This window comes from Blennius ocellaris, assembly GCF_963422515.1.
Source record: "Blennius ocellaris genome assembly, chromosome: 5".
Lineage (NCBI taxonomy): Eukaryota > Metazoa > Chordata > Actinopteri > Blenniiformes > Blenniidae > Blennius > Blennius ocellaris.
Window position 1 is genome coordinate 22725852 of NC_137654.1, and position 70501 is coordinate 22796352.

Sequence of the window (70501 nt, forward strand, 5' to 3'; positions counted from 1 at the left end):
GGCATGTGGTCTGTACAATAGGATTTCCCTCTTATAAGTGTTTTCTGGACCGCAAGGAGCAGGGAGAATGTTAAGGTAATTGAAAAAAGACACCCTCTTGATGCCAGGTTAAAATCTGTTAGACCAGCTGAATACGTCCTGTGAATAAACGGATTGAAGACACACATGCTGGCTGATATCTAAGTCAGTCTCTCCAACGGTCCATGAATAGTGCCACTGAGCTGGAGACAATTGGAGAGGTAAGTCAAAGGGATTGGCCAAAAGAGGGCTGCTTGGCGGCGGTGCGTCCCCAAGGTGAGCAGGGACAGATGGGGCGCAGAGGGTGGAGTTGTGGGGTTGCAGGTCAAGTGGGGGCCACCTGGCTGGAGGAGACAGATGAAGTCTGGGTTTTGGAGACCGTAGTCGTGGTCTCGTCGTCACCAAACGGGTTCCTTCCACAGCACACTGTGGTGATCATGCAGTTCCTGAACTTCAAGGCACAGAGGAAAAGGTCACAATCACAGTTAGGATGGTTTCATTCAGAAAGTAGAGGAAGATGCTTTTAGTTAAAAGAACCAGGAAGATTCTGTTACAAGTGAGCAGAAACATATTTCTTCCATACAAGTTATAAAGAAAAAGAAGAAAACCCTGATAATATCATAAAATCAGGATTTTTTTTTTTTTAAACATACCTGTCTGTTTAGCAGGATGTAAATGACTGGGTTGTACAGAGCAGACGTCTTGGCGAAGAAGGCCGGCAGAGTCATGAACACCGGTCCAAACTGGATTCCCTGATTGGCAAAGATGTACCAGGCCACGGTAGCGTAGGGCACCCAGCACACCAGGAAGGATATCACCATGACAATGACCATGCGTGTCACCTCCCGCTCTGCTCGCTGGGTGGTTTCAGACTCCTGCTGCTGAGCTGCAGCCTGAGCGCAAACATATTCGCTTGATTATCATCACAAAGAAATGAAAGACAAACCAACGCGGGAAGGCAAACGATCAAACACCAAAGTGACTTGGGCTGAAAAACACTCTTTGATTTTTCCATTTTTAATCAATTAGAAAAAACCACCACCTGAAATAAAGTAAAATATATAGTAGGATTATCTAATTTTGAGAGGTTTTGTTTCTCATCAAGCACAGCCATGCTCTCTTGAGTGTATTAGTGTAAAGTCCCAGGTTTCACATGTTCCCCTCGTCCAACGTGTCAGAATAGTTCGGAACGAGGCCATAAATTAGTCTCACATAAGTGAAACCTCTTGATGAAACTTAAACAACTAATTTCGTTTACTTTTCCCCCCATCAGACTAACTTAAGCCAACGAAGACTCGTGTTGCCATGGTAACTGCGGGTGATCCCTGCTGACCCCTGGACTAACTAACAATAAAAATCAGGAAATGTATCTCTTCAAGCTTGATTTAAAAAAAAAAAAAATTTGTGTGGAGAGAATAGTGATGAGAGGATTATTAATTGTTATGGGTCTATGATGCAGAGTCTTTGTGGAAGGAGAAGGAACAGATCGATCTTCTCTTATTATCCTCCAATAAGAAGAGAAGAAAAGAGCTCATGTTTATAAAGGCTTTTAAAGCCATTTCCTACCAGGGAAAATCTAAAATATCTTGAGCTTGTTTTCACCAGGTACAGTTTAGCCCAGACATTTAGTTTATGACTGCATGGTAGCTTAGTAGTCTGCACTCTCACCTCAGAGCGAGAATGTTGAGGCTTTGAGTCTCGGTAGGGCCTTCAAATGTTCTCCTTGTGTGCGTGTTGATTTTCTACCACAGTCCAAAAACATACATTGAAAGATAATCGGTGCCCCTAAATTGCACGTAGGTGTGAATGAGTGTGCGTTTGACTCTCTGTATAGCCAGTGGCAGCAGGGTGTACCCTGCTTTCACCTTTTTTTTTTTTTTATTATGACACATTACTTCATAATTTAAGACTCTTTATCGATCTTTAGGAAAACGTCTTCTCTTCTCAGAGATGATAGTGGAAGGTCACCTCTCAGAATGCACATAAACAGGAGCCACAAACTAGACCATAGTCTTGACAGTAGAAATATTTCTGCTACTTTTAGCTCCTTTGTTGTGTCTCACACGTCACTGACTTGCTATATTTGCTGTATGATTGTGAGCCGGTAGTGTAAATGAGCTCGGATGAAAGTGTTATCATACAGCGCCAGCTTTCTAAAAAAAAATACTATATCTGCTTTAAATTAAATTTTTATCATCACTTTAACTGTGTACGATAGCTCTTCCATTATAAATGTTGCTATACAATTATTAACGAGGGCATCAGGATGACACAGCGAGGAGTCAGACTGCCCTTTCGCCAAAGGACTATAAGCTGCCATGTTGGCAATGATCTGACCTCCCGAAGTGTCCTTGAGCCACTAAATCCCTTAAATCTCCAGAGACAGTGATTCTCTGTACTCCACGAAAAAAAGTCTTTACTCAGATAAACAATGTATGAAAATACCTATCATTAACATTGCATTGAAAGTGGGGTTCCTACCGCTCGCACAGTGCAGAGCAGGCGACCGTAGCAGAAGAAGATGATGAAGAGGGGGATGCAGAAATGGAGGACAAACATATATATGACAAATGAGGCGTTGTTGATCTCAGGCTTGGGAGTGTAGTAGTCAATCCCACAGGAACACTGCATTCCCTCCGGGATATACCTGCGTCCACACACAAGGATAATTGAGGTGTTTTTTTTCATGAAGATAATCAAACACAGTATTTGATACAAACTGTTTGTAGGCAATAAAAAAAAACAAAAAACAATCTCCAAGGTCGAAAGCTTCACTGAGTATTTCTTTTTGTTGTTTTTTTTTTTTAATGGTTTCAAAGCTTGACGGTGTAGACAGTGAAACATACAGTACCGGGACCATCCCAACAGAGGCGGAGTAGCACAGGTCAGGGCCATGACCCACGTGAACGCCAGGCCAGCAATGGCATGTTTCTCCCCAAAGCGGAAGTTAGTCATTGGCTTACAGACCACAACGTAGCGCTCAATAGCCAACACCACCAGAGACCAGAGAGCAATCTCTCCTGGGTATAAAACAAGGCATCGTGTAAGAAAAAAAAAAAAAACCCCACATATGAATGAAAAAGTCAAGACTCCATGTAAATTTCAACGTGATCCTTTTGGTCTCTTACCTCCCAACGTGGCAAAGAATCCTTCGATATTGCAGCCGGCGACCCCTAAGATGAAATATCCGTGCAGAGCGGTGTAGAGAGTGACCGTGAAGCCCCCCACCACCATGAAGAGGTCGGCCACCGCCAGGTTGAGCAGGACGTAGTTCAGAGGGGTCCTCAGCTTTTTGTGCTTGACGGTGACATAGAGGGTGAGGAAGTTAATGGGGAAGGCAGTGATGATGAGGAACAGCATGTAGGCAGCCAGGAGAGAGTACTTCCAGGGCTCAGCCAGGTAGTACTGAGGGTACTCGAACGGGCTGCGCACCAACCCCGTCTTGTTCGACATGGGGACATAAAAGTTGGGTCCCTCTGTGCCATTCATGGCTGCACTTGTCGATGTCTTTTCTTCCTCCGAGACCTCGACAGGGTGTGGGGGGTGGGGTGGGGTGGGTGGGTAAGTCTGTGCTTCTCTTTTTAGAATAGAAATACTGTCAGGAAGCCTTGTTGTGCCGAGGAATTGAAAGAGAGGGTGAAAAGACGGGCAGTGGGATGGCGCTTGTAGAAATAAGATGTTCTCCGCGTCCCCCCCCCACCCCGAAGGAGGTGCAGCACCTTTTAAGAGGCTGGTCGGATTAAGGAGGCGCGAGGAGCAAAGTGCTAGCGGAGATGGAATTAAGATGCTCAATCTGAGAGTGTCTGTCACACACAAAGCACCACAAGCAAAAAACTCCAGAAATAGATGTGGAGGATGTTAAGCATTTTCAAGGTGAGAGGTTACCCCCGTGGTTAACCGAACCCTGTCATTACTGTCAGGTGCTTCAGTGCTATTCTACAATAAGATGAGGGCGTAGGAGGGAGAGCGGAGAAGCGGGTGCGTGATTTGAATACTTAAGGGTGGACAAACTCCAAATTACATTTCTTGTGCAATCCAACTTATTTGCATATATAAAAGCGTAATTTCTTACTGTTCTCATAACGTCGAGCACGACTGCTCGGTTGATGCTTAATCAGAAATAGTGACGCATACTGATCATGACATGTCTTCTTTAGTTGAGTCTCAGATCGCTTCATAAACACTCATAGTAAAAAAAGTAGTGTTTGTATTGTTAAAAAAAAAACATTTATACAGCCATTTGAAATACCAAAATAGTTTATTCAAAATCATTCTTCAAACTATATAAAAGACATTCGTGACTCAAAAGATGTCATATCAAACATACAGCACAGCTGCACTATAGAAGCTGAAGGACGTGCACATCTTGGTGTATCCATCATAACATTACAGACAAACATAATTTATTTTATGAAAATAGTGTTTTTAAATAAATGTGGGGTTTATTTTCGCTTTAGACTCTGTGTACCCACGTTGGATCTAAAGCCACTGACAGCCCGAGGTAATCTGATGCTAATAATCCAGTTGGGTTGATAAGCTGATGCTGCACTTTTCTTTCCCGCTATAATGACCAACGCACAAACACTTGTCGTATTACTTCAGCCACTCATCCATGAAAAAACAAAGAGCTGCTCTTGAAAGGGAGCTCCAATTACACATTCACGCTGCGGAATACACAAAGCATATTACAGGGACAACTTGTTTAAAATGCAAATATGAATGCAGTGACACAACAAGAGAAAATCAATGGTCAGATGAAAATGCAAAAGACAAAAGACTAGCTGGAGGGAACAAAATATGAAATGTTTAAAATAGATGCTCCAGTTTTAAGTGGATCAGTTTGGTTCGTCGATCGGTCTGCGACAATAAGGACAACAGTTGTGCTGAAGCACCAGGAGTTCATAATCTTCGCTGTGGAACATCTGCAAGAAAATAAAATGACTGACAGTTAGAACATTTGAATCATATGTGATCTCTACACAAGGAAAAAATAAAAAATAAATAAATATCTTGTGCCAGAGGAAGCAGACTATTGTCCAAACCCTGTGCGTTCTAGCTGCTGTACCTTGAAGCAGGTGGGGCACATGGTGATGCTCACATCAGGCAGCAGGGAGCGGAAGTATTCCCATTTGAGTGGCCGGGGCCAGCGTTTGATCAGGACGTCCCTCCTGCTCATGGAGCGCAGCACCGAGCGGCTCACCTTGACTGGGACGAAGATCGAACCTCCCTGCTGCTCGGACACACACACACGCACACACACACACACAAACCAACACATTCACATTCTATTACGGACTCTGTCCTTCTCACCCGCTCCAGCTGGTGCGCACATACGGCAGAATATTAATCACCTCATCTAAACTGTCCTTTTCTTCTTACCTCAAAGCTCATTTTGGCTGTGAATGGGTCTTCCTCTGCATCCTCCAACCCGTCGTTCAACCTCAGGGTCTGTGTCTCTAAACATTTTTTGTTAGAAACAAATAACCCAACCAAACACATAGAGATGTTTGACGAATGTCACTGCATCGTGTTTGTTATGACATGTTTCCTGAGTGTTATTTCAGAAGCAGGAAAACCCCTTCTGTAAAGCATCCTTGTAAGACTATTCAGAGGCAAAGTGTTCAAAATCAGTCGTGGCTGTCATTCACATCACAGCTATGGAAGAACAGAGCAGACCTCGGTGCCCTTGAGTGTCTGCTGGCTAATGCAGGTTAATCCCGGCACCAGGGCTGTGGCTACGGCTCTCACAGGGTTAGTGTCATTAAGATGAGACAGGAGAGCCTCACTAACCCTATTAGCTCAAGAGCTAAGATGACTTAGTTCTGACAGCTTACCCACAAGCACAGAATCAAGGCCAATGCAGACTAAACAGCTTCTTAGAACTGTCAGAAGGCGCAGGAGAGCCATGTGCTTCTTTGAAGACGTGTGCAGTGTTGAAGCCAGAATAGAAACTCGCAGGACAAGCGGAGTCGCGACTTAATAATTCATGTGAATAATCTGTTACATTTGGGTGTGTGTTAGGTGAGGGGCTGTTGCACACTGCGCGCGATCAAAGGATACCTCCCTTGTCGAATTGTAGCGACTGTGCCTCCTTCTGGTCCCTGTCAGGAACCTCCAGGTCAATGAGAGAAAGCGCCTCCTCGTCATTGATGCCTTCCTCCAGGTAGAACTGGACCAGCGGCAGAACCTCTGCACGGAATGAGGCGCGTGTCAACAAACCATGGCGTCCTGCATGATAAATACTGCACATGGCGCGTTCCCGTGCCACTGACCATATGATGACGCTGAATAGATAAAAGGCTGCCGGCAGTTGATGCACATGCTGCCCAGATTGTTCAGCAGCGGGTTGTTGGTGGAGCAGCGGTAACACATCATGCTCTCAATCAGGTCCTGCAGGAAAACGCATTAGGCTTGAACCTATTGCTCATTCGGTGTCTGGAGATCTGATCAAAAAAATTCTGTTTGTCTCTTTTTTTAAGTTAACATACTCCTGAACCAAACAACAAATGTGCAAAACTTTAAAATTGTATTTTCTTTAGCTTTTGAGATAAAGAAGTTATTGGACGGTGACAGAATCTGAAAAAATAAAAATCCCATAAATACTTTCCTACTATTTATAATACTTTGTTTGACATTTCCTGTGGGAATGTGAGGAGAAAAATAACAGACTTTATTATCGGGGGGGGGGTTTTCTGTCCAAAGCTGATAGTTTCGTGATTCGGTCAGCAGATGTGCTGATACTGGGAACATGACCTGCCTTGACTTGAATTACGATTTTATAATGTGAATGGAAAATACTTGGATATACAGTAGGTTAAACAATGCAACTTTGCACCCAAAGAGATCAAACGTTTTTTTGTGGGACTGTTTGAAGTTCAATATTGATCTTGGCATTTTCAGTTATTAAAATTTTCATATGAATATTTAACAATATTTCCAAACTACTTAAAGAGATATATTGAAACAACTCCATACTAGTATCTATCATATCACCGAGTTCTTGCCAACACTCGGCCCTCATTTTCTGGAATCGTTTGGCAGGTTTAAGTTTCTCGGTGTGGTTGTGGTTAAAACTCTTGCCTCACAGCTGAAATATCTCCAGTTCAAGTCTGTTTGGGGTTGAGAACCTGTGTGGTTGGTCGTTTTTCCATTGTGTCAGTGTGGATTTTCTCTGGGTGCTCTGGTTTCATCTGACTGTAAAATTGCCCATAGGAGTGAGTGTGTGTGATTATCTGTGTGTGTTTGGCCCTGCGATGGACTGGCAACTTGCCAAGGGTGAACCCTGCCGTTGTCTACAGTCAGCTGAGATCAGGCTCCAGTGAGTATAATATCATCAAATTAGTATCTAAAGAAGATTTTACATCCACCCCCTATCACACAGTCACGCCTGAGTGCAATTTAGAATGAATAAATACCCTCAAACACACATTTCTGGATTGTGGGAGGAAACAAAAAGACCATGCATCACAGGAAGTACATCATGAAGCCCCACCGAGTTCAACACTCACCTCACTGTCGTGGAAGGGTTTGGATCGAATTGTGAGGCTGCCCAGCTCTATGCAGTCCTGGAAGCGTGAGGGAATGTGCAGCTCCAGGAGCTTCTCGTAGCAATACCGAGCTAGCTTGAACGCGCCAAGTTTTCGACTCTGCTTGGCTAAAGCGTACAATGTGTTTCTGATAGTCAGGTCAAGGCAAATTAATTAGGAGGCAGAATCTGCACAGGGATATTGATTTCCGGATATGTTGTTCAATACAATGTGTGTGTGGGGGGGGGGGGGGGGGGAATCCCACTCCAATGCATTTATAAATACTGGTACATTAATATACATTCCCTCATTGCTGTTAATGAACAGAATTGTGCAAAGCCAACGTTGGCTGAATGCCTTGAAAGTAATACCTTGGTTAGTTTGTGTGTGGGCTTTTGTGTTTGTGAGCTGAGGAAATAGTTGCTTATTTGTATTTATGTAGACTCAGAATGTTAGGAGAGCAGCTATGAGAGTGGCAATCACGGGTCAATGAGTTGCAGCTGCAAAAGCTCCACTCTGGCTCTTCTCCATCACCTAAAACTCGACGCTATTTCTCTGCTTTCCTCACCACTCGACGACTCTCCAGCTCCTCCTACACACCCAATTCTCTTTCGTGGCTGGAACTTTTCATAAAAATATGTCCTCCTGTTTTGTCATTTTTCAAGTAGACTTTTTTTTTTTTCTCGATACTTTGTGTTGAAGAGTTGAAAACATATTCCCCAAAGTTAAGTCTGTAAATCAAAAGTTGTTGGAATATATGCGTTTGGCCACAGATGATCCCAGCTGCTTACTCTCACTTCCTCCTTCAAAAGCTGAGCTTTCCTTCCCCAAACCAGCTTCCACTGTGAGCGTAGCCTGTATGATCATGGCGGTGTAGGGTGTCGTGTGTATTGGTCCAAATAAAAGTGTAGTGGTCGTGTGGTTATATGAAGGCACAGAGTTCAGCAATCAAAGCTATTGTTCAGAAAATGTCCCTCTTACTGGCATCAACTCCTCCTCTCGTTTCCCATTTCCTTTCTCTCAGTTGCAGCATAGTTTCTGTAGCGCCACCAAAACTTCCGTCCCCCCCCCCTGCTTCTGTCCCTTATCAACCACTTTATCTTCACTGCTGCTGCCAGTCTTGATTTTAGAAGAGCCTGTCTGTTGTGGAGAGTTTTCGAGACGTATAATCTTAGATTTCAAGTATAATTGTCTGATATTTAATACAACATGATGGCTCTTTTTTTTTTTTTCTTTCCACAAATATTAGGATACACTTTAGAAATGCCTGGTGGTATATCCTTGGTGAGGTTGTTCAGGAGAAACCTGCAGATGTTGAAGAGCGTCTCCGGCATGTGGGAACTGAAAGGCTCATCCTGAAGATGAAATAAAAAAAAAAAAGAAATAAAAAAGAGAGATGGAAATTGGGGGGGGGATTATAGAAGAGAAACATCAGATAACAATTCTAAATGGTCCATTTCTCCCACTTCCCTTCTTAATTTTTTTTTCATCTTTTAACCTGGTCTAATAGCAGCTTAACTCCTCGCTGTGCCTCATTCCTCCTCACAAAGGGAAAAGGAATTTTCTAAAGCAATCACTAACAGCACTTTATCCCTGATGTTGATAGTTCAAATCTATAGCGCCTGTCTCGGAGGGTTAAAGTGAGATATAAAGGTTTCCTGCTCTGGACTGGCTCACAGTGATGCCGCTCTGCAGCAGGGGTGTGACCATAGCAAAGTAAAAAGCTGAAAAAACAAACAAGAGGAACGCTGACACAGCCCAGGTCACTCTAAGGGTTCTCACAAGCAGAAATTGCCTATTTGTAAGTAGGTTAGGGCTGAGGGTTTGGCGTAGACCAGTGATGAAGTGGTTATCTTGTTCAATTAGGCAGCTGGTTACCATGGTAATAGGGGTCACAAAGGTTTCAGGACTGATAAATGGTAATGGTGGTGTCTTCAAGCTGATCTTTCCCTTCAATGAATTGTAAGCCAAATTGAATCCCGACCGTTCCCTCTATTGTTCACGTTACCGAGCGCCTTCTGTGCATATATTCAATTCACTTTCAAATTAAATACTGCACGTACGAGCTTGCGAAGTCAGAGCATCATTCTCATTAAATTCACAAGAAATTTAAGTACGAAGGTTGTTTTGCGAGAAATGCGGTGGACAAACAACAGAAATATTGTTTGTATTCAAACAAAAAATGCGAGCACAGAGGAGGCACTGTGTCAAGGAAGAAGCTATTTCAGCCTGACAGCCAATCAAATGGCTGCCTGATCAATTCCCAGGCCTCCCCAGAGTTCAGTCTGGTGTAGCTGTACGAGATTAGCGCTGACAAAGGATCATGTTCTCACCGTGTAACGCTGAATGGAGCGATAGACATGGTAGAGCTCAGCCAGATGCTGGAAACGCTCAAACTTTTTAAGCATTTCATCCTTCTGCTCTTCACTTTCTAGTTCAGAAAAACAGAGGTGCAGCAAAAGGGTCACAAACATGAACACGCCAAACTATATGGTGCAGTTCGAATTGTGTTTAGGCACAATGAAGATGCATCCCACCTCTCGCAATATCCAGACACTGCATAGACAGCATCCAATAATAGTACCCCGCGTCGTTGAACCGGTTTTCCACCACGGCATTGTGGGTAAGCTGCTCCAGGACTTTCACGGCTTCATTTTGAAGACCAGCTTTGTGAAAAGCTAAAGGGTTGCAGGACAAGAACAGTGATCAAAGAACTGATATTCTGCAAAGTAAAAGTAATTCAAGAGTTTAGGGTGCACAAATAAACAAATGAAAATGAAGGTGACTATGCAAAAATGGAAAACATCTCGAATGCAAGTTGAAAAAAACTGTATTGTATCTGGTGTCATTGCTAATCTGTAACACATTCAATCATTTTGTGCCAAAGCACATCAAAGATGTAAGGTCAGAAAGTCAACAGTTAACTTAAAACTTAGAAAATATGTATTTCTTCACAAAGGAGATGACTGTAATCTCAGCAAGCGACATGTTTTGCTTCTATCTCCAGTAATCTGGTCAATAATGTTTAAATCATAAAATCTATTAGAGGACCACCAAAGGCCCATGAAGAGCATTGACGGCTGTTGAATTTTCCTTATTTTTTTTAAGCTTCTTTAATTTAAAGATAGTTTTGACTGGCTAACACGCTTCTTGGGTTCATCCATTTAAAAGACATTTTGAATAACCATCTGATTTATGGATTCAATTCATTTCTGTTAATCCATTGTGGGAACAAATGAGCTTCATCTGAGTCACCCAAAATCTGTAGCACACCCATTTATCTGAGTGAGGCCATATTAACGTCTCTGGAATTGTTATTGATAAGTACAAAAGTAACAGTGAAGTGAACGGGAGAAAAACCAGAACAATCATTACTAACACAATACTAATTCCCCGCTTGACTAAAATACACACAATCAGCAAAACGAACGACCATAAGCAGGATGATGTACAATCAGGCCTGTTCAGTCATGTAGTCTGTGTCGAGACAGGCAGAGGAAGATTATGTAGAAGAGGAAATATGCCTGCTGAGATCATAATTATAAATCTATGAGCTGATTATAACTATGGTTACAGTTGGTAATCATCATCAGAGCTGCTTGTAGTACTGGTGATTAGAGGCAAGCATGCATGTCATTCAGTTAACAGGCAGCCCCGCGCTGTCCTGCTCTGCTCCAGCAAAGAGGATCATGCTGTACTGTGGATACAGAGAATCTTAAGGTAGAAACATGCCCAGAGCTCGTTTGAGCTTCGTCACATCTGTGTAATCACTGGCTGCTATTTTACACTTTAGTGTTCTCTAAAATAATGTGTGAAACCACTCATTTTAGAAGAGAATATGGCTGCATACATTATATCCAACCGTCAACCACGGCATTATGACCACTGACAGTTGAAGTTAAAAAAAAACATGGACGTAGGTGGGATATATTATGCAGACCGTGGACATTTTGTGCTCGAATTTGATGTTGAAAGGAGAAAAGAATTGGCTGTTTGAGCAAATTTGACACGGGCCAATTTGTGAAGGCCATACAAGTGGCTCGGTGACTCTCCGAAAGTACAGCTCTCGCGTGGTGTTCCCAATCTGCAGTGATCAGTGGCTATCAAAAGTCGTCCCAGGAATGAAAGCGGTGAACTGGCACCAGGGTCAGAGATGAGCAATGCTCACTGGTGCATGTGGTGAGATGGAGGCTCCACTTTGAAACTCACAGGCCAGATACCGCAGCACGCGTTCACAAAAATTGGATGGGGGCAGCACGGCCTCGATCGCACGTCATGATGCTGGTGGTCTTAATGTTATGGGTGACTGGTATATATGTACATTGACAACCCGGATAAAGCCAACTCACCTTTCTGTGCCTCCTCAAAGCGATCGTTTTCAGCCAACCACTGAGCATAAGGCACGAAGATGTTGTTCTTGAACTGGGGGTGCTTCTCCGCCAGTGAGAAGGCCTGAGAAAATTACCATCCAGAAAAACAGAGGACATTTTAAAAATAACCCAAAGTATGCAACCCGGCTCACTTTAGAATTTGGTCTCACAGGTTGTAATACGTCAGGAACAATGATGAACTGCCCCAGGCAATTAAGGTTCACTTGATTAGGCCACTACAAGGTACTACATATTTTAGAGAAACATGTTACTCCAACCAAAATATTCCGACAACATTATTAATTAGTTGAGAACAAAGAAAATGTATGAGCTAAGTTGATTTCATGCTCAATTAGAAGTACAACTTCAGCTTTTATGCAGCTTGAATGACAGGGTATAAAGAGCTGCTGCGGTGCCCTATGGACACATATTTGCCTGTCATAGTGACTAATTAAGCTAAATGTCCTGTGGCAAAATTCGGGCCAAGAAACACAGTCCGGTCATACCATATAGTAAAAGGGAGAAGTGTGTGCGTGTGCATGTGTGTGTCCCAGGCCCGTGGGTCCAAAGTACTTTAAAGCACTACTTTGCTTTAGAGAGGTGCAGGAGCAGTGAATAGCATCCATATGGTCCATGCAGTAACTCAGTCTGTGCTGTTGTCTTGGTGTCCACCTCCCCCAGTGAGACACATAAAGCAGTTCAGCTCAACCTCTGTCGCCCTCCTCTTTCTTCTTTTCTCTCTCTCAAAGGATTAAATAAATATTCCACGAACACTTCGTCAGACGCTACAGCACAACCATGTGATTGTGATTTGATGTTCTGTTTTTGGCTCTGCTTTCAGCAGCATGCAAATCGCAGTGTGCATCTTGGTAACGCCTTTAACTCGATTATAGACTGCAGATGGATTAAAGAAATGCAATATTTTCTTCATGTCTGAGAAGCGTGATCCATTCTGATGGAGGATTGATTGGAACCAGAATGGAGCTTTAAGCCGATACTCTTTGGGTGCAGCAGAGTGAGTTGAGCTTCTCACTCCTTAATCATCATGTGGGCATGGATACAGAGAAATCCAAAGCTAGATGATTAGCTCTGGAGTGTGTGTGGTTTCAGTTTGGCAGCGTATAGGGAAATGAAGTACACATAATGTCTTATTCTGTACATTCGACGATGAACAAATGTGGTAAAACTATTTCAGACAAAGGGAACAAACCCCAATAATTAAGTAGTTTATCTTGTGGTTCTTGTCTACCACAGCGGTTTCTAAATATGGCCCTGTATGATTCACATCATATTTATGTGATTGTCTCACGGCTTGCTATATATAACTTATGAGGAGCAGAGCAGGTGTGCACAAATGTGTCGGACCTCCTCCCAGTGTCGGGTTTCTACATGCAGGTGCACCAGCGCCTTCAAGTCCCCCATCTTGGAATAGGTCTCTGAGGCATAGCCATGGTGCTTCAGCCTCTTGAAGTGGAGGGCACACTTTGCCAGCGGTTCGCGTTCAGCTTTGTCCAATTTACGGGCAATGTCGATCAGCCTGTGAGAGAGAGAGAGAGAGAGAGAGAGAGAAAGGAGACGGGAATGAGCACTCGGAGAAGGCAAGGGTAGGGGGGAAAAAAAAAAAAAAAAAAAAGAAGCTCAAACAAGCTGGGTGTCTGCTGTATCACACTCTGCTCATGACCCCAGAAAGAATGTGAATCAGTCAGGGTCACAAGCTGAATCTGATTCAGGTTAAATAGCGCTGACTGTGTACAAGTACAGTGCGAGTTACACTGACACACAGGTAGCGCCACGGGAGGCTGACACCATGCAGACAGTGGGTCAGATGGTGTCAGCAGGGAGTTCTGACATGACCACGGAAAATGAGTTTGCTTGGTTTTCAACAAAGCCGATATTTTCACTGGACTTGTCTGAGTGGCACATAATGGTGAGATCAGCATGAGCGATACTCCATGTTTCTCGCCGTTACAGCTTTCCCTTAGCAGGTTTGACATCTTAAATGCTTAGCGTATGCAACACTTGAGCGAGATTTTTTGCAAGGCTTGCATATATTACAGCCACAACAGAGTTGTTCTACATTCTGCCACCTGTTTCACTGAAGTGTAATGCATCAAATGTGTCAGACTGCATTTTTTAATAAAACTTAATAAAACCAATTCAAGTTTACAGGACAATATTTAAAGAGGAAAGCAATGGAAGCCAGCCTTTGTGTTTTATCCAAAAATGGAAGGGGATGACAAGTAGGCTTTGCACAGATGCTTTAGGGAGATCATCACTGCTAAAAGTGGATTATAGGAATTATCACTTTAAGAAGTACCAGCAGAAGTATACAGATCACCTGCAATCTATTACACTCGAATAGTCTCTACAAGAGGGGCCATATTTCTATCCATCAAGGGTGGGGCCACTTTCTAGCGGTGAATTTTCTGCAGCGACTCGCTTTCTAGAGCTTCTTCTATTCTGCCGTTTTTACAAAGATTCCTCGTTGGAGACCGTGTCAAAACTCAGAATTACAATAGTTTCACATGTGAGCCATTTTCTAGATTTTGCGACAGAAAAGGTTAAACAGGTGAAATTGCATATCAAAGGGAAGTCGTTTGTTCTGGAAAATGAGTGACACCTACATGTCAGCCCAGCCGTGCTCGCCTATAATGTCTATGGCTTTGAGGTGTTCTCCTGCTGACAGGTACATCTCTGCTGCTGCCCGCGGCTCCTTGCTGCTTTTAGCCCAGTCTGCCTGCTTGGTCATCAGGATCCGGGAGCTCTTCGGGTCTGTTGCCCCAACAAACTCCTGTAAAGCAGGGGAAGTGGTTAGAAATGTGGCGATCGAGCGTCACATCTCATCATGGCCGACAAGAATATTATGTCGATGGAACAGCCGAGATGAGCTGTCCAGTTCAGGCAAACGGAACCACATGGGTCAGGTCTGAGACAGCAGGAAGAGAGTCACACAAACAGCGGGCCCTGAAAAGGTCTTTCCCTCCAGTGTCCATCCTACCTAAAACAAACAGCCTGTGGGACCAGATGGCCACACAGCCACATAAATATACAGCAGCCACATCAAACACACATACAATCTGATACTCAAGCATACACAAATACACATCAATGAGTCATGACTGTGTCATCCGCTCCCACAAAGTGAATATAATGCTGATGATCAAAAGTTTCCCCCCACCACGTGTAAACATAATAAAGCATGACTTTGTCTAGGCTCCAAATGACCCCGTCATCAAAGTGTTGGCGTAAGGGCAGACACCCACTTTATTTCTCCCCGTTCGTGCTCCATTTCCAACTATAACTTTGAATGTAAACTATACTTGTGTTGTGCAAGGTATGTGAGCAGACGCGCGCCATGTGTGTACTGATCAGATGATGTATGTGGAGATTCCGGTGATATATGAGGAGATGAAAGACAGACGGGATGGGGGGGCTGTCTGAGAGCAGTGCAGGGCCCCAATTTGGCATAACTGCACACGATGAAGAAAAACACATGTTCTGAACCCCTAAAACATGCAAAACTTTGTCTGTATTGATGGTAATGTGTGTCCTGTGTGCCTGTGGGTTTGTCAATCATTTTTTTTATCACCTTGGCATGATCGAACATGCGCAGGTCAGTGTACATGCTCAGGGCTCTGGATTCGTGGCCAGTACGTTTGTAGAGCTTGGCTGCCTCGTGGAATTTCCTCTGGTAGGCATAGACGTCTGCCAGGAACAGCTCATTGTCGTTCTCACCCCGCTTCTTCCTCTCCTGCAAAATCAGACAACACAAACAAGGACATGTGTGCAGGGATAAACAGTCACACACATTTATACACTTATACACAACGGTTTTGCCAGCACACACATTTTCCAGGAACAGGAGAGGCTGATTAGATGCAATGGCACTCACTGTTTAAACCCAAACAGAATACTTGTCTACAACAAGATAAGGTAAGAAATAGTTTTTTTATTAGCCTATTGATTATTTCTTTTCCATATTCTTTCCTTAAGAAATGCTGATTGTCAAAGATGGACCCAAGCCAATGCAAAGGCATAAGACAGCAGACAACAGATCATTTCAAACAGGTTGGTCACCGTCCAGCAAGCACATTGTAAAGGATAAAGGCTTGTGCTTGTGTTTAAATGTTTCCTTACATATGTGTGGACCGAGCCTGACATGGTGAGCCGGGACACGTGCTCCTCCCTTTTTTAATGATTAGAAGTTTAGCCAAGAAATAAAAGGTTCGCAGTTAAATATGTAACGACAATAATAACTGTGCTTTGGCTCTTTGATTATGTCAGCGTTGGCAGTTGCCAGAATTGAAATAAGCTCACAAAACATGCGAAATTTGGATTCACACACAATACAGAAGGGGTTTCTTTGTTCCATGTTCGAGGAGTAAATATTACCTCAATGCTGTTGATGAGTTCCAGGTAACGCAAGTCTCGTATTCTAATGAAGGCCTGAAAGTGGTTAAATAAACATAAGGTTTAGTCACTGTTTTTATTTGCATTATCAATTTCTTAGAAATTCATAAAACATTTTTATACGAGTTTATCTAACTCGGGGTTGGGCGGCTGGAGTCCATCCCAGCTGAATATAGGCGAAGGCCGGGTGCAGCCGGGACAGGTCGCCAGTCCATCACACGGCACAGACGATCACACGCGCCCACATTCACACAACAGGCAATTTAGAATCATCAATTAGCCTCAATTATCAAGGACATGGCGCTATTGTCCATTTGGGTGATGACAACTAATTTGCGGTGAGTGGTTTGCAAATAATAATTAAACAAGTGAGGCAACCAAACAACAAAATTTTTGCTCATCGCAGTAAAACTACTCAATTATGTAAGATGATGCGTTATTAAGGACAAGATGTGACAGGCCTTCTTTGCTGTGTCAAAGTCGAGTCCTTCCAGGGCTTCTGTGGCCAAATCCCTCCAGTCACTGTCTGTCACACCAAGACAGGCGATCTGGTAGGCCTCCTTATACATCTTCCTCTCCAGATACTGGTACATAGGCGCCGACTGTTCAAGGCAGCAACAAGCAAATAAAACCATCATCCTCTTACAATGTGAAATGCTAAATACTCTTTGGATCAACTACCATTTACAAAACGAAGCCTTTTTTTTTCCCCCCTTTACCAACCTGAGGCACCTCAACTGCAGACATGGAGTAGGCATGAAGACAGAATATCTTGGAGCCATTGTAACCGACCATAAAGCCTTGCATCTTCTGCTGGTGAACCGGAAAGTTGCTCGCTTTAATGTTAAGGTAGCCATTCCCGGAGAAGCACAGCATGTCCTCACACTGGGTGTTCCAGGCCACGCTGTTGGCATTAGGCTCCTACAGAGAAGCCAGAAGAAGGTACAGGAAAAATAAGGTCTAGAGGTGACTGTTGAACACAGGCCAGCCAGTAGTGGAAGTAAATACATTCCTGTACACACTGCAAATAATTAAACCCACATGCATGTTACTATTTTTCTCCACTCCACTGCGCCTCACTACCCACTGACCTGAAAGAGCAGCTCTTTGCTGTTAATGTCATAGACCAGAAGAGTGTTGTGCTCGTCCACCACAGCCAGTTTATTGCGGGAGGCACTCATGTCCAGGCAGCGCACTGACGTTGACAGCTTCAGCAGGGTGATGGGAAATGGGTTGTCAACAAATATCTTCAGGATCTACATCAAAAAATGTAAACCAGCAGAACAAAGTGAGGATAAAGAGGAGGTAGTGATGATAAACTCATTCCTGTAAACTTCAGGTATGGCTCCAGAGATTACAAAAACAACGGAAATGTTATTTTTCCCTTGAGTTACATAAAACTGTGAAACTACCATGTGTTTTACATTTATTGCACTTAAATATCTGAAGCCTTTTTTGCTGTCTTCTCTAATATTTAGTCTAATAAGTTGTGAAAATGCAGTATCTCGTTTTTTTACTTTTGTATGAGATCAGATGCTTTTCTTATATTTTGAACCAGACAGAAGCCATAACTATTACACCCATCTTCTATACAGCTTTATCCAGTCCAGAATTGCAGGATGGTGAAGCTGATCCCAGCTGACTATGGAGAAGACATGACACACCCTGAACACCCTCCATGCCATCAGAGCAAATACAGCCAAACAAACAGCCATACACACTCACGTTCACACCTATGGGCAATTTAGGGTCATCAATTAACCTCGGATGTATATTTTTGGACTGTGGGAAACAAAACACACCCACACACAGGGATATTTACCCACAACTTTCCCGCTATTAAATGTGCTAAGAGTGTTAAAAGTGCTAACCACAACACTACTATTAACTTTGAAAGTTATGATTGCAGTGATAAGCGACAAAACAATCACTTTGACAATGATATCTTGATTATTTGAAACATCTATTTCTTTCAACACGTAGTCCCATTTGAACACGGATACATTTTCCTTCCATTCCTCGGGCCATGAGTTTGATGATTTCTAATGTGTGCTTAATGTGTTTTGCATTTTCCTGAAATACTCACAGCGCCGTTCTTCAACCCTACAAGCAGACCCTCTCGGCCTGGCGGGCCACCGATCACTTTGATGTAGCGAATTAGAGATTCCATCACCCATTCTTTCTCCCTGACACTGGTGAAGGATAGACACTGGAGCCTCTTCTCCTGCATGAACGCAGCGACAAGAAAGGTGAAACCACAACTCCACATAACACATGAAAGACTGAGTGGTTCAGTACGGAGGAACGCTTTTATTCTCAATGGCTCACAGTTTGTTAATCACTTCCTTTACTTTATTTAAACACGCTCATAAATGTCTAAATAGACCTCACCACAGTTTTATTTAAAATGCTGTAACATCAGTTCGACAGTTTTGTGATTTGACAAAGACATCCGACCGCCACATGAGCACAGCCCATTTACATTGCCGAAGAAGTTGTCTGAGGCATGAAACATGAGTCTGCCCAATAGAGAGATCTGAAGCACTTCTCTGTCACAGACGGGCAGATTTAAAAGGATATAGCCTCAGTGTTATGGCTGCTCCTCCTCCCTACCAGACTCTGTCAAACACAGACGAGAAGCAGAGAAGAACCCCGAGAGACACCCACTGGTTCAGCAGACTGCGGCCTTTTCCCTTTATTTAACTGTCTTAATGTATCTGGTGTGAAGAGGGTTGAGAGGGAGAAAAAGACAGGGCCTGCAGAGCATATGCACAGCTGGAGCGTTCGGCATGTAAGGGAGAAACATCTGGGGAAGCAACAAGTCCCTTTCTTGGCAGCTGATGCTCGTAGTAAATTACTGATCATTGATCGGCCCTCCTTTCATATTAGTAGTGGCGCTCGAATGTCAAGTGTACAATAATGTAATTTCTAAAAAGCAATATTTTCACTAAAGGTCAGAATAACTTAGAAATCGGAGTTGCGTAACGAAAGGAAAACTGTGCGCTTCATCACAAATTAAGCCAAATCAGAACAGGACTTGGCAACATGGCTTAAAGAACATACGAGAAATATTCAGCTATTATGAGTACTTTGGAGTATAAGTACTACTAAAAAACGAGTGCTGATGCTCCCTGTGAAGCATTAGGACCGAAAACCAATTCAGCTGTTTTAAATTCTTCTGACCTGGCAGAGAATGATGTGCTGGGAGCAAACTACCAGCAGGTTGCATTCAAACTTCCTGTTGATCTTCTCCTTGATGCGGTAGTGCATGTCAGTGGAGTCGTCGGAGTAGAGCTCATAGATGAGGATCTTCTCAGGTAGCTGGATGGCGAGACGGTTTCTATAGATGGCAATCTTCTTCACCAGCTCACGACACTTGATCCTCACTACAATAACGGGGGGGATGAGAATGAGAAATAGACATGAGAGGAGACTGGGGAGAGTTTAATTATCCCAGCAGATGAATTGATCAAGTATTTCGACAGTCGTGCTTTTCTCAGACTTTTTTTCCCAACCATCGCTCATGAAATTACTTCAAACTAAATTGTGATCAGGCCTCTCTCGCAATCTCCAGCAGAGAACGGTGATGGCGTTTCACTCGAATGATGTAAAAGTTGGATGTAACATGACATGACTGCCGAGACTGAGATTGCTTTGGAAAATAAATAAATAAATCACACATGTATTTAGTTTAAGACTCCATATGAAAGTGGCCTGGATCTGATTTGAAAAGGAAAATCGAATTTGTGTCAGAAATTTTTTTTGATACGAGTCACATATGGGCTCAAAAAATATCAGAATTGGGATACTGGTACTTTTTGCCTGCAGTGTGAATGAAGCTTATGACACATTCAACATGTTACCTGCAGAAGCGGAGCAGTATCTTTAAATTATAAACGCCAGCAAAAAGCGCACCTTTTTGCTCAGTGATGAGGTGCTGGACGATGACATCAGTCATGCTGTCTCGATAAGCGTAGCGATCCTTGTAGAGGCCGTGAACTGTGCTGAAGATAAGTTGGTAGCAGGCGATGGTCCCATCCTGGCAGCCCAGCACCTAGATAGGAAACAACAATGTCGCAGTACATCCTATTAACACCTCTAAGAAAAGACTGTGAGAGTGGGAAAATGTCCCTGTTGTTAAAGCATCTACACCTCAGAACCGAGAGAATCTGCCAGCAACCAATTGTTTTGTGTGCGCCTCATCACTTTTAGTTAAATATAGTGAAATGAAGCGCTGTAAAGGTGCGACTGCAAATCAAATACTTTGTGGAGTTAAAGAAGCACTGTGCTGTCACGTCAAGACGGGGTATTGAAAGCACACAGACACTGTGAATGATAGGTGTGGGTCGAAGCTTTTAGTGCTTTGCTTTAAAATATTGGACCCGTCGAACATTGTGACATGTTCTATAATTCAAGAGGTTTGCAGGCGAATGGCCCTACAAGCTGCGGACCCACCACAAAGTTGGAGTCGGGCTTCACTCGACACGTCCACACCCAGGCATCCTGCTCTCCAATGGTTCCTAACCGCACGCCGTCTTTTGTGTAGAGTGACGCCTGTTTATCAGAGCCTCCCATGACTATATACTCGCCCTTGGAGAAATAGCTGATGCAACAAGGGTCATAGGTGAGGGTCCTGTCTTTTCCAATCTAAGGAAGACAAAGAGAAACATGGAAATTAAAATGAGAATAAAACAAGTATGTCTCGTCTTTCCTGTCCGGGGGCCTGAGCCAACACTTCCCACTGTCTGGGCTGACACACTTCAAAGTGCTCAGCACATCCAACCATCCCTTTGAGTGTTTGATGAAAAGACAGACAAAGAAGAGTTTCTCCAACTTAAATAGCCTCTATTGTATCAGTGTTCAAAGTCCATCATATCAGGTCACCCAATTCTGTACATCTGTTTCTCGTCACTCCGGATAAAAGCTTCCATGACAATTCAGAGTTATGTTCTTTCATTGTGAACAATTCCTGGTGTTGTAATCAAAACAGAATGTTCATTTTAACAGATAAATTGGTCGATGACAATATACAAGCCTCAGGCATAACGGCAGCGTAATGAACAGTGCATATTTATCTATAATTACGGTAGTGCCCACAGGGAATTTAGGAGGAAGGAAGGAACACTGAGGGCACCATTAAAGCATAGTGGGATCACGTCCAATGTACTGTTATGGTTTCTATAGACCCTGACAGCCTGATTACAACAGGAAACACAGATCTTACACTAAGTAAAGTGTTTCCAATTTTATATATTCCCAACAAACAGTATGCTGTTTAGCCACAGCAAGTTGTGGCACATAGAGGTTGACAGTGTTTCAAAATGTAATAAGTCTTCTGGTTTTCCCCACAAAAGGAAAGTGATAGTGAAAGGAGTTGCAAAAACAACACTCAGTATATCGATATAGTAAAACCATCACAGTGTCTGTGCTTAGAAACAGCTTATAGTACTTTAAGGGTTGTGTTGGGGGCGGGAGGAGGTTGGTGGGGAGGGGGTGGGGGAGGAGATCACAGACTTGATATTCACCTGCTTTCCACTGAGCTGATAAAAGGAGAGTTTCTGGCCCCAGTCTGCCACAGCCAGAATGTCATTGTGCTCATCCCTGTGAAAATATAACAAGAGGACTTCAGGCGAAAGAACTCATCACAACAGTCTCTGCTGACGGGGATTTTGGTTGAAGTGCTGATGACGGTAAAAAAGAAGAGTAGCCAGGCTTTAACAAGGACAACATAATAAGCTATTTTCTCCCTGCTAATGATGCAAAGCTTTATAGTCATTTTATCCTGACTCGTTTTAATTGTGAATCTTAAGCTCCGGTGATGAGAGAAATTTACCGAAGACTTTGTTGACACCCAAAACTTAGAGTCGCTTGCAGTGCGAGGAGCTCTGGTCTCTTGTCGACCTCAAGCTTTGACCTGGAGGTGATTATATGAGGCAACCCAGTGGTATATCTATTGTCCCTGGTCAGTGCCACCTTCATCCTATCACCTGCTGCTTTCAGCTTTTTTTTTTTCCCCACCTCCTAACATAACCTGTTCAGTGATTTGCTGTCGCAGCTCGAGCTGTACTCCTCATTTTGGCTGCAGGGGGATTCAGAGAGCAGAGACAACTGCTCCAAGGCATCATAATGCTGTCCCTCGCTATAAGACTTGAACCACTCGCTGGTTGGCCACTGCCACCTGCTGGCCACCCACATATTACTCAACAATAACATGCAAATGAGTGTACCTTCATAGCATTGACAGACAGCACAAGATTGAATGTGGCAGTGTGAAGTAATAAAAGCAATTTATTGGTACAGATAAGATCGATTCTATATTTTTCTCTATTATGCTTCAGTAATTACAAGTTACTAACTTAGACGGATTCCAGGCTATGGACCAAATAGGAGAGGAGGAGCCTCCCGGACGCTCTATTTTGACCTTCTCCTCTCCGTTCTTGTTCCGGATGCTCACCACCCCATTCATCATGCCAAGGGCAAGGTATTGCCCGTCGTTTGTCCACCTGCAAAGAAATAAAACAGTACAGCAACAATGCACCACGTCTACTTCTGCCACTGTGTCAAGAGGTTACAGCTGAAAGTCTTTGCTTACCCACAGCATGTTATTTTGCTGCTCACTTTGTGTTTATTCACAGATTTTTGCTCTGGAGACCAGAGACCTAAAAATATGAAGAGTTCAGTCACGATCACCGTTCGTCGTGTTCGATAGCTCCTAAAATATATACAATGTATTATGTATATGTTTTTAAATGTCAAGCTTGACTCTTGATTTACTCACCAAAGTCACCAGAAGAGCAGGAAGCCAGCTGGTGATTGACAGGGTTGTAGGCCACACACTGGATAGAGTCATTGTGACTACAGATACACAAATTCAAGAAAATGTTGATGCATGACGACAGGAGAAATTATACTATTAAATGTGTAACAATAGAGCAACACTCACGTATACTTTAAAATTCCCTCCAATTTAGAAGTCCAGATGATGATGCTTTTGTCTGCTGACCCCGAGGCAAACCTTTTACCTAAAGATAAATGCACTTACTACAAGAAAAAAAATAACTGGTACAGGAGGTGTACAGTGCAAAGAGATAACATGTCAAGTACCATCTTTGGCATAGGCAACACAGTATACGATGTCTTTGTGTCCCTTTAAAGGATGAATAATGGCTCCATCTGCTGCATCGTATACCTGCAACAAAAGAATTACGAGAGTTCTAAAACTAATAAAAACAATTAGAATGATATTAGAATATTTTACTTGAGGTAACCGTAAAGAAGATTTACCAGCACACGAAGCCCTGCAGCAATTATGATTTGGGTTCCATCTGGCTTGAAGGCAATATCGTACACACTGTAAAAGAAGATTGGATATGTATTAAACTGTGTTTTTGAAATTGAACTGGAAGTTCGTGGCTGGAACTGGAAGTTTGAAGTCTGAGACTCCTGCCTCTATAATGTCTGCAGTGAGTGGATTCAGTCATAAAATCAAACAGCACATGAAATACTTCCTGTGTCATTCTAAAAAAACAAAACTCTAATATATTGGACTTCTTAAAATACTGCTCAGAAAAGTAAATATTTCTGAAATAAAAATGCAAAGCTACAAGGCATACTTCATCACTATTGTGTTGCAAGGATCCACACAGGACAAAAATAGAGTAATAAGTTCCTGCTACTCTAATGTCTTTTTCCAGAGCTGAATTGTAGATTTGGGGAAATTTCACCATCAATATGAGAGAGAACATCTAAAAGTCTGATTCCTAAAAAAATTGGACCGTATTTTATAACCATAATAACCCATTGGTATTAAATAAATCGAAAAAAGTAGCCCACGTATCTATATGATATTGGATGAGCTGAAGAAAAGTCTCCAATTTACAAGTTACAAAGTCATATCTTAAGATCCGCTTAGTTGACTTAGTTTTTAGACGCTTTCAGGCTGAAATCTCAGATTTAACGTTTCACGATTTAACTAACTTCGTACATAAAAAGACAGAGAGTCCCGAAATTATTTGATAAATAAATAAAAGCATTACCCATTTAGATTCTCATCATTATAGGGACAATATGCTAAAAAAAAGAAAGTGTAGAAGAAAAAACCCAACAACAACACGAAATGACGCAGACTGTATTGATACAAGTGTGTTGAATATCTTGTACAATCTTATTTTAGCTGGACTTTTTTTGTAGAAATGGTTTATTCATTGCCCATACCAAAACCAAAAGGTAGCTAGCTAGCTTAACATTCCGTTAACTCCGTAGAAGACTATAAAATAACACTGACATACAGCGTTATTTTAAAGCCCCGTATTCTGCCGGATATCATAAATGAGCAATATATACCCCCGCTTTACTGTCACTGTCAGGGACACTGCTCCTGCTCCTGTTGCTGCGATGCTAATGCTACTTAGCCGGCTAACACAAGTTTACATAGCAACCACCGTTACTAACCACCCAGCATCGGGGCTCGATTAGAACTTTAGCTATAATAATCAAATATCTTACCATTGTTCTCGAATAGTCTCTTTCCATGCAAGTACAGCTCTCATTTCCAGCTTTAAATAGGAACCCAGCTGCAGTGTTTTTCTGTGGATCAACAGGTTGTTTCTTCTCTTTTCATTGCAGAAGCTGTTGTCAGTATGGGTGAGATCTACCGATCTGCGAACAAGGAGCGCCGCCATTTCTCTCTCAACACAGGAAGTCACGTGGTTATTATACAGGAAGTAAAGCTTCGTTTTTATTCCTTTTCTTTAAAAATTAATTTATATAAAGCATTACAAAACAAATAAAGGAATAGCACGACTACACAGTCATTAATATAAAAAATACATCTTCTTTGTATGCCAAATCTCTGTAGAGATAGTTATGTCACTCAGGCGGAAGATAGTCTTCATCTGATGTTGATGAATAAATCAACAATAAAATTGATTTGAATTGAATTGAATTAACTTCCATTTGTTTAACTATTTTCCAAAGCGTTCACAAGCCTATGAAACATCCTTTATACAATGATGGGTTTTTTTTATGCAGTTCGTGAGGCACTGCTGCCTGAGGGGTCAAAGGTTGCAGCCATTCAGTGTTGATTTTCAGCCTTGCCGCTACGTTCTGACATTTCAATGTGTCCTCTGAATCCTCCCAGGTAAATAAATGACCAATGCAAATTGAGAATAGACTGAACAAAAAATTTACTTTACTGTATTTATTTTACAATAAACATTCATTTTACATAACATTCATAATTAGGATATGAGTTTTACATTAGCTAAAGTTGTTCAAGGCATATTATTGCATTGGTAATAATGCTGCAATGATCTGCACTGAGTCATCCTGAGTCATCCTGAGTTTTCCTGAGTCATCCTGAGTTTTCCACTTGGATGAGCAAGTCCCTTTAAATGTTGTCACAGCAAGGAATTGTGGGGCAGTTTCATTTGATTTATTTGACTATTTATCAAATAATAAACAAAATACAATTAAACAGGTAAATACAAAAACCTCACAGAGGGAAAATAGTTATTCAAGTGCAATAAGACTTACAGTATACAATATAACAAAGAAAAGAAGAAGAAAACAATAGGGGGGGGGTCCTGTGGTTAGGGTTAAGTTCAGGTGGAATTAATCACATGCTTAACCCATAGGAGGGATGTACCCACGATTGTGTTTTAAAATCCGCCGGTATCGGTAGAGAAATGGCGGCGCTCCATGTTCGCAGTAACTCTGAGGATGAGTCCGCAGTGCGCGTGCGCGGAGATACTCCCTACTTCCTCCTTGTTTACAACTTGTCTCCAGTGAGTGGAGTGTTTACACCGCAAAATAACTCAGAGAAAAGCATCCACGCGCCAAAGGCAGCAGCTAAATGCCTTCCGTGTAAGTACAGCATATTGTTCTGCTTTAACAATGTTCTCCTTTGTCATCGTTATCAGATTTTAAATATTCATAACATATCTTGACGGTGTGATTTTTGCCCTTCTCTTAATTCCATCAGCTAAATTTAGGTGATGATCACATCAGGGATGACTGCGGAAGTGCTTTCAATAATTCAAGTGCTGTTGCATCATTGAAAGTTGTAATCTTCGTCTGTTCCCCACATGAGTAGTAGAGGTTTGGAACTGTTGAAGGTGAAGGGACATGGAAGATCCGAGCTCCACTTCTGCGATGCCAGCTGGCTGGATCAGAGAAGTGAAGCAACGCAAAGCCGGGAAAACGGCAGGAAAACTGGATGTGTATTTTATAAGGTGAGTTGTTAAACCCAGATTTCGACTGAGATGAGCACAAATGAAGGTAGAATAGATTTTTGTATTAATTGGTTTCATGGGATCTTAAGTCCTCAGGGCAAGAGGTTTCGATCAAGACCATCACTGCAAGCTTTTCTCCTGAAGAATGGGGAAGATAATGTAGACATCGCCCTGTTCGATTTCACCATACCCAAAGATCATGTTACTACTACTTCACAAACTCCATCTTCCAAAATAAAGGAGAGGAAACAGAAGAAAGAAATGTTGGAATCTGAAAGCAGCAGTTCTTCTAACAGAAATGATGCGAATGAAAAGAAAGAAAAAACTGCAGAGGATATTGATTGTGAGGAAGCCGACATTGTGCCGGAGAAGATAACACATTCGCCAGACGTTTGTGGAGACAGAAGTGATGACGCTGAGAAATGTTGCTTGGAAGCTGTGCCCTCGGGAGTGGAGTGTGATGTGAATCTGCAGCTGCCAAAGAAGTTACTCAGATTGGCTCCTTCCAGCGATAAACAAAACACTTCGATCGTTCACAAGGACGCACAGGTAGACGCCCAACCTTCAGTCCCGACTCTGAATATTACACCTGCCACTGACAGCGAGAACGAAGGTGAGGAGGAGCTCGATCAGTGTGTTTCTCACAGCAAAGGTGAGAAGGAATCTAATTCTGAACTAGAAGCCGACGCCGACAGTAATTTGGACGTGAAAGACGAAGAGGTGTCACCTGACGCGAATGGTGGAAGTGACTCATCAGTGCAAAATGCCCAGAATAGTAAGTATGAGCTGAACCATCTGACAGATCATGCAGTTTTAAGGTTAAAAGGGAATCATGTAAAAAAAAAATTGAGCAATGTTTCTGTTATACATTGGGATGGTGGCGTTTAGTCACTTTAATATCGGGCTGCTCAGTTTTGCCACGTGACTCTTAAGCTGAAAGCAAAAGGCTCCCTGAGCTCAGTGTGTCAGATCAAATGGCTATTTACTTATTATGTACGTCGATGATTCAGTGCTGCTTTTGTTTTGAAGGATTTGTTCAGGTCTTAACTCTATCGTCTCATTACGTGTGTCCTGTAAGAATGTACTGATCTATTGTTTTGATCTGCATGAATATCTGCTGTCTGTCTAGAGACCAAGAGCTCCAAAACCAAACAGAACACAAGCCCCTATTTCAGCAGGAAGCCCCTCAGAGATGGTAATGTTTGAATACTCCATTCGAAACATGTACCTCAGAGATATTTCCAATTGGGACGAACCACCATTTCTAAAATTAAAGGTTTTGTGTAATATTAGAGATTTTTCTTCTTCTGTCCAGACTCACAACCAAGCCCACCCAAGAGGAAAGCCTTCAAAAAGTGGACACCCCCCCGATCGCCTTTCAACCTTGTGCAGGAAACCCTTTTCCATGACCCCTGGAAGCTGCTGGTGGCCACCATATTTCTCAACAGGACGAGCGGTAGCATCCTGCGCCTATTGCCTCATTTTATGGATGCTTCATGAAGTTGTGCAAAAACCTGACGGGAGCACTCATTCTCATTTACCGCAGGTAAGATGGCCATCCCAGTGCTGTGGCGGTTCTTCGAGCATTACCCGTCTGCAGAAGTGACTCAAGAGGCCGACTGGAAGCCCATTTCCGAGCTCCTAAAACCACTCGGGCTTTATGAGCTCAGAGCTAAAACACTCATCCGCTTCTCAGGTGAATGATGTTTTCTTTCCATCAGCTATATCCTCCTCTCTTACACGCAGCACATGGAATGGAGTTGTGCCTGGTATTTATATGTTTAATAAACCCCACCCAATATGAACTACAACAAAAAGGGCATCATCTCTGTTATTCACTCCACCGATAGTGGTTGTAATGTTAAGGCTGATTGGCATGTGAGACCATATCAATTGCCAGAAAAATCTGAAAAATCCCATTTTGCTTCTTTACAGATGAATATCTAACCAAACAGTGGCACTACCCAATTGAGTTGCACGGCATCGGGAAGTACGGCAACGACTCGTACAGGATCTTCTGCGTGGGAGAGTGGAGAGAGGTGACTGTAATCCCCCAGACTTTTTTATTTTTATTTTATAGGAACACATTAACATCTGTATTGATACCTAATGCAAAATCTAACCTTTTTTTTCTTGATATTTTCATGCCAAAGGTGACCCCTACTGACCACATGTTGAACAAGTATCACGCCTGGCTGTGGGAGAACCATGAGACTCTGGGACTCTGAAACCAAGTTTTTCTCGCATCTCTCCCTGTCATATCACGCAAACACTGTAATAGCTCAATAACACTAGTATTATGATCATCAAGCAATGTTGAACCTCAATTGTTTAAAAAAAAATTTTTTTTTTTTTTTTAAGCCTTTTTAAAAGTTTTATTCTGCTTCACTGGAAATAAATAAAATGTTTTTGATGGTTTAAAGTTGAACTGATTGCAGATTGCTTTATTTATTCTTCCATCTGATTGGGTTTCATGTCTCATTACTTTACACAAGAGATGAGATCTGGAAGGGATCATCCGTCTGTGCCTGGTTAGTCCACCGTGACAGGTTAATAATCTTTTCTTTATGAGTGTACTGTTGCATGGTACGCAGCAGCTTTCTTTTGGCGGCTGGTAACCCGATTCCCAAGGCAACTGTTGCCACCGCAAAACACTCATTGAATCCTCTGGCTTGTCAGTTTAATCTTCAACTAGTGCCACTGCCGGAATTTTCTCTATTTACTTTTGGAATTGTGTAATGATTGAATGAAAAGGCTGCAGCTTTAAGAAGGTAATTGTGTTAAGATTTAATTCTTTTGAAAAGTTTAATTATACAAAGCCTGGAAATGACCGCAGCGACCAGAAGGAAAAGTGTAAACTACAACATGAAACTACGTAAGTAAAACAAGGTTTTTTATTTTTTTCCAAGTTATTCTCGGCATCAGAAGTGACTTTTATGAGTGTGTTTCTATTTTCTTGACGACAGCGTCCATCTCTACATCTTCCACACCAGTCTGGATTCCTCACAGCACGCCTCCTGTGCGGCAGAGTCGCTGCCTTGTGGTCACTCCAGTGATATTTCCACACATCTCAGACTCAGCCCGGCTGTGGATGAGCACTCAGGTGAGCAGAATTACTTTGTCATTAAAAAAAAAAAAAAAAAAAAGAAAAAAGAAAATCAAACCCCAAGAAGAGCGAATAACTTGGTCGGTAAATCTGTTATTTAGAGCATCCCCAGACTGAACCCTTTACGTCCGCCTATGGTCCACAAGCGTACCGTCAGCCTGGAGACGCCAGCTGTTCACCACCACAATCATCAGAGGACACTGATCATGCAGAGACGAGAGCATTACAGGTGGGTCCACCCATGAGTCCCATCGCAAAGATCACTGATGTTGCATCTTTTTAAGAGCTCCGACTTAATGATTTGAAATCCCATCCTTAGATATCATCAGGTGTGGCGAAAACCTTTTTATGGAACCAGTAGTGAGAGAGAGGAATACAGGTAGTAATAATAATAATCATCATAATAATCATAATAATAAAAAAAAAAAACCTTCCGCTTCACCAGCCTTTGCGTGGTGGCAAATAACAGCTGCTCTCACCTCCAGGAAGGAGTTGCGAGACCAGTTAAAGAGGCAGATGGAGGAGAAATGTGCAGCTCTTAAGATCCAGCTGTCCACTAAAGTGAAAGAAACCGAGCATCTTCAAGAAGTGGACCGGCTCGCCCTGTCGAGTGAGAGGGAGCAAAGGATCCAGCACAGCAAAGCCATGTCTGCATACAGAGACGAGAACAAGAGGGTACAACCGCACGCATACATTATGCATCCACCGCTAATGCTTTTGTGTTTATGCCCTTTATAACAGTGCCCTGAGAATGATGTAGCATTCTCTCACGTTACAATATGAAAGAGTGTAAAGAGGGTTTTCTTTTTCTCTCGTCGGTCTGTGCCGCTCGTGTACAGCTAATGGAGCAGAGCTGGAGGGACCGAGCACTAACGCGTTCCCAGGAGGCCCTGAAGGAGCGAGAGCTGCTGCGCCTCAACCCCATTAACTGGAGTGGAACTCTGAAATAGCCCGAACCTCCTCCAGAAGTCAAAACCTACCACTCGGGCCTCACTCCTGCAGGACTGTCAGTGGAAAATAAGAACCGACATACTCCTTTTGCCACAATCCTGTGTGACCACGGTGCCATAATTTATTGAAATAGATAGTATTCAAGCGGTTTTGATGTAATGTGTTGATTTTTGCATGTTTTCAGTGGTGTTAACATTGCATTACACCGAGAGATAATCCAAATAGTTTGTACATACATGTTAACATACAAGGTTGGCATTTTATAAAAAAAGACCTCTAAATAAATTTCAGAACACAACACTAGCACATGAGTAGCAGAAATAATTGGTCAAATAGAGCTTTACATTTTTTTTCTGCTTTAGATGTTGAAGCAGGACTAACCAAACTTGACTTTCACATATTTTAATAACTCCATGAATGGTAAAAGTTAGCATTTTGAGTTCAGAGGTTTATTTAAAGTGTGTTCAGACTTGGTTGGATTAAATTCATTTTGTTCTGTTCATGTGCTTCATTTCCAACTGCTGCTGTCTGAAAACCGTCACGCTTCCTGCAGATTCTCTGCTGTAATTTACCTCAAGCAAAAATACAACATAGACCCATAACATCCTAAACTCAGGAAGAGACGGGCATCCAGACACGCGTCTCCTTTCAACAGCTCTTTGGTGGTCAGTTTGATGTGGAAATTCCTGATGTCGATTTAACTCCCATCATAAATTTTACAAGTGATGGGGAGTTCTTGCCTCGTAAAAATACATGTGCAATTCTGCAGACGTTCAGCTCAGCACAGAGAACTGTGGTGAAAGTCATCAAAGTTTAGTTGTATGTTAAAAGCTACAATCCCCTTGATTGCTTCTGTGGACCTCGTGACAACCTCTGATTTGTCAAAACTTTACAAAGAACCACAGGAGAGATGCTTTCAAAATTTCTTTAGATTCTATAAAGTGTCTTCTTATGGTTTTCTTTGGGTTTTAATGATTTTGTTTTAACGTCAGATTGTGGTGTCTGACACCGGCCCCTCCCAGGTCTTCCAGACTCCAGGTTGGGGTCCATCACAAAATGCAATGTGTTAAAAATGGCAACTCCTGCTTTGGTCTGGACCAGAGAACCTTATCACAAACCTTAAAACATTATTAACAACATCAGCACTTTTCCTCCGCATGGCTTCTGTTATTATACATCAAGCAGTGGAGCTAAAGACTTTCCAAGCCATGACAGTGACAGACATTTTTATTGGAAAGTAAATATCCATTAACATCATTCAACACAGGAAAAAGACAAAATAAATAGACAAAGAAAAGTGACATGTGTCTGGCTCTCCAACATGGTGCTACTGTATCTGCTGGAATTCCAATATTAGAAGATGTAAAAAAATCTTCACTAAAATATGAGAAAATGTCTGGTCAACTAATGCAAAAAACAAACATAAATATTGCTTTAAAAAATGCAACAGAAAATGGTTTGGATCTTCCAGATCGGAGGTGGAGCACATTCCTTCACACATGATGGCCATTCAGCAGATATTAAAAGTTCATCTTTCATGCCAAAGTAAAACAATAAATTAATACATACAGTGTATTTACCTTTCATCATAGATCCTATCATCATGCATTACTACTGAAAAGAATCATTCAAGAAGAAGGAGGAGGTCAAAAGTAATTATGTGAACATAAATAATCAGTCATTCATGATTGAAACCTCTCAGATCGCTGTGGAGAAATTCCTTAACCAACAGCAATAACATTTAGCATCGTCAAAAAGTATTTACCATTCAAACTGCCAGCAAACGTCAGACACTGACAGGATGGAAAACGTGGATGGACATGATGACTGGAGGTTTTCTTTGTGTGGAGGAAATCGACATCTTTACTTGAGCAACATAGAGGCCAGAAGAGACATCCAAATGCATAATCGATTTTGACAATCAGTAGTGGTCTTTATGTCACCCTCGTTCCCAACAGAGTTGAGGTAGGGGATTCAGTTCAGTTCCTTTAAATCAGTGCACTGTTGCTTTGATATTCGTCTTTATGGATTCACGGCATCACCGCCTTCGAGTTCTCCCTTTCTCTTGCATTATTGTGTTCAGAAACCGAAATTAATGAACCCAAAGCCCTTTTAAGTAACTCCCCAAGTTAATCCCTGAAAGGCGAGCAGTGCAAAGCTACTTTCCTGCCTCCAGTTGAGAGCTAGTCCCCCTAATCGGCTGGTGCTTCGAGCTCTTCCTTTAGTCGTGGTACCTGACGGTCTTAGCGTCCCTTCAGAAACCCGTCCAGCATGTAGTCTCCCTTCTCCGTCAGCCAGTAACCAGCCATGGCCGCGACTCCTCCAATGAAGATGGCCGTGAAGACCATGTCGCCTTTCGCGGCGAGTGTGGCGAGGGCACAGATCACAACTCCGAAGAACATCTGCTGCAGGACGAGGACCTCGTCGTCCGTCATGTCGTCGAACAGGCCCTTATCCGGGTCCACTGAGGACAGAAAGAAAGAAAAAAAACTTCACCAAAGGTTCTGTAACATGCGTTTGTACTTTTACTGAAGCCGCCACTCACCAGGAGGCTTGTTCTCGACACAGATGCTGTCTCTTCTAATGAATCCATCGGCACAGTCACAGTGGAAGGAGCCCTCTTCATTGATGCAGGCCTCGTTGAGTCCCGGACACGCGATTGCGCGCTCACTACATTCATCTATATCTATGAACAATACAATACAGTATGAAACGCATTAGTAGACAATTAGAGGTTGAAGGATGTATTTAGGACTGCATGCTTACCAAGACACTTGGCTCCCTTCAGCCTGTAGCCACGAGAACATTTCTTACAGCGAGCAGGGCCACTACCCATGCAGCCGACACACGCCTGGTCGCAGCCTGCAGACATCAGACAACACTTTCAACCACACATGGAGACGAAGTGCTGCACTGACAACTGCATCAATGCGTCATACCGAGGAAACTGTGCAATCCCATGAGGTAATCGCATCCACAGTAACTAGTCAGTTACAACAATTACTCATTATATTAATTAGGAAAAACACTTTGCCCAATCGAAACAAATGGCAATCATTTTTGGGAGTGAATCCAAATGACATTTTAAAATGTTTATGTAACAGATCGTTTTCTTGTTTCCGTGCTCTAACATTAATATCATTGGCACAAATTATGAGGCTGTCTATATCAGATGCAAGTATGAACATAAAGTTGCGACAGCAGATCCATTTATGACTTCATAAAGCATGAAACCAATGTCTGTCCTGATAATAAAGTAAACAACAGTCAAATTCAGCACAAAATAATAGAGTTAAGCCTTTACTATTTTAATGTCTGGAGTATTAAAGGGAACATTTGTATTCCGGAGGAAGTTAATTTATCATTTCAGCCATTTTTCAAGCAGAATAATGAGCCCAGCCTGCTTTTAACTTCTGTTATTTAAATTTCCGCTACTTCTTTTGGTTATTATGCAAAACAAAATGCATGATTTGCAGAGTCCTTGACCCGTAGTCGGAAAAACGGACTATTTATACACTCCAATGACTTCTAGCAATTATTTAACATTACGAATGCTCCTATTTTTTTTTTTTTTTTTTAATGTGACCCAATGTCTGCCTCTTATCATTAAAAAAAAAAAAAAAGAAGAAAATGTTCATTGTGCAAAGAAGTGGCATAATTTCAAAAGGAAAACTTACCTCTGCATTCATATGATCCATCCGTGTTGTGACAGTAGGTGTTTGATGGACAACGAGCGAGCTCTGTGCCGCACTCGTCAATATCTGAAATGCATACATGGTGAGCTCAAACAACACGCGACCAGACAGCGGGCAGTTTCCCCCGACATGTGACCAGAGACCTCTGAAGCCGCACTCACCCACACACTTGTTGTCGTGAAGGATCCAGCCGGGTTTGCAGTCGAGGCATTTGTAGTCCTGCGGCCCCGAGCATTTCTTACATGAGTGATAGCATGCTGCAAGAAGCACGAACACAGGTCAGCTGAGGATGACCCCCCCAAACTGACAATCACTTTGAAAAACCATCATCTGAGGCACCTGCACAGGCTCCGATGCTGTCATTGGAGCTTTTCTCCCTGAAGTATCCGTCAGCACAGCTCTGGCACAGACTCCCCGAGTATCCAGGATCGCACACACACTCTCCGTCTCCGAGGCGGGTGCCCTCCCCCTCGCAGCGACCCAGACCTCCGCACACACCGCCGGCTCCAGACGGACACTCTGCGTTGTGATAAACGTAAAAATATTAGATGCTTTGAATTAGCACGGCGACTCTAATTTAAAGTCCCTGTTTTCCATATTTATGAAATCACAATCCAGGTGGAACAGTTGAGCAACAACGAGGGTTTGCTATGGTCACGTCCTCAGTGCTGAGACCAGACAGCTTGTGTTTAACGCTTTCTGTCGGTCTCACCTTTGCAGTCGGGTCCGAAGCGTCCAGGCGGACAGCAGAGTCTCAGCTCCTCGATGCAGAGCCACTCAAACAGGTCCGGCGCCTCCTGCTGCCTGAAGGACAGACCGAGAATTATAACCGGGGCTGACATCACATCTGAACATATCAATACACCAAAAAAACTATTAATGATCTAAAATATTATTATGTTTTAGTCAAACTGATTTTCTGGTCCAGGACACACTTGAAAACAAATAGGTGAATATTGAATCGTTTTTATTTCATTACATTAATGTCTATACTGCTTTATCCAAACCAATTGGGAGGAAATAAAGAGTTTAGCACATCCCACAGTTCATTGTTTGCTTTAAATGATGAAATAAATCAATACTTGCTCATTTATCCAGGTGCCAGAACTTGCATTTGTTTTGATATAGCTTTTATTCTGTTTTCAGTGTAGTAAATTAATTTATCGACAAATCGCCTAATTGCTATTAGGATTTACCTGTGAAACCACCATGTCTCCACCTGATCCTCTATCTGCTCCAGCAGCTGGTTACATTCAAAATCTGCTTTCTCACAAGCAGCTTCAACAATCTCAAGGAGTCGAGTCTCACTGAATACAAACAACAAAAGAAAAATGGAGAAATAAGACATTTAGTCTTTCATTGCATGTATATATTACTTGATACACCAGTGTGTCTGCTATTAACCATCTAAAGACACACATCAAATACATTTCTAACCTCAATGTGCTTCTCTCATTTCAATGAAAGTAGAATAGAAATAATAAATAAAAACATAGGCCACATGAAGAATGATGTCGCCTCACTTTTGACTCCGTGCAGAGAGAACAAAAAACCTCAAACCTGAGTTAAAGATGTCAGGATGTTACAGAAGCAGGTCATAAACGACCATGAATCTGAATGCGTACCTGCGTGCATACTTGGCGAGCTTCTCCTCCTCCCAGGCAGTGTTACCGCCACCAAAGTTCTTGTTCGCCGTTTTCTCCAATCCCTAAAATGAGAGGTACAACTAAAGGCTCTGAATGTGAAGAAAAGCGCGGCTCAAAGAGTTGGTGTTTCATTAAACCCACTGCAGTACCTTGATGAAGCTTTCCGTGAGCTTTCGGCACGTCTGGCACGGTGCCGTCTGGACTCTCACAACAGAGAGCTCTGAGAGAAGCACCAGAGCGGGCAGGAAGGGCCGAGCCCACCACATGGTCCTTCATAGGACACACATATACACACAGTCAGCATGACAAATACCCACACACACACACACACACACACACACACACACACATCTATATGCATGTGTAGAGACTGGTATAACTAACATCACACATGTATATGATCCAAATCTGTATAATATACTCTTAACATAACTATATGGTGCTAACGCCTCTCTAGTGATGCATGATATTTGATTTTTCCACCACACTAGCTTTCTCTGTGACCCATTTCGTCAATGATCAAGCATCAAGGCATCATTATAGAAAGGTTTCAAGAATATTCATTTCATTTTAGCATGAGCATACCAAAAATATCAGGCACACTTTTGGGAGAGGTGATGTCATATCTCATTTCATATTTACCTTCTCATTATATCCAGTGACTTGAAAATATTCAGATATTCTCCTGGAGGAATTGATTTGATTGCAGATCTGTTGTCTTGAGTTTTTCCTGCTCTGCTGCTCATTGTTGTATTACTTTCTTCTTCACTATTGTCAAAATATATGTTTATTTAATATTTAGGGTTGATTTTAAATTACATGTGTCACACAAACATCGCCCCCCAACAGCTTTGTCTGCGTTTTCAATGTGATTGTTTAGTATGATAATCTCTTCCTCGTGGCATTTCTTAAAGGGTTAGATGCATCAGACAACATTTTGGTTTTTGTTAAGGTGTTTGAAGCTGAAAAGGTGTCAGGATTTTAGTGAGTTTTGGGAACTAATCGGCGTCTCCAAAAGCACGGAAGAGCCTTCAGGATCATAGCAGGTCAAGTCTCATTGATGAATCTGTGGAGGTCCCACCCCACACAGTAAACAGGCATTAAGGATCTGCTGCTAAGCTTTTGTTTCCAGACACCTTCAGAGAGTCATGGCTGTTTCTGAAACTCAAGGTGGACCTACAGGATATTAGGCTGTTACAGCTGAGGGGTGTATGCTAAAACTCATATTATGGTTAATAGTCACCAAGTGCTATTATGTTAAGAATAAATTAAATCAGTGAGTGAACAGTGTTGCAAAGTCATAGCTCACTACATATCAAATATTGACATCTATGTACCCTGATATATAGATTAGTTGTTTTCATATTTTGTCTACAATTCATCCTGATTTTCTACTAGATGATCCGATGAAGAAGTACCCTGTTGAGTGAGAATCACCAGATACACCTGCCTCTTCAGTCATCACTTTACACAGAGTGGATTTCTTAACTTTAGTTTAGCCCATTGATAATCATCTGATGGTGAACTCTGCATACATAAACACACACAGCATCCTTTACAGCAATGAGCCCTGAGTTATCGCACTTTATAAAAGATCAGTTGTAGAAAAATGTCATTATCCATCTAGTTTAAGCACACGGAGCATCTCTTGTTAAAAAAAAATGTGGATGAGAAGTTTAAAAATATAAACCTCAAGATGCACATTTATTACTGTTTTGCAATCTCTAAACCAACTCCTGTCACTCGTTTTATGTGTAGTAAATAACAAATGTTGACATAAATCTATGGCGATGATGATTTAACACATTAGCCTCTACGCTGCGGCGTTATTCTGCAAACCTTCTCAAACCAATTCTTCATCACAATAACACTATAAACACTCGGTGAAATGCAATCAACGAGTTACACCCGTGTCCGCCTTTATTTGACGTCACTTTCTTCAGAAAACCTCTAAAAACCCGCAGCCCGGCGTATTTGTGATGCTTTAGCTTCCGCGTTAGCCTCGTTAGCTCGGCAGCATCAGCACCACAACAACTAGCCTAGCATGTGGCTAAGGTCGGGAGCTAACTGCCAGCCGGAGCTAATCTGACTTTAAAGTACGTGAACTCGTCCGCGAGATTCTCCTCGTAGTGATATTTAACCCCCCCTGTGAGCCAAAACATGTGCTTTCATTGTGTTGCTCTTACCTTCGCTGGATAACTTAGGGCAGTCCGCTGCACCACAGATGATTGTCTGACTCCCGGCTGCTTCCTCAACACACCGGTTCACATGTTGGGACACTTCGAACGCTTCAAACGAGTCATCTTCAGCAGAGCCAGACACAGTCTGCGTGGCTGTGCAGCTCGGTGAACCAGTGGGTGAGTGGATGAGTGAGTGAGTGGATGGATGAATGAATGAATGAATGAATGAGCAGCTTCTAGCAGCCTCCGTGTTTTTTTCCACACAGGATGTCTACTGGCACCGCCCAAACATGCAGGGAGGGACTCCGATCCGTCCGCAACAGCCCGCTGCACATCCTCACAAATCTATGACTCACTTTATCGGATCTAACATTTTTAATGCATAATTTCACACAAGGCATATCAGTAACTCCAATTCATACATGTTCAATTCATTTGAAGTAAGTATATTTTAATTTAACCTAACTTTATTCTTGTCCTGATCAGGTGCAGGACAAGAACTCCAAGAGACTCATCAGTCCGTGTCATGATCAGACTTTGAAATAATTGATCAAGTCATCTAATTTGTATTCTTTCTCCCATTGGAATGATTTGTGTTTTGTTTATTTACTATCTGCAGAAATAATTGCCCCGCTTGAGAATTTAAATGATTGTTGAACATTTAATAGCCCCACCTCATTCCAATGCATCCCCCCTTCTGTTGAATTATTGTGTTCTCTATCTTAAACCTCAACTCATATTGATCAATGGTACTTCAACAGCAAACAGGACCAAACAAATTGAAACACATTTAATTAAGGTAACAGCCACATTTGCTAGTTATCACATTCATGATAATCTTTATTAAAACATTTCCTTTTGAATGTTTCTATTATTTTCACATTTGTGTTCACCATCAATCAGTCAGTCGATTTTTAGTTACTCCAGCTTTCAGACAATAGTGGCAAATCAAGAGCTTCACAAATGATTGAAAAAACAGTATATACACACAAAACACTGAGGGGCCGCTGCCTCAGGACTATTGAACATATAGATAATGGAAGATGGAAATGTTAGTTTTCATAACACCAGTTAGAGACGAAAACCCCTGAGGAGTAAAATGCGGTGAAAATGTTGATTAAAACGTGTATATCAGTATCCACGATACTCTTCTGTCATTACATCAACAAAACAATCACCTGGTCTTCATGTTTTTGTACCAACTCATACAACTTCTGGATCCCGACTGTGTGAAGGCAGGAGCCACCGTGGACAGTTTCACCGGTCCATCACAGGACAAACACTCAGTCACATAAAAGTCCCAACAGCTATAAATAAAATAAAAGTCTCAACAGTTGCCCGGTGTGAGATTTGTTTGGATGTTTATGTCCAGTCCTTCAAATGACATTGTGCACCAGACTGAAGTGGGAATACTTTTACTTTGGTCCAGTGCAAGGAATCACACCGTAACTATGAAACTACTTTATACTCTTATTTTGAGCTTTTTCATTTGAAAAACGTCCAACTTCTTTGAGCCCTGTTGTCAGACCCAGGCCACCTCCTTGCCCCTGGCGTCCGTGTCTGGGCTGGATGGGGGGGGTTATGAGACATGTCTGCAAGGGGACCGTTTCGCCGGAGTCTTCTACTCCCACACCAGCGCAACTCTGGGACACCCCTGCGAGTTGCAACACGTTTGTCCCAGCTGAGAAACCTGACAGTCTTTGGGCCAGAGTGCGTGACGCCATCCTGAGCCCACCCGCCCTTTTCCGTCTGGCTGATGCTGTCGCCATTCGTCGAGCCCCAGCCAGTTCAGTCAGGAAACCCAGGCTCTGGGAGGGAAGGCTGTAGACATGAAGGCCGCGGAAGAGCTGAGGCAGCGGCCGGAAACTGCCCGGAGGTTCAGGTGGGAGAGACTCAAACTGCACCAGCATGAACCTCTCACCGGCACGGCCCTGTAAATAGTCTGCGAGGATACAGCTCAGCGAAGCACTAAAGACGTCACCGCACGGAGAAGAGGCAGGGCCGCTTCTTCCTCCCTCCTCCTCCTCCTCCTCCTTCATGCTCTTCTCCCTGGCCAGGTTTCTTTCCCAGCCCCGTGACCCCCATTCTTCGGCCCTCGTCCAGGTGGCCTGGGTGAGGACCAGCACCACCTTGCCGCCCTGCCTTTGTAGTCGGTCCAGTCGGGAGTGGAGCCATGGCACGGGGCCCAGCATGCCGAGCTCCGCCCGGCTCCACAGGTCCAGCGACACACTGAAGCCCAGGGCCTGGAGGCTCGAGCCCAAGTGACACAGCAGGCCTGGCAGACCCCTGTCGTCATCGGAGGAGTACAGCAACAACACGTGGCCACCACCCACAGCGCCTGCAGAAGATTGAAATGGCTTTTATGAGTAGTTTCTACAAATTACAAATACTGCATTTTTGCTGACGAACAATACAGTGTAATTCTGGACCATAATACTGTCATTGGTATAGTGGTGGATGCGACGATGTATGGCTTTTTGTTCTGGTTCTGTTTGAATTTAACTAAGGATCAATAAATCATCCATCCATCCATGGATGGAAGCTCATTCACCACATGCTCTTTGTGGTAAGTGCAAAATTCGATGTTGTAATCACCTTTTGTGTTGTCATGTCACTTATATAGCACAACTTCTGCAGTCTCAAAGCATTTAATACAGAGTTAAATAAATGTGGATGAACTGTGAATAGTTGAGACTAGTGTCTCCTACCTTTAACGTCTTCCTCCTTCAACCATCTCCACACATAGCCTGAGTGAAAGACGCAGTTCACATTGAGACATTCGGTTTGCTTTCTCTTAATATTCAATGACTCTCAGTTAGAAAGCTGACCTCTGAGGATCCCTTGTATAAAATACGCCCCAAGAACAGCCAGAAATATCAGCAGTAATCCAATGACAAGCGCCAGGCCCCATCTGGAGTGAGAGACTGGAAAAAAGAGGTGTCAAACTTTCACTCTAATCAAAGTTGTTAATAAAATGAGGTGTGCCACTGTGTTATCACTAAGTTTTCTTTATACTTCTATACTTCTTTATTAATCTGGACAAATATTAACAGTCTTACTTGTGAATGGGCAGTGTGGCTCCAAGTATGACTTCATCGCTTTTATATGTATCTGAAAAGAATTAATTGAGATTTTAAAACACAAATTGACACATGAAGCATTATACTAGACACACAGTGTGAAGTAATAAAAGAGTTACCTGAACACAAAGCAGAGGGTGAGACGACACGTTGAACTCCCCTGTTTGCTGAAAGATTGAAGAAATATGAATGAATGAAAACTATCAGGGGAGAAAAAAAATGGATCTCAAAATTCACGCAAACCAATCATATTGAAATTATGAATTTATTTGTGATTCTTGTTTGAGGACAGTATGAGAGTCAACCCATTTAATCCAGCTGCCAATGTGGGATTTGTTATTAAATATAGAGGGGTTCCTTGGAGTAAATCTGTACTCTCTACTGTTATGAGCAAGTTTAAAAAGTATTAGATCAACATGAGCATTTCTTCTTGATAATGTGTCGAAATAGTAGATGGACTAGTATTAAATTCAATAACCTGTGTTTTGTTTTCTGAACTAATGAGGCATGCGAATGACTTGAATAAACATAGATATCCATTTCTTGGATCATTTACTCAGCCAATGTTTTACTTGCATAAAAAAACTATTCAAATCCAGTATCTATGTTTATTTCATGTGAGAATGAAATAACACCTAGAAGCGATTAAGCACCGTACATTAGTTTGTCAGATTGCATAGAGAACACGGCCACTCTCACTAAAGCTTTTTCTTCAGCTGGTCACGTCATTTTTCAAGTGTTTTTGTTTGTCAAATTGTAGGAAAATAATCAGTCACCTATGACTGCAGTGTTCAACATGCTTTACTGCAGAACTGCATGTTGGGACATCGCATCTTTGTGCACCGGAATATCTGAATAAAGGTGTGTTTCGTCTGCTCCGTCCTGACGTCACCACGACATTTGATGGGATCCTGTATGCTTTGGCACCGCGTGCAGGTTTTTCCATGGAAACCCTTCCTGATTTAACATGATCGTGTTACAGAACTGTCACTGAACTATTCAAACATTGAAGATATTTACATTGAGATGCCATTCGGAGATTGTGTTTGCACCTAAAATAACACATTTATCACAATTTATAGTTTAAAAGCACTGAAACCTGCACACATTTCTCCATTGCATGTTTGTAGTACAAATGCATTCAAACATTTGCAAAGATTGTACCTTGCGCGATGTGTTAGGTGTCTGTATGAAAACGGACAGCAATCGAATAGTGTCACCTATTTTAGTTTTTTTGTGTGTGTGTGTGTTTTCGAATTATAAATCAGGAGCGCAGACCAAACGTTAGAAACATTTTCAAAAAATATGGACACAGGCACAAAACAAGAGTGTTTGTGTTATTGTGAAAAGCTGAACTGAAGGTATGTCTTGTCATAATTTTAAAGAATTTCAGGAATTCTGCAAACATACATAATCCAATGTCAATCAGAAGTATTTCATCTTTGTAACTGTGAGGTGTAAGAAAAGAAAGTTACATACGGTTCTTAAGGCCACAGGGAGATTTGAACAAATTACTGTTGGTACCTCTTTAAGTGGGAATTGAAATTTTTTTTTGATGATGTGGGGAAGGAGGATGAGTTGATCCAGGGACTCATAACAATAATAATAATAATAATAACAATAATGATAATACATTTAATTTGAAGGCACCTTTCAGGTCACGTAAGGTCACCTCACAGAGAATACAAGCATAGATCATAAAAAGAAACAAAACATACAACCAAGTGAACTTAAGCACACAGTGTCCAGTTAAAGTGTATAAGCAAGTTTGAACAGGTGGGTTTTGAGTTTAGTCTTGAATGAATGTAATGGAGTCTGACTGTCTCGCGTTGCCCCGCCCCCCGTCACGTTCGTACCCAGTGTCCTCTGTGCGTCGCTCGCCAGTCTGCTTGAAGTTTCTGCCTGGAGCCTGTCACCTCAACACAGTGACCTCCGGCGAGGTCCTTCTTGCAGAGCCACACCTCGGTGTCCAGCCTGCAGGGAGACGTCACGTTCCAGGTCAGCCCTGTGCCGCCCCCCCTTGTGTGAGACTCCTCCATGGACACGGTCACATTGTGCCACATCCTTTGAACTGCATCTGGAAGAACCAACAATGTTATTCTGAGCGGCTATGCAAGCATTCACCCTCTGCCTTTAACCTAACCTCTCTCTACCTTGTTGATTGTCGAAAGGACAATATTTCCTTTGAAGGCCACTTCCCGTCCACCACACCTGTGAACAGATAAGGTTTCTTTAAACCACACTTTGTTTAGCTTTGAAATGCTCCTGTTTGATGATCATATTAGTTACCTTGAAGCACAGGCATGGCACGACAGAACCTGCTGAAATGACAACCTCTTTCTCGCCTTTGGGCTGCAGAGATAAGACAAAGTCACACAGGTGGATTGAACAGATTGACAGGACAACATTGTGTAGATATTTAAGGACCAACTGACCCATGCAAGGACCTCTCCAGCGCTCTCATTCCAAACCATCTGCCACAGCACCTCGTCTTGTCTGACATCGGTGTTTTCCATTTGCAGTAGAACCCCATTTCTCTGAGAATCTTCCTCTACTCTGAGTCTGGGAACTGAGCCAGAAATATGTCACTCATGGAATTGATCCAGGATCTGCTTTTACAGACTAACAACAACAAGATAGTATGAAGTACAAGTTGCAACAATTACCATCACACTTCTTAACGGTGCCTTCAAGCCTCATGGAGCAAACTGCAAGAGGGGACAAAGGAAGTGTTCAGTGACTCTTCAGCTGTCACCTGTCACGGTTTCTTCCTCACGTCACGCCACAGCGACTCACCTTCTATTAAACTGGGAACTGTGACGTTTTGGATGATCATTGTTCCCTTCGAATATGCTTGGACCACGACCGGACTCTCGAAATTCACTTTCTCTGTCAACAGCAGCTGCATTTGCAACAAACGGAAACATATTGTGAGAAACAGCTCCTCCGCTCAGTCATTCCCGCGAGCACGTTCGAGATCACCTCATGTGTGGACTGCTGAGACGCCGCGCCCGTAGTGGAGTGTCTCGATTTAAACTGGAGAGCTTTACAGTGATCAGAGGTCGCCGGGGAGCTGAGACACAGGTTTACTGTAAAACGGAAGAGTGAGATGAGCAATTCAACAGCATGAAGTCAAAATGTCAGGAACTGTGTTAAAGTAGAGACCCGGTTATTCTTCTAGGAGGCAGAAACTCACCACGTCCCACTGCCGTTTGCTTCTGCTCCTCTTCATCGCTGTCGTTTCCCGAATCACCAGAAAAATCTTCTCCAGCATTGATCTCTGCAGCGAAGCGTGTGACAGAAATTATATCTTTATTTTCATTTTTGTGTCCTTCGTGTCCTACGGTGACCTTGTACGACTCAGAGAGAGGATTGCGTAAATGAAACTTGTAAACATTTCTGCATTCCACCTGCAAAAGAATGTGTGTGTGTGTGTGTGTGTGTGTGTGTGTGTGTGTGTGTGTGTGTGTGTGTGTGTGTGTGTGTGTGTGTGTGTGTGTGTGTGTGTGTGTGTGTGTGTGTGTGCGTGTGTTCCATATGAAGTCACATGACCTCACACACTTGTCAGGAAGTGTTCTTTCAGATAAATGGCATCAGAGACGAGGAAGAAAGAAGATTTAAAATAAAAGTGAAACAATCTTGTGTACAATCGTCAGTGAGGAACTAAAGGACCTGAAAAATCAAAGCAATAGTAAAACAATGACTGCGATGAATGCTTATGAGCACGCTATTACTTAAGAAATAGTATCGATATGAAAATTATGGCAAAAAGACAAAAGCAACATGATCACCAAGCAACAATGATAACTTGAAAAATAAAGAAATATTTCTTTATAAATAAACATCTGGTCATTTCTAAAGCAAAGTTGAAAATGATACAAGCGATTATATTAGGTCTATATCTAATGAAGATTCATTTTGACTTTCAATGCTAAAAAATTACTCCTGTTAACATGAAGTGACATTATTGTGAGAAAAATGCTGATAACAGCAGAGTGTGTGTGCAAAACTCCTGTTTGAACTTTAAAGTCGCTTTTGTAAAGAAGATTTAAAAAGAACAGAGCAATTTCCAACCATTTGAGAAAAAATCTGTTTACATGTGGGGTTATTTTTTTCACAGGGCTCCTTGTTTCATTAAAGGAGCAGCATTGTGAATAGCGTGCCATAAAGTAATATTACTCACTGTTTTTGGTATTAACAAGTTAGTAACTGATAGCTTTGCTCTGCTCTTCTTTCACTGGACACACTGGTTTTTATGGAGTTATAAGGAGTGATCCCTTATTTTGTATCGTAACGTTTTGCTTCAGGTCTTTGACAAAAACTTTATCAGACAAATAATACAGTGACAAGTTAAATTACATTTAATATAATACAATAACTTTTTACGTTCAGTAACGTAACTTCAAGAACTAATTTCATAACTTTTAGTAACTTGCAAAGCAATACTGGAGAAGTTTTGTGACATTAAGCAGAGTACCTACAACTGAGATTCTGACAAGGTAACTCTATCACGCAGTTTGACGGTTATCAAAATCCCCAGCGCGTCACTCAATCTGATTTACTGCAAAGTCACCTCGGAGCCTGATGGCGATTTGCAGACAAGGAATGCAGTCGTGTTTTTCTGAGCAGCACAGGACGACTTTCAGCTGCAAATGCGTGACTTTTAATGGCCCACGTGGATCAGGCAGCGCATCGTAGAACAACGAGCCTGTAAGGAGAGACGTTTAGACAAACTGCACATTTAACAAGAAGGCCGATTATGAAATAAGATGCCCACACATCTACCTGAGCTGATGTGGCAGCGGGCCAAACCCTGTCAGAAGACATAACAGCAGAAGAGACAAGTGAAACCAGAATACTGACACTGTTTTAGATAAAGTGGGATAGAACATGAATGGATGAAGGTGACACTTTAAAAAAAAAAAAAAAAAATTTCAACTTAAAGTTCGGCAAATATGCAAAAATGACTTGCAGCAAAAACAAGCAATGGTATGTGTTTGACAATTGACATTCTTTAAGGTGCCAAAAAATTGTCTTCCTGCTTTCCTGCATTATGAAAGTACTACAAAGACTCCTAGTGTTTTACTGCATGTTTGTGCGTGTGTGTGTGGGTGACGGTATTTATGTAATTCTTGGCCTATCAGATATTACTGCTCAGATACTGTAGCAAATGTTGTTTTTAGTGACATGCACACACGTTTGTTGTGTGACTGTTTGAACAGGGTCTTCTTCATTATGATTGTAATGAGTATTGCTTTTTTTTGTTTGTTTTGTTTGTTTTAATAACGTGAACTTGAACGTCCTCAACCTGCAGGTGACCTTTCAGATTCTACAGGTGGACGCATCATACTGGTATGAATAAATGCTTTACAGTCACTATTCCTTCCTGCAGTTAATTCATTCACAGGATGAGTTTTGGAGACACGAGGAAAAAATGCAGATAAAATTCAAGCTGGCGTCCTTGGAAATGGAGCAGTGGAGTAAAGTGTCATGCTGAGACACAGTGGTAAATAAGTAAGGGACATTAAACATTGATCTCCTTATTTTCCTCTCCTAACTCGAGACAGTGATCACATTTTTGGTTTTTTTTCTTATTTTTCTTTACTCAAATCCTCCCTGGTTTTAACTTTTTCATTTAAAAAGTTGTACCCAAACCGCCGATGAGTGTGTGGTTACCTCGCTGCAGGTGAGCTCAGGTGGGTCTCTGCGGATCAGGTCCAGCGCGTCTTCTGCAGCGGCCAGCAGGACGCAGAGGACCGGGAGCAGCCGGCGGAGAGCCGCCGCGCACATCTTACAGGGACGGTCCACCGTTTCTCTCCCGTTCATCCGCCGCTTGCGAGGGCCCACGGCATGACCGGGTCTCATTCCCACCGCGGATCCACCAGTGGCGCACCGCGGAGCGGCTCAAGGGATACGGTGCGCACGCCCTCCCGGTGATTGGCACATTCAAGGGGCGCGGTCTTTTTTTTTATGTGCCTCGCGCTCAGGTGAGACAGCGCGAGCGTGACACCTGCATGGCACCCTCGGTAAGATTAGAAGACTGTGACATTAATATAATTTCATTGAAAGTCATTTAAAGGCCAAAAGCACGCGAGTTCTGTGTCGATGAGCAGAAATAAACGTCACTATTTTAGAGTGAAACTGGCCACAGCCTGTATTGTCTGTAAGGTGGTACGCTCAAATTTTCCTTTTATTGCCTTGCGTTCTTTGATTGAAATGACTTATGAACTTATAAACAACACAACTCCTTAGTTATATAGTAAAATAAAGTATTGCACATAAAATGAATTACGTCGTGGTCACTGAATTAGAGAAACCCTGAACAGAATTTTGAGACATTTGAATTTTACTTAAAACTGCCAATGAATTCTTTATGTGGCTTTATTATTCTGAGTAGAGTTTATACTCCAATTGAATAAACTGATTGATAGTTCTCAAATAGGTCATTAACCCCAGAGGCCACAACACCAGCAATTTTGATAATCTGACAAGTGTGTAAAATAAACATGTTTCAAATTTGATTATATAATCTGTCACTATCATCAATTTAGTTAGTTTGGCAGGAACATTAAATATAAACCATCTACACCATCACATCCAGAGCTAATTACAACACTTTTTTTTTAATCACATTTCACATAGTTGGATAAAATAATTGATAGTAAATAAGTTGGAATAGTACTGACAATCATAAACTTTATGCAACTGTACACAGTGACAAGAGAAGGTATATGGACACCTTTGGGAATGATTTTTTCCCCCCATTAATTTCCAATAAAAATGTGATCTAATGTACATATTCACAGTGCTGGTGAAGAGCGTGAGTGGAACCTTGGATTTTATAGGTGGTCAATCTCCAATGAAGACAAAATATAGTATAACTGTGTAGTGTTTGGTTGTTCACATTGTGTTTTACATGTAATGCACCCAGGAACCTTTTATATATATGTAATCATACCAAATTGATTTAATTTGAGCAATCATCTCTGAAATAATGTTGCACATTGTACATATATCATTCAATCGAAAAACTAATACTAACGCCCCAAGATGATTTTCACTTGACTTGTACTAATTTCAATGTACACATTTGTTAGTAGCAAGCTACATTCATGTGACCTATATGACATATTACATTAATTTTCTCAGATACCATAAAAAGGTATATAATAATCATATTATGGCAGTTTCTTTTGAAACACAAAGTAGGAATTGGCCACATAAATGTACCAAGTAGTGAAATTTGTTTATAACAGTCAAATAGGATTACTTAAGAGTAAAATCACTGAGTATCTAACAATATTACCCACTCACAGTACTGTATTTGGATTTTTCTTTTTTACTTTTACCTGAGCACATGTTCCTATATCCAAAGGGGTGTTTGCACACTGATGTCAGATGTGAAAACAACCACATTAATGATAAGCCCATCAGGTCAGTTTTCTCACAGTTACCTCATCAGGAAGACTATTAAAAAATCCCCTTAAAGATTATATTAAGTACTTTAAAGGTCTTCCTACTGAGAAATGGTAGTAATTCTGTCTCCAGAATCGACGCAGTGACATTTCAGCAGCACGCTACTGCTTTTCATACAGTTCGTTGGCATGTTTTTCCCTGCAGAAGTTTAACCATTAACTTCCTCCAAAGTGAGGTCAACTCAGTTCATCAGTTGTTTTCTTGCTCATCTGAAGGACTGGAACACTTACACCTACTGGTACAAATAATTGGACATATGCAAAGTTTTTTATATGTCGGGGTGAAGATTTTTTTGTTATTTATTCTTTTGATATTTACATATTTAGTGGGGAAGCAAGTTTTCATGTGCATATTCGAATCAACCGATAGGAGAAATGAGACTTTTCTTTCTCGGGAATCATTCATAATTAAAATTTTTTATTTATAATCTTGATTCAAATAAATCAAGATTATGCGTCTTGAGCGGTGAGGTTTATGATGCCATAAGGTGCAGACCATATGTGTGTGTGTGTGTGTGTGTGTGTAACTCCCTCTGGACAGGAGCCCACTTAACTTCAAAAATGGGTCTTTTAATCTTTGTTTTAATAAAGTTAACTTCCTGGTTCATCCTGTTGAGCAGGTCTGACACTCAGTTTGTCACTGTGGAGATCATTCCATGAGTTCAACAGTCGAAACAGGTTTAAGAGAGGAGCACAGAAAAGACAGGGGGGGAAAAAAATCAAGCATGTTCTAATTTATGTTTGATGGATACATTTTTAATATCCCATGAGAAAGTTTTGCTGTGGTTTAACAAAGCGGGAGAAAAGAGCTAAACCATGGTTAAAGTTACATCACATTACGTAACTGGTGAACATAATGTAATTAAAGCATTAAATACATGAGATATTAGAAAGCCCCCCGGTCTTTCTATTGATCTAATGCTCTGAGATTTTAGGTTCTCCATTACACTCAAGTACACGTGCTGTAAAATAAATAATAAAGAAATAATACTGGCTCTCATTTTCTCTCTTTTTAGTCCTTAAGCAAAAGCTGAACACTGACACTTGCAACAATTCACAACGATAACATTTACAGACATGCTGCACACCAAAGAGAGAAAACATATTTTTTTTTAAATATACGAGGTAGTCTGGATGAAATAGATTCAGTAACTATTCTATAGACGAATTATTCCATCATTAGAAATTTGCCTTCTCAAGGCAATTGCTCCATTTCTGACGTAAGAGACAAAAATCTTGAACGAATGGCAACAACCGTCATTCACGTATTTGCATATCTTTGCATCCATCCTACAAATAATAGAAAAAAACCTTGGTGTTGTTCCTGTTTTTCTATTAGATAATAAACCTAGACATGCAAATTAGCATTCGGCGGTTTTACACCTGCAGTCACAACACCGTCGAACATCGAGTGTCTCCATATAGATGCCCTCAAATTTGCAAAAAACATTTTTTTCATAGTGGTTAGCATATTCACAGAGATAAGGCAGGTGTTCACAAAATAAAGGAGAACCTGTCACAGGCTAATTGCAGTAGAAAGGATCTTGTGTTTGCGTCTCCTTAATATGGAAAACAGTCAGTTTGTATTTTTGACATTGTGGGTTGGTTCCAAGTAGTGAGTGTCGTCAGCTCAGCGAGCGGCTCGGAGGCACTCACAATGGACCGCCGGCTCCCGTGTCTCCAGGATCAGGTTCGCAGCGGAACAAAAGTCTGCAATGTGAAACCCGAGTTTAAAGCTCCTGCTGTGACCCGTGGAGAGGCTCTCGCTCCGGCACAGTCTCTGGCCCGGCAGCCGGCGGCAACCCGAGCCCGGCCGCAGTCCGGCCTGATGTCATTTTCACTGAAGATGAGAGCCTCGGCCCTCGAGTCCAAGGGAGGACCGCCTGCAGCCGACGAGCCAGCTGCCGCGCCAGATAAATTGACAGCACCTTGGACAGAAGTCTCAGCCAGCAGTGCCATCTGAATTTGCTAGGTTTTGTCTGTGCTTTCACTCCTCCCAACTCCTGTATTAAACCCCTGAAATCCTGTGGCAGACAGTACCGCGGGACTCCTCTGAGGGCTTTTGGGATGTCCCGGCTGTGGCCGAGGCCTTGGAAATAGACGATGGCAGTCCTCTGACCTTTGCACTTCTGCAGCGCCCCATCGAGGCAGGCCAGGGACGCCATGAACACTGGTTCGATCACTGTGGAGGGCTCTTTCTGTTGCCACCGGTCAGTGCAATCAGCCGCAGTTTTGTCTTTTTTGCATTTCCCCAGGATTTTCCTGCTTGGCTTCCAATCCCCTCTCTCCACCACTCCGGTCTTCTCAAGTCTCCCACCGCCAGCTTTCCTTTGACATTCCATCTTCTTCTCATCCTTATCCACGTTCGCTCTCTCCTCCCTCCATTTCTTGAAGCTCTTTTTAGCCTCAGGGCTCCAAATAATCAGCACTTTGCCCTGTGCCTCAGAAACGGCTTCCCACTGCCCATACAGCCAGGGGAGCGGGCCGAGATCGGCAACGCCGGTCCCTGCGTGAGTTTGGGAGCTCTGGGCCCACAGGGAGGTGTTCACACTGGCACCGAGCTCTTCCTGGAGGATCGAGGCCAACGCACACACGGCGGACACATGGGCCGACTGGTCTGACGAACACACCAGCAACAGCGGCCTCTGGAAGTACAGCCAACCTTGATGAAACGAAAAGAAAGAAGTAGAAAAACAAATGTTTACCTTGTTTAAAAGGTTCCAGTGAAGTTGCCAGACACTAAAACAAATATTGTAACTGAGACGATACGTCCGTGAACTCGAACCCATCCGAAATGTGAAGGTAAGGCCGCCGTTCAAAGATACGATGCGCTCGGGTGCAACGATGCATCCTGAAGAGATCGCAGATGAAGATAAATGCGTCTATTCGATCAATCATCTGGGTGTGGAAAAAGACCGTCTTTTTTTCCCCAGAGGACTTTAAAGGATGCTTCCGGTGGATCTTTTACATCCACAAAACACACAACCGAAGAGGAATAGGAAAACCTTTTACATTTGTTTCGCAGAGCAGACTTCCAGTGTTTAATAAATAAATTATTAAATAAGATCCTCACACAGTAGAAGGAGCTATAGTCATTAAAACTAAATAGCTTAGTTTTACAAAAGCCTAGGGCCTTACTGAAATACAATAAATGACACCTATGATTAAAGTGATTATTACTGTATACCAAGACACTACTCATGAAGTCTGCCATTCCAGCCTGTATAGACTCAGCAATTCCCCTCAAATGCATATTTTTAATGCATGTTGGAACCCAAGGAGGTAAACTAAGCAATGCACATGGAGAACATGCAAACGCCCTACAGAAAACAACAAAGCAAGACTCAAACTGGGGACATTTCCACTATGAGGTATGACTGTGTGAAAGGGTGTGTTCAAAGCAAAAAAATAGTCATAATAATCCACCCTGGCTCCAGGTTTACTCCAAGCCCTCAGGCATAATCCCGCTGTTCAAAAACTTGTGCTTGAGGTTATTTACAGACTCAAAATTTCCCGGAGGTGTGACTGTGGGTGTGTTGGTCTATTTTGGCCCACAGTCAGCTGAGATCAGTGTTGAGATTAAGATTTATAGAAGACGGATTAATACAACAGTTTTTCTTCCTCAATATTATTAACTTCACAAATGACAAATTATTCTATCTTTTCATGTTTGTTTTTCATACTGCGGATGATTTTATTTATATTGGCTCTTTTGTGTGTGCGGGACACTGACGTTTTCCTGCACCTGCTCTATTTTTTTTCCCATTTGTGTGTGGCCCATTTGACTTCGCACAACCAAACTTGGAACGACCCGTCCAATCAAGAACACAGCCTTGTCACCCAGAAACCACCATTCAAATTACCATTGCTATGTTGTAATATGGTAAATAAACTAACCTGCGGCTCCACTCTTGACAACACTACGGACCAATATTCCCAGTATCGCCACACTGACCATAAACACCAAAGCGGCCACTGCATAAAGGCCTCTTCTGTTATGGACGTCTGCCAAAGGAAAAGAGTGATTCATTTCAGTTACATATTTATAACTTGACACACAAAACTCTACACATCGGTGTAATTGAACTCGTGTGTGTATATCTGTTGAGTAAACTCACGGTCCGGACACAGAATCCGACTTCCCCGAAGAGCAGGATCTGACTGCCACACCTGCAGAAAATCAGTTAAAAGAGGTGAGAGGAGAGAGAAAACGCTCCCACCCAGGGAAAACAAATAGAGGAATATTCACCTGCACACACAGCTGCTCTGCAATAATGTGAACGGGCACATTTATCTCCGCCTCAGTGGTATTCCCCTGCGGGAAAGTGCAAGTTAAGAATCACATATTTGCGGGAATTGTAGCGAATGCAATGACTTTCTCCGTACTGACCATCGTCACGGACTGTGCCGGCCCTGCGGGTGAACATCCTCTCTCAGAGAGGACACACCGTTGAGCTGTGAACTTTGCTGGGGCAGACGAGGTAAGAAACACCACGAAGCTCCTTCTGCCTGGTCCAATTGTCGCCTCCCAAGTCGGCGTGTCTGTCAGGGACAAAGAAACAAAAAAAAAAAATCAAGAGAGTGAAAGATTAAAAACGAGACTCACCGCCCGTAAATAAAGGTCTCGTTTTAGTTTCACTCACCAGACTTGAAGGGACAGTAGATATTGTGACTTTTTTGAAGCGAAAACTACAACAATCAAACACAAGTATGTTAATCTGCAAGTAGAATATGAGCCGTGAAAAAGTATTTCGGTGTGAGACCATCTCTCGTTTGATCCAAACGCTCACCTGCACACACATCTGAGGGTGTCTGTCCACTGCGGCTGTGTCGAATTCCTGTCACAAAGTCACAAAGTGCATGTTCATGCGAACTGCATACATTTCCTCAATTAGAATTCATAACCGGCCGCAGGATTGCTCACCAGCGGTGGCCCGTGGCTCTTCTCCAGTGTGGAGTTGAGTATGGGTGTGCAGTGTCCGTGCCGCATCCAGCAGAGGGAGGCAGAGACGTTCAGGCCGCTGGCGGGACAAGGATAGCGCCACTCCAGGCGCCTCTGGTACAGCGTGACCTCAGAGGCCCGCCAAACTTCTCCGACGTCTGTCGAGGAGATGTGGATGCAGATGTTTACATCGCCATCACTGCAGCGGTTTTTATTGAGCGTCATAAATGTCTGCCCGGTACGACATTATTTTTTTTATTTTTTTTTATTTCATTTTATTTATTCTTTTTTCAAGGTAATGCAACCTAAAATAAAGCAACAATCCAACAAAAAACAAACAAACAATACATTCCATGAAAAGAAGAACAGGAGTTGGATGAAGAAAAAAAATCTTATAAACTCCAACCCCATTCTTGAAGAAAAACGTACAAACTAGATGGCCTAACCGATGTAAAAAACAGCAACAACAAAAAAACAACAATTACATATACACATACATACACATACACATATACACACATATACATACATTTACACACATATACACACATATACACACATATACACACAATACACACATATACATACACATACACACGCAAAAACCAGATGTAATCAACTTTCGATTTTAACTTTTTATTTTTTTATTTTTATCATTATTATTACTATTATTATTAATGATTGTTTGCTAAAACAACAGTGATGCAATGGTGACAACAGTGGCAATGGAAACAACGACAAGGCCACCAGACCACACAACGAACACCCACACACGCACACAGGCAGGCATGCCCGGGCACACACAGGCACACACACAGCACACACACAAAAAGAAGAAGAGGATGTATGGATGTATATGTGATGAGCCCTATGCTGTGTATTGCATTAAAAAACAAGGTTTGAGTGGGCATCTGTCGAAAGATGTTCACCCTCTCACAGCTGCCCAGCACCTGCTTGTCCTACATTTGTGATTGACTGTGTGATGCCCTAAAATAGGTGGTGTGTTTAAAAAAGAGACAGGAGTTAGCAGAAGTCCAGAGGTGCTACGCCCCAGACATTCCCCCACTCCTGCTTACCCTATACTGAGGAGGATGTGTATGTTCGTGATGAGCCCTATGCTGTATGGTGTGTTAAAAAAGCGAGGTTTGTGTGGGCAGATGTTGACAGATGTATGACCTCCCACAGCTGCCCAGCACCTGCTTACCCTGCACTAAAGAATCTTTAATGATTTTATTATTATTGTTTTTTTTTCCTCTTTATTACTTTTTTTTTTTTTAAATATACTTTTGTTTCATATACTGTAAGCATACCCGTATGCACCCATACACACACACCCATACGCATGCATAGGTACACGCCACACAACCAGACAGTCCCGCCACCGCCCCCATCACCACCGCCGCACCACCACATCACCACCGTCATCATCATCATTATTGTTGTAAATTTTAACGTTTTTCACATTCGTCTCTGTACAAGTTAAGTGTCCTCTGTTTATACTTATATTTAAATTGAAGAATATTTGAACAACATTTTAGATCATTTTCTAGAGAGTTCCACTGTATCACACCAGATACTGAAACACACATTTGTTTAAGGGTTTTTCCTGCGAAAGGTTGTTTAAAGTCATTATTTCTTCTGCTTGTCTCACTGTTTACTGTAAAAAGCGCTTGCAGTCCATGCGGTAACAGGCAGTGTTTTGCCTTGTGAACAACTAATAAAGTTTGTAAAGAAACCAAGTCCTTCAATTTGAGTAGTCCTGACCTCAGAAACAGTTCTGTAGTATGTTCCCTTGGAGCAACTCCATTAATTATTCTTATAGCCCTTTTTTGTAAAATAAATAAGGGCATTAAATTTGTAACATAACAATTTCCCCATACCTCCAAACCATACATTAAGTATGGCAAAATAAAGGAGCAATATAGGATTCTCATTGCCTTATAATTCAACATAAACTTTACTTTACTCAAAACTGCAATGTTTTTACAAATTTTATTTCTTACGTAAGCTATGTGTGACTTCCACTTAAATTTATCATCAATGAGGACTCCTAAAAACCTAAATTCTGTATGTATTTAATGTGCACTCCGAGAAATACGTCTCCAGGGAAGTCAGAAAACATAAAAAAAAAAAAAACTGAAAACAAAATATGCATCCATCCATCTACACTGCTTTATCCAATTGTAAAACCTACAAACACAATGATGAATGGCAAACTCCACATGAAAAGACCAATGAGCCCAGATTAAAACCAGAGATATTGTCACCGAGTGCTACTCAGTACATCATATTTCCACATATATTACAAATAATATAACCTGACTCATTCATGTCCTGCATGTAGCCTGTATAGACTATAAAATTGAAATTCACGAGAAAATAACTGCACAAGCAAACACTGATTGGAGTTGACAAACATTAATTGTTAAAACAACTTCTTATCAAGGGTTTCCTCTTACCATCAAAACCAGGGAAAGATAGAAGGTAAAACGGTTCCCACATCAATGTCAAACTATGTTGTAGTTTCACAAATAATTCTTAGGGATGACATTGCAGGATTTTGTCATATTAGTGAAATATATTTTTGACAAGCACAGAAAAATTAATTCACACCACAAAGAAAAGATTTTCCCAGAACATGTTTCTACAACTGAAGTGATACCACAGTGACATGAAGCGTTACCCCACAGAAGGACGCATGAATATGATTGGTCGTTTACGTTTTTCCTGACGAAAGGCACACACGCCGTCAATAGTTTCTGCAGAGGGATTCCACATTTGGAAATATTTGTGCACCACTGGAACATGAACTAGATGTGACTTTGATGTATCCTCTGGGGGATACAACAGTTTTCTCAAAAGGGGTTCAGAATAAAGAACCACGGCTTTGATACGAGCATTTTTCTTTAAAAAAAAAAAAATAAAAAATCAAAACAAACAAGCAAAATATAAATGAGCCAACTGTGGCACTATTCAACCACCTGATATGGTGAATTATTGAGCCAGTTAACAGATCTTTCTGAAAACACAAATTTAAGTCCACCCCTGACCTTTAACTGAACTACTTCCAGACAAAAACAGAGAAAAAACAACCACGACGATGTCAGCGTGTTACAGTGAGAGCATCTTGTCACACAAGACATTTACCAAAACGCTCCACTTACTTTGAAAAGCCTCCATATGAGGAAATGTTCCGTCAGTGGAAAAAGACATATTTAGCATTCTGCATCCTACACCTGAGAAGAAATCTCTGAAACCAGGCTAAGAATCTGGTTTCATCCCACTCTCAGGTATTACGTTCTCGTTTTACATTTTTCACCACAATACTACAGATGGAAGTCACCCGTGGACGACGTCAGCGACAACGAGTCTGATTCACACCTACACATGTTTTTGGAGGAAAGTGAAAATGCTAACCACTTCACTTTATGCCACCCATTTTTAAAACAACCCTTGACTTTAAGCACAAATAACTATAAAGGTGCATGATCAGTTATATAATTTGACTTTATAACAACCCAGCAAAATTCAAACCCATCTGTGTCGAGAAGTTGTGTTTTAGCGGTTTTAGTTTCCCACTAATATGTTCCCCTTAAGCTGGAAAAACAAAACAAAAAACATCGAGATGTGTCACCCTTTTGCTCTCGTTCCGAGTTAAGTCTTAGGTCATTGTGGTTAAGTTGCATTTTTCTGTGCTTTCCTGTTCTACCTCAAATGCGAAACCCTTCTGAGCTGCAGCCACGAATGTAATCCTGTTTGTTTGCAGGAGCGAGATAACATCTCGTTCTTGCACAATCTGACAGTGCATGACCCCGACTGTGTTTCATGTTTGGAGAGAAACACGGGGCGACATTTCAAAAAAAGAATTGAACAAACATCAAACTTTATGGCTTGCGCTACTTAGTTTTGCGCAAGTCTTCACGTTAAAGGGAAATAATGTTTCTCAATCCTAATACTGGCTGTCTCACATTTCAATCAGGGATTAATTTTATTTATTTCATTTTTAACAGCTTCTAAGTGCGATTATCAGGAGAAGCAAATATTATGATAGCAACATTATCACAATATCAACTGAAATCAGTACCAATACCAATTGTATCATATAATCTGCCAGTGACGGTGCAAAATAAAAACCCAAAACAAACAACCATCAAGACAATGTGATGACAATGAGAGGTTACTGCTGCACAGCTCACCCCAATCTCCACCTGACTTTATCAAACCATACATCTATTACACCGGCAGCCGACTCTCCAGCTATCAAGAGTCGCTATCATTGGTAAACCACATCTGCTTTCTACACGTGGCTTCTTTCAATCTCAAATCACTCACCCAGGAGGTTATCATTTTCAAAAGGGCACTCATCCTTTCTCCTGGCATCTTCATAGGTGTAATATACCTGTTGAAGCCAAAAAAAGACCTGCGTGAACAAAATTGAGGTAAACGTGTTGGTTTGTTTGGCAGAAAATCAAATGGGGCGTACCTGGACACAAATACAGGGCAGCAGGTGGGGGAGGACGAGGAGAGCAGATCGAGACGTCCTCTGAAAGAAACAAATATCACTTAAAAAAAAAAAAAAAAAACTTTGAAAGTAAATGATGAGTTAAAAACAATACTTACAAGTAATTGTGCGGAATTGGAAGAGCATCTCCCTCGAGTTTTATAGCACCACCTGACGGCGACTTCGTTTTTAGTCTCCACGGTGACACCGATGGTCTTAGACGACCGATTCACAGACACTTCGAAGGCTGGCACGGGGTCTATGCCACAGAAACACACAGCCACGGGTTTATTAGTCCCCCTGCCCGCAGGCTGACGTAAAGACGAGAGGTGAACACTGAAGGGAAAAGATTGGACATCAAACAGACGACCGCCAGAGATGTTTAGGAGACACACTAGCCGTTTTGAAAAGCCACATTGAGAAATGATTCATGTTGGGGTTAACAATTCTCACGCAAACGGGCGATGACATGTTGCTGGAAGCTTTGACGAGTTTTCCTCTCAAGTACTGATGTTCAGTAAAAGTCTGCTGGCAGATCAATCGTGTGTTGCAGAAGTTTGTGACGCCAGAACTAACTCGAGGTGAGCAACTCTCCTCGTGCAGAGTTTCTGTCACATTACAAGCAGATGTGTAAATGCATTTTGTGAGAGAACAACACGATGTGCCGCATACTTTTGAAGCAGAAGGAACATGATCAAAAGGTGTGTTGGGGGGGGAAAAGCCAACTTGTCTGAAGAGAAGAAAAGAGAAAATACTCATGATACATGACAAAAAAACAAACCTGAAAAGTGTGGCGTGCAATAATATTCAGCCCCCGATGAGTCAATAAGATTATAGATCCACCTTTTGTTGCGATCACAGCTGTAGGCTGGCTTGTTTGGGAATATTTCTACCAGTTTTGCACGTCGAGAGATTGAATTTGTTTGAACCCATTCTGCTTTTTAAAAACAGCTGAAGTTCAATCAGAGTGGATGCCTGAGATTTTGAATTGGATGAAGGCTTTGAAAAGCGCGTATCATTTCCCTTTTGCTTCACAGTTATGCAGCACGTTGTGCTGGTCCATCACTTAAAATCCCAATAAAATACATTTGAATTTGTGGTTGTAATGTGACAAAAAGTGGAAAAGTGAAATGGGTATCAATACTTTTACAAAGCCACAGTAAATTCAGCTGATCTCCTATTTACGTGAAAGATCTTCCTGCAAACAATAACAATAAAATCAATACTAGAATTGTGTCTTATTTTGAAGAGGACGGCAAATACCCCACCTGGTACAGTGTGAGTGACTGTGCAGGAGGTTGAATTTATACTGTAGGTCACAGTAATCCCCCGTCCTGCTTTTAATTGGCCAACTTCATGTTCCAATTCCCACTAGAAAAACAAAACAGCAACAGAAACAACCATTTTAGCCCCTATTTCCACTGAGTATTATAACATCTGATGAGAAATTAGAAAATCCTCCCACCAGGCCTAAAGAGTCATTTCTGATATTCCCATTACATTTGACTCGCCTTTCATAAAAACTCCTTCTGCTGTCAACCTAAAACAAAAAGGACAGGAGAAGATGACACCATTGTGTTTGTTAACGCTCCTGAAGGCATCACTGATTCAACCAGAGCAGCTTTCACCTTTCTCACACAGTGACGTTTTTTCAGGGTCGGTTTCAGTGTTTCTTTTCCCACTTGAATCTTTGGAAAGTTGCACAAGTCTGTGAAATTAAAAAACAACAAAAAACACACTCTTCAGCACAAATGTAAAGAAGATAAGACGATGGTGTTGTGGCTCGACTTCATACCGCCAGCATTCATCCACACACGAAGCGTGACTGTGTAAATCCCCTGGGTGTCGCCGGACAGCGCCGAGGTCATGTTCAGAGGACATTGACCGTCAGGTTGATCTGTCGGCAACGAGAGGAGCGCAAACGGTCAACGGCCAAAGAGAAAGTGACGCTTCAGTGTTTGCCATGTGACCAGAAAACAATAGAAATCTAAATGCTTACCACGGTGACGTGCCATCTAGAGAAAAGGGAACACAAATGAGAATGTGTCAAATAACTTGATTAGTTTGTATATTTAGGAATACTCGGTTGGTAAAGTGTAGTAGGATTGAAATAAACTGAAAAATAAATTACACATTTCCATTCAAAAGTCACCAAAAATATATATGCCACTTTAATTTGCCCTATTTAAAAAAAGGCAGCTTTTTCTTAAAGTTGGCTTTCGATTTGAAAATGTGACACCTTCAGCAAATCAGGAGAACATATGTCTGTGCTGGGTTGATCCTTTAGACTCTTCCAATACCCACAAAAACAACCAATGATGAGCAATAAACAGCATGGAGATATGCAAGTTAATCTTATCGCCAATTGCCCGTTTATGTAACAAATGCTTCGACAACATTCATCTTAGTCTCATTATTCCTGTCAGATTGTATAATTTGCAGGGTTGGCTGGAGATCAGATTAAGCAAGTACGCTGAAGAATTCTTTTGGAAATCGCTGCCAATAAAAATTAAAAAAAGTTAATTAGCAGGGCGGCCGGTTATACCTCCAATCAATGCAGGGTGTGAAGGTGCGAAGCTCACCTGACAGGTGCTGGCCTCCAGCAGCAGCGGAGCCGCCGAGCAGAGGAAGACCACCGCGGCGCACAGAAGCATCGTACCGTCCAACGCACGTGGGGACCCCGCGGACAGCCGCTCATCACCGCGCCGTCAACGCGCACTCACCCCCACCCTCCCCAGCTCCGCGCTCCATGCTGGCTGCCGGGGTCGGTGGACGGAGGAGAAGGAGAGCAGCTTGCTCTCCGGCCGGAGGAGGAGGTGGAGGAGCAGGTGGAGAGCCGAGGGGGCGATCGGAGACCCCGAAGAGCCGGAACTCACTGCCTCGACGTCTGGAGCGCGCGTCCCCACAGGAGACGCAAACGTGAAGGCGTCTTGTTAATGAGTAATAGTTCCTCCTCCTCCTCCTCCTCCTCCTCCTCACAGCAGGCGGAGTAATGAACGCATCCCGATCTTAAAGATTACTCACGGACTCTTGGAGGATTTTATTCATGGTCTTAAATCCATAATATTTTATAATATGACGACCCGCTAAAGTGAGGAATATCCATAGATTGTTGTTGTTGACTAATGTCATTGTTATATTTTTGTTTATATTTATCTGTTGGCTCTGTTTTTCATTGTTTTGGTTTTTAATCATTGTTTTTTTTACTATTGCCATTGTTTTGATTGTTGTTATTGTTGCTTTTATTCATTGTCTTTGCCTGCTGGAAGTGTTTTATTGTGGATTTGGACTGATTTTTGCTTTTTTAAATTGTTTTGACACTTTTTTTTGAATCAGTTTTGATGCCCGTTGTTTTTAATAATCGTTTTGACGACTGTTAATTTTTTATAATAATTTAGTTCGTTTAGCTGTTTTGATTTTTTTTTTTTTTAAGTTAAATCATTATATATTTTGTCTGTTTGTTGTTACTGACAGCAGCCACATATCACATATAAAAAGCTTACAAGATGCTATAAAGGTAGATGTATGCTGTTCTATGGTGAATGAAACAAAGATCTATGAAGACTGCAAATCTTTGCATCATGTTCTTATTCGTCATTTACACATCGTGCCAAAAGTTTTCAGAACTCTGGATGTAAAATGAAAATAATGAAACTTCCTGCGTGCAAACAATAAACCTGATGCCGTAGAAAAATAAATAAATAAACACCACCGCTGCAGAACTCTGCTTGCTACAAACTAAAAATTGCCTTATACAGTTTAACAATAAGCACTTTTGTAGATCAGAAACGGAAAGTTCTTGGGAAGTTCATTGGAAGACAAGATGTGGATGATAAAACATCCAGCTTCATCTCAACAATTTAAGCAAGTTCACAGTTTATCAGAGTCGTAAAAATGAACATTTCCACTACGAGCAGTTCCAAACACAACACTGGGAGACGTTTCAGAGCTCAAAGTGATTACACTCAAATATGAGGAAGTGAATGTGAGGGAAGCATTAGATGTGGCATTTTAAAAGACAGTTCAACTATAAAAGCAGACAGTAAACCTGCAAAATCACAGTTCATTTCTGGATGGGGGAAATAAAAAGGGACATCAATCTCATAAATTTGATAAAGATCAAGGAAGTTTTCAGAGAAGAATGAGGAAAACGTAGACAATGACTGTGGGACGGCGTAAAGGTTCTGCAGTCTCCTACCTGAGGACGCCTCACCTTTTTTTTTCCAGGCTTGTATCAAATAGCACAAATTGAACCAAACTCCCCTGAGAGGTTTCAAGAACGTGGCATAAACCGACACCCAACACAGGCTGATAATCTGAAACCACCATCAGGTGTGACTTTATTTTCATCCATGCTTCTGTTTATGAGTTGATATTAATTATCATGATCATAACCTCCATCTCACTATTTGCTCCTGCATATAACGAACAGCACTGTGAAGATACTATCACTGCTGTCACAGTTTCTTTAGCACTTTAATATATATCAGATATATATCAGAACTTAACCAAGTTCATATTTTTTTTAACCATTAAGTTTACGTTTAGTTTGCCAGGACGTCCTTTGGAATATAATCTTTTCTTGAATGCAGATCCAATCGGCACACGGGCGTAACATTCAAGTCAAGATAAAATGCTAAACCTGGCGTGATTTTTGCAGATAATGCTGGATTCGATAGAAATATTATGAAATAACAAGCTGAAGATATGGAGGAGCACTAAGGATAATTAACTGATAACAGCAGGTTGATTAAGGTAGTAAAAAGTTCTTCTGCGCTGATTAAAACAAATCTAATCTCAGTGTCTGAATGCAGCATCTTTCTGGCTTCAACTCACTTTCTTCTGTTCTCATCCACAATGCGTGGCTTTCTGTCAGTTGTTGTTCAGTTGTAAATCTCAGTGTTGTCCTCTGCTACTCTCACCAAAACAAAACGATCGCCCAAAATATCAGGCCTGATCAGACCTCCCCCATGTGATTCATATGGTTTTTATTTTAGTAATTAACATTTAAATGTCAAACCCTTTAAGGTCACTTTCGGTGATGAGAGCTTTTTTCTTCTTCTTTTTTCTCGTGTTGCTCTGAGCAGGAAACACGACGTGCACATTTTCTGTGAGGGGTGTATTCTGGGTCGTAAAGACACATACAGTAGATGTTTTGGCGTGTGGGTGCCGCTGCTCGGCGGGGGATGTTTCTTTTTGGGTGGAAAGTGTGAAACAGTCCGATACGAGGAGAGGAAACCCATGAGCTGTTCACTTACTTGTCATCGGAGGAGCTCCGATAACAACCGATAGATAAACAGTCTGGCAGCACAAACGCAGTTTTCGCGGACGTGCAACTTGATAAAATGAGGTGATGTCGATTGAAGATATTATGTTTCTGCGAATTACATTTTTTTTTTTTTTAGAAGTGATGTACGGTTCACACTCAGTAAACTCAAGATGATTTGGGTGAATAAAAGCACACACGACACATGATACGTGTGGTTTTGTAAAAGCTGCCGAACAAGTGGAACCGGTGTGCGGCCCCGTCTGCACAGGGTGACAAACCTGCACAACCAGAGATAATTTATGGTTGAAGGGTATGAGTCAGCCAGAACGGAGAGTGGATTCGGGGAAGGTAAACACTCAAATTAGGCATTTATGTTGGTCCATTTGTGTTTGAACTTACATTTCTGAACAAAGGTCACCTTTCGGGTGTCGGATGTCTGGAGGCGGACGGAGTTTTTCCTTTTCAGTGAAGAATAAAGCTGGAGATTTTTTTTTTTCTTTTAAAAGAAAGTAGAACTGATCGCTGACAAGGAGGGAAGGGTTTCTACAAAATAAAGGCACATTTCAAGTTGCTTGCAGTCTGTATGACTTGGTAACACAATCACGCCAGGTGATGTGTTCCACAGAAAACAAACTAAGATGCACGTTGCATATTTTTGATGTCAGATCAGACTTTTTATTATTTTACTATTTAATAATGAAAAGTATCAAAATGGCAGCATTAGTGGCGTTCCATTTCTGAGAGAAAGTTCATGTCTGTGCCAAACATTTGAACCATTTCCTCACAGAGTTCAAGTCCACAGTTTTGCTGATCCAGTTCAGGTCGACATGATTGTTTATAATAGCAGGTTAAAGGTTTTAGTTTGTGTGTGAAATCTATATGGAGAAAAAATAAACAATCTAGGTTTTCTTTTTCATAAAATGTATCTCAATAATTCAGAAAATAAAGCACATTTTGTGACAATAGAACAATGCGACGCCATCCGAGACTCTGAAGTATTTCCAAACAAGCACGACTGAAACTTTTTCGGAGCTGATGCAGGGACGTTAAGGGATGCAGAATTGTAAATATTGAATTTTCCACTGTTTGGACACTTCCTGATGTGGAACCTTGTCAAAGCAAACAGGGCAGTGCAGTAATGACTCATTACAGTGTCTTGTAAAATAGGACCACAGTTGCATGGATGGTTGGACATAACAGGCCAAGAAACTATAAAGAACCACAAACCCACAAGAGTTTTTTTTTTCCATTATTTTTTTTTTTTTATTATTAAACTTCTATCTTTATGCAATCTGTTTATATAAAAGTTCTAAAGCCATCAGCCTGAGACTAAGACAGACAGTGAGGCAATCGTGTGTTTCGGTTTAGTCCTCATTATTGGTTGACCGACGGCGTGTGTGACACGTACGTAATATGTTAACAAAAACGCTTAAAAAACAGGGAACATGATGAAGACAGACAAACAGACAAAATGGACCTCACAACGATGTCTTGTGCGGCCGGAGTGATTTCGAAGTAGTCCGTGACGAAACGAGATAGTGGACCTTGGATAAAAAGGAGTCGGCAGAATAAATTAGAGTAAAGTTGGTTTGCGACAGTCTCGTTGTGCTCCTCCGACAGATGACTAAACACTAGCACCAGGCCTGTTTTTCTTCTTTTTGGGAGAGGTGGATGAGGAATGGACGAAGAAGTCCGGGGCGACGCCATTCGTGTGTGTGTGTGTGTGTGTGCGTGTGTGTGTGTGTGTGTGTGTTCCCGTTTGGATGTGAGATTACGTGAGAGACCGCTGCAGAGAACGGCGGACATGAGTTCAACACGACTCTTCACCTGATCTGTTAATAAACATATATCCACCACATGAGAGGAATACTTTGACTTCATAATTTTGAACATAGCATAATTCTCCATCATCATCATCATCATCAATACCATTATTCAATTCTCTTAAATACAATATTTTACATGTCGGATTAAATACAGCTTAGTGTGTATGAGTGTGGTTATCTGGATCAGAGATCAGAGAAGTGGCTTTTCTGTTTTGTTTTGTTTTTTCTTACCACTCTTTTCTTACTGGCATTGTTTTCTTGTGGTTTATGACGTGGCGGCGGCGGGGGGGGTGGGTGGGCTCTATAGAAATGTGTGGGATCTCCCCAATGCTCGCAAAGACCAGCATGTTAAGGGTTTGTGTGTGCGCGTGTGTGTGTGTGTATATGTGTGTGTGTATTCAGTCACTGTCGCTGGTTTCGCTGCTGGGGTCTCCCTGCACCTTGCTGCGGTGCTGCATGGCTCGGTGATAGGCCACCTGCACGGACTTGCGGATGTTGGATTTCCTCCCCTCCAGCATCTTCTCCTTGTCCAGCTCCTGGTCCACTCCGAGCGGCACCAGCTTGGAGCGCGGCAACCACTGCCTGCGCGCACACACACACACACACACACACACACACACACACACACACACACACACACAAACAGGTTCTCCAATCAAAACCAAGACTCATTTACACTGCGAGGACAAATGAACACATCACTGACTGAGTTAATATCTTGTTAAAGATTAACTGCTCTCTGATAACCTGTGAGATTAAGTTACTGGTTCCTGAATAGTTTTTTTTTGTTGGTTTTTTTTGTGGTTGTGACCTCAAAGCAGATGAACCTGATGACTCTTAAAGACGGAAAGAAGAATAGAGCAACTTCTGCTCCAGTCATCAATTTTGCCTTTTTCTTGCCGAGAATGTGAAGTGACTGCACAGAACACGATGACCCCAAAATACGTGTTGTTCCGCTCCTCTTCTCAAAAACCACGCTTGCCCTACTTCTCCTGGCTGCTTTGTCTCGGTAGAGGAACTGCACGTTGCTTTGAAGTGTTGCCAGTGAGGTACACGTGTGTGCACACATCCAGTCAGATCAGAAGCCTGTTTCTGCTTGTGCTTTCTATTTTTCTGCGCCACGTCATTACAGACACTCACCAGGTTCTCTTGTTGTCAAAGAAGAGCACAAGGAACAGGTGCTCCCTGGCCTCCTGGGTCATTTGCTCTCCAAGCTTCAGCACATCCAACGGCGGGACGGGTATTGGGACGCCGCGGTGGAAGACCCCCTCCCTGGGCATCTTAGGATCGATTATCTATCGACACACAGGAAGAGGGTTGAAGTCGCGTCCGGGGGAAAACAATAAAATGCGGTTTATACAATTTGTAGTGTCCGCTTATGCTCTCACCAGAGCAGGGTATGAAGGGTAGCCTCTGCATTTGGCCCACACCAGGTCCAAAGCTTCCAGGGAAGAGTAGTCGTCGGAGGTCATCCAGCATCCTGACCTGTCCCGGCCACGCACCACTGACAGGAAGGGAGGAAGTCACCGTTATGCAACGTCCTCTCTTGCTGAGCACTGGCCTGTTGTGTACATGATCAAACTGCTTCAAGTGTTACAGAATCCGTCCTTCTCAGCCAAAAGTGTGTCCGCGAGCATCTCATTCTGCAGAAAAGACTGCAGAATGACGTCTGTTAAGTGCTGGGTGGAGTGTCCCAAACAAACCAAGTCAGCGCTCCACAGTGAAAACCAGACCTTCTATGTCATCTTTGCCCCCCCCCCCCTCACACACGCACACACACACACACAAACACACGCACACACGGAACAGTATACATTTTAAACGCTCTCTGTGAGTAACTAAATGTCGTCGTAGTCATGTTTTAAAGAAAGGTCGGTGTAGTTCTTGTGGTTCTGTTTTGTGTTCTGTGGACTAACCGGTGTTGTCGTAGTCTTTTGTTTCTTTGTAATGGAAAAAGGGGAAAAAAAAAAAAATATAGAATTAATCTCAGTACTTTGTTCAAATTCAGCTCCAGGCAAACAAGCAATACTTTAGTGAGCATTCAACAGTATCAACATGTGGGAATCTTCAGCAGTGTTTGCATGGGTATTCTAGTCGAATCACAGCGGATGAAGAACACCATCACTGGCGCATCCGATTGTCTGAGGTTCAACTCTGAAATCCCTGCATGAATATGTGAAGCATTGCTGGAGCTCGTGTAAATGCTGAATATGCAAAACAGTGAGGCGACAGAGAAAGAAATTCCTTCCTTTTGTTTCCCGCAGCTTGTTTTTGACACATTAACCAGGAGGTGTGTATCCACCTTTACTCGGAAATAGAAATGCATGTTTTAGATATCCATTTATTTTTTTTAACCATCCTATATGTTTTTCCCTTTAATTGATTTCTAGTTATAATCGTTGAATAGCTCTGGGTGAACAGCCTGAGCCAAATTGGATTAAAATCTGCAAACCTCCGAAACACAGTCTCACTTCTCCAGCCTCCCCTCCCATTACATTCAAACCCCCCCCCCCCCCCCCCGCTATGTGATCATTTACTCACAATGTGAAACACTCCGCGATCCTCCGACTGAGTAGGAGTCGTTTTCAGTGCCCGATGTCTCCTCGCTGCTGTCCTCCTGGAAGGCAGAGCGGGAGAACGATGCTTTTCCTCTGCCCTGCTTAGAAGGAGTTGTGCTGGTGAAGAAAAGAGAACTTTTAGAACGCATAATGTTACAGTTGTGAATGCTTAAAACAGTTACGCATACAGAATTGCCAAAAAATAAACTTTCTACTGGAAAAGTAAAAAAACAGCGTCAATGAAAAGGCCCCAAAACGTCAGTGCGGGTTCATGAGTCTTATTGTTACATGAAGACGAGCAGAGGCGCAGTGGTCACCTGGTCCTGTCCGAGGCGGCGCTGCTGCTGCTGCTGGTTGTGGACTCGGAGTCGGAGCTCGAACGAGGAAGACGAGACTCGCTTCTGTACACGCGGAAGCTTTCTGTGACCGGCTGGTTTCCGGTATTGAAACCATTGCTGGGGAGACCTGGCGGACGGCAGCAGAGACAGTGAGTGGCCGAGGTTCGTAACTGCAGCCCGTACGTTAAAGCCGAGCGAGCGTGGCGCACCTGGCAGCATGTCGTCGCCGTCGCTGTCGCTGTCGGAGGTGGAGCTGGTGTGGGGGCTGCGGGGTCGTTTCCTCTGTCTGCTCGGTGACAACAGAGGCAGCTGTGGGGGGCCGATGGGGCTTTGACTCACTCCCGCCCCGCCGTACCCGGCATCGCGGTTCTTTGGGGGGCGTCCCGGTCTTTTGGGAGGCCCTGCCATTTTTTGGTTCTTCTTGGAGAAGAGTACAGACGTCCTGCGGCCCACCTCTGGAGCCAGGGCAGACGAGGACACGCTCAGATCTTAACAGGGAGAAAGATTCACATGTTAACATGCGCACAAGTGATCATCTGTCATTTTTCCCATGCCACATGATCTCTGATGATACATTTCTGGGGACACACCCTTCCCTCCAATCTCCTGGCTGCTGCTCTCTCCTCCCTCATCGAGATGACCTCCGGAGGAAGAGTGATGGGGGAGGGAGGACGAGCGGTCTCCTCCGCCCATGGAGTCCCGGCCGCCCATCCCGAAGCCTCCCTCCCGCTGGTGTGCGAGCTTCCTCTTGATCACGCTGATCTCCTTCCTCAGAGCTTTGGCTCTCCGAGACTGGCCGATGCTGTGCTTCCCTGAGCTGACCTCGTCCAGACGCGCCTGCAGGTAATGCAGCTGCTCCTCCAGTGGCAGCCGGCGTCTGTTTTCTGGCAGGAGGAACTCTTGAGAGGGGCCGGGGGGGGGGGGAAGAGGAAGAGGAAGAGAGGGAGAGGGAGAGGGAGAGGGAGAGGGAGAGGGAGAGGGAGAGAGAGAGAGAGGAGAGAGAGAGAGAGAGAGAGAGAGAGAGAGAGAGAGAGAGAGAGAGAGAGAGAGAGACACACACACACACACACACAGTTCAATAACCCAACAGAGCACATTTTAATCAAACATGGATGAAGTCCAATATGTTTGGAAACAGTAACTCGCTATCATTTGGTTTTTAAATCAGTGCGGTCTCCTGCTGATGAACCTGCTCTGCATGAACAATTATCAGTTGATCGCTCCTGGATTACAAGAGTGACATGTGCCATCTACTGGCCATTGACATGTACTACGGCAAATGTCTCTTACTTCCTTTATTAACTACTGAGACTTTCATTCAAGCAGTGGAAGCTGGAATTGACTCAAGTGCCCCTCTTTACTCTATAGTGGACAAATCAGCTCAGAAGACTTGTGAGTGGACGTACATATTGTAATCTAGCATCCCACTCACACACATACTAGTCCTGTATTCAGAGTTTATGAGGAAAGGGAGTAATTGTATATTACTCATGTTTACCAAAATGTACTTTATATTCATTCAATACATTTCCATTTAATTCCTGATTTATCCCCCCCCCCCCCCCCCCCTGCATCAACAGATTTATCACCTAACCTGAAAATTGTTCCTAAACTGTCATTTTATAACATGTGTTAGTGTGACATTGAAGTTTCATTAAAAAAATTACTTTGAAACACTTTGTCCCTGGCCTCATTTTCCCACAGTGAACATTGTTTTGGTTGCGGCAAAACCTCTTGTCGAACAATCAGGATGCGAGAGGAGCTCTTACCCTCCTCGTTAGAAGACAAGGGGCGCTCTCTTTCTCTTTCTCGATCGCGGTCTCGTTCCCGCTCGCGCTCTCTGTCTCGCTCTCGCTCTCGCTCTCGGTCTCGGTCTCGGTCTCTCTCTTGCTCCCGCTGAATGTCTGGGCTCTGCTCTCGCGGAAGGTGCATGCCGGCCTCGTAATCGAAGCCGATCCGCTCGGCCTGGCGCCTGGCCGTCCGGATGACGACCCCGCCCAGCTCTCTGAGCCGCAGGGCCGCGCGGTAGAAGACCGTGTCCTTGGCGTTGTACTTGAGGCAGTTGTTGACGATGAGGCCGAAGTCGGCCTCGAAGGCCTCGAACGTGAGGTAGCGATGCGACTCCAGCAGGTTCCACATGGTCTGAAAGTCCATTGGAGTGTCAATATGGTCCAGGTAGTCTGGCACCTGAGAGGCAGAGATTAGTGATCAACCTGCACTAGCAAAGCCGTTGACTCATTATTAGCTGACGTTAGGTGGGAGAGGATCGACTGATAAGGGTCAAGCTCTGAAAGAACAAAAATTACTCGCGAATGAAAACATTCGTTTTGTGTCAGGGAGCATTTACCTCCGCCAGAGGAACGGGCTCAGTGAAGAAG

The 70501-nt window shown here is 42.5% G+C and overlaps 6 protein-coding genes across 10 annotated transcripts in view; 1 reads left to right on the forward strand and 5 right to left on the reverse strand.

Annotated features, from left to right (window-relative positions):
- Window positions 1-343: 343 nt before the first annotated feature.
- Window positions 344-3507, reverse strand: exorh (extra-ocular rhodopsin; the record flags this gene model as incomplete). Its single annotated transcript, XM_080496652.1, has 5 exons — window positions 344-469; window positions 672-911; window positions 2500-2665; window positions 2870-3038; window positions 3147-3507. The coding sequence occupies 5 exons, from the start codon at window positions 3505-3507 to the stop codon at window positions 344-346; spliced, it is 1062 nt and encodes a 353-aa protein (XP_080352778.1).
- Window positions 3508-4312: 805 nt separating this feature from the next.
- Window positions 4313-24955, reverse strand: ift122 (intraflagellar transport 122 homolog (Chlamydomonas)). Its single transcript, XM_080495979.1, has 29 exons — window positions 24830-24955; window positions 23609-23675; window positions 23429-23513; window positions 23268-23346; window positions 23103-23179; window positions 22917-22983; window positions 22681-22827; window positions 21850-21925; window positions 20780-20971; window positions 20240-20378; window positions 19508-19710; window positions 18411-18548; window positions 17416-17580; window positions 17048-17245; window positions 16786-16926; window positions 16307-16360; window positions 15504-15665; window positions 14539-14705; window positions 13280-13451; window positions 11894-11996; window positions 10082-10222; window positions 9878-9975; window positions 8799-8899; window positions 7527-7692; window positions 6291-6408; window positions 6079-6207; window positions 5398-5474; window positions 5084-5248; window positions 4313-4940 (listed from the first exon to the last, which is right to left on the reverse strand). The coding sequence occupies exons 1-29, from the start codon at window positions 24871-24873 to the stop codon at window positions 4854-4856; spliced, it is 3558 nt and encodes a 1185-aa protein (XP_080352105.1). The 5' UTR covers window positions 24874-24955; the 3' UTR covers window positions 4313-4853.
- Window positions 24956-26088: 1133 nt separating this feature from the next.
- On the forward strand, window positions 26089-28964 carry mbd4 (methyl-CpG binding domain protein 4). 4 transcript variants are annotated; one of them, XM_080496116.1, is made up of 8 exons: window positions 26089-26188; window positions 26307-26556; window positions 26646-27331; window positions 27686-27751; window positions 27872-28012; window positions 28103-28252; window positions 28492-28601; window positions 28710-28964. In XM_080496116.1, exons 2-8 carry the CDS (start codon window positions 26450-26452, stop codon window positions 28782-28784), a joined length of 1335 nt encoding a protein of 444 aa, XP_080352242.1. In that variant the 5' UTR covers window positions 26089-26188; window positions 26307-26449; the 3' UTR covers window positions 28785-28964. The 4 variants fall into 4 exon arrangements, with proteins under 4 accessions (XP_080352242.1, XP_080352245.1, XP_080352244.1 ...); XM_080496119.1 differs by having other exon boundaries at window positions 28492-28595; XM_080496118.1 differs by having other exon boundaries at window positions 26100-26188; window positions 26418-26556.
- Window positions 28965-32360: 3396 nt separating this feature from the next.
- On the reverse strand, window positions 32361-38253 carry creld1b (cysteine-rich with EGF-like domains 1b). Its single transcript, XM_080496449.1, has 11 exons — window positions 38141-38253; window positions 36104-36224; window positions 35934-36016; window positions 35505-35615; window positions 35021-35112; window positions 34648-34827; window positions 34470-34565; window positions 34291-34374; window positions 33380-33475; window positions 33159-33299; window positions 32361-33077 (listed from the first exon to the last, which is right to left on the reverse strand). Exons 2-11 carry the CDS (start codon window positions 36218-36220, stop codon window positions 32857-32859), a joined length of 1221 nt encoding a protein of 406 aa, XP_080352575.1. The 5' UTR covers window positions 36221-36224; window positions 38141-38253; the 3' UTR covers window positions 32361-32856.
- Window positions 38254-39656: 1403 nt separating this feature from the next.
- On the reverse strand, window positions 39657-47079 carry LOC308130524 (interleukin-17 receptor C; the record flags this gene model as incomplete). The annotated part of the gene is given in 16 exon segments (XM_080496927.1): window positions 39657-39710; window positions 39712-40472; window positions 40843-40881; window positions 40963-41058; window positions 41194-41245; window positions 41334-41381; window positions 43071-43291; window positions 43368-43425; window positions 43504-43566; window positions 43650-43783; window positions 43881-43922; window positions 44011-44116; window positions 44185-44303; window positions 44411-44494; window positions 46000-46027; window positions 46891-47079. Coding segments are annotated over 16 exon segments (2094 nt in total).
- Window positions 47080-64718: 17639 nt separating this feature from the next.
- brpf1 (bromodomain and PHD finger containing, 1) overlaps window positions 64719-70501 on the reverse strand; it is an 11741-nt gene continuing 5958 nt past the window's right edge. The window contains exons 8-16 of one of the 2 annotated variants that reach the window (XM_080496598.1): window positions 70471-70501; window positions 69893-70310; window positions 68714-69022; window positions 68333-68611; window positions 68103-68250; window positions 67769-67902; window positions 66616-66731; window positions 66368-66522; window positions 64719-65809 (exon numbers count right to left, since the gene is read on the reverse strand). The exon at window positions 70471-70501 is cut by the window's right edge and continues 98 nt beyond it. In XM_080496598.1, coding sequence (XP_080352724.1) covers window positions 65626-65809; window positions 66368-66522; window positions 66616-66731; window positions 67769-67902; window positions 68103-68250; window positions 68333-68611; window positions 68714-69022; window positions 69893-70310; window positions 70471-70501 — 1774 coding nt within the window. In that variant the 3' untranslated portion in view covers window positions 64719-65625. The other variant, XM_080496599.1, reaches the window with a different exon arrangement.

Excerpts from the sequence above, each read along its gene's own strand:
- mbd4 (XM_080496116.1), top strand. The coding sequence starts at position 26,450 with ATGGAAGATCCGAGCTCCACTTCTGCGATGCCAGCTGGCTGGATCAGA. Across the intron at positions 27,332-27,685 it reads AGTGCAAAATGCCCAGAATA|AGACCAAGAGCTCCAAAACC; the intron begins GTAAGTATGAGC and ends CTGTCTGTCTAG. Across the intron at positions 27,752-27,871 it reads CAGGAAGCCCCTCAGAGATG|ACTCACAACCAAGCCCACCC; the intron begins GTAATGTTTGAA and ends TCTTCTGTCCAG.
- creld1b (XM_080496449.1), bottom strand. The coding sequence starts at position 36,220 with ATGTGGTGGGCTCGGCCCTTCCTGCCCGCTCTGGTGCTTCTCTCAGAG. Across the intron at positions 35,616-35,933 it reads CTCGCCAAGTATGCACGCAG|TGAGACTCGACTCCTTGAGA; the intron begins GTACGCATTCAG and ends GTTTGTATTCAG. Across the intron at positions 33,300-33,379 it reads GAAGGGAGCCAAGTGTCTTG|ATATAGATGAATGTAGTGAG; the intron begins GTAAGCATGCAG and ends TATTGTTCATAG.
- ift122 (XM_080495979.1), bottom strand. The coding sequence starts at position 24,873 with ATGAGAGCTGTACTTGCATGGAAAGAGACTATTCGAGAACAATG. Across the intron at positions 13,452-14,538 it reads GAGCACGGCTGGGCTGACAT|GCTGATCGACATTGCCCGTA; the intron begins GTAGGTGTCACT and ends TCTCTCTCACAG. Across the intron at positions 5,475-6,078 it reads GCTACAATTCGACAAGGGAG|AGACACAGACCCTGAGGTTG; the intron begins GTATCCTTTGAT and ends AAAAATGTTTAG.